The sequence below is a fragment of the Psittacula echo genome (assembly GCF_963264785.1).
Source record: "Psittacula echo genome assembly, chromosome: 4".
In the NCBI taxonomy this organism is placed as follows: domain Eukaryota; kingdom Metazoa; phylum Chordata; class Aves; order Psittaciformes; family Psittacidae; genus Psittacula; species Psittacula echo.
In genome coordinates, this window is record NC_137738.1 from 122,668,540 (window position 1) to 122,737,789 (window position 69,250).

General features: G+C 46.1%; 1 long non-coding RNA gene across 1 annotated transcript; it reads left to right on the top strand.

Annotated features, from left to right (window-relative positions):
* The first annotated feature begins 1,670 nt into the window (after window positions 1–1,670).
* LOC308220302 lies at window positions 1,671–14,214 on the top strand. The gene is made up of 5 exons (XR_013956641.1): window positions 1,671–1,883; window positions 4,476–4,528; window positions 13,936–13,991; window positions 14,078–14,116; window positions 14,202–14,214. It is a non-coding gene; the product is annotated as an uncharacterized lncRNA (long non-coding RNA).
* The last annotated feature ends 55,036 nt before the right edge of the window (window positions 14,215–69,250 follow it).

The window sequence follows — 69,250 nt, forward strand, 5'->3', positions numbered from 1 at the left end:
TCGTGGTCTATGAGGAGATTAGGGGGCATATGGAGGTCTGGAGTCCCTACATGGGGGTCTATGGGTGGGATTAGGGGGCATATGGGGGTCTGCAGTCCCTACATGGGGTTCTATGGGTGGGATTAGGGGCATATGGGGGTCTGGAGTCCCTACATGGGGGTCTATGGGTGGTATTAGGGGGCATATGGCGGTCTGGAGTCCCTACATGGGGTTCTGTGGTGGTCTGGAGACCCTTTATGGTGGTCTATGGGGTGTCTGTGGGGGGATTAAGGGGGACATGGGCATCTGGAGTCCCTACATGGGGGTCTGTAGTAATCTGGAGACTGTTCATGGGGGTGTATGGGGGAATATGGGAGGATATGTAGGGCATATGGGGGTCTGGAGTCCCATTAGGGGGTCTATGGGGGAATATTGGGGGATATGGGGATCTGGAGTCCCTACATGGGGTTCTGTGAGGGAACATGGGGAGCAATATGGGGTTCTATGGGTGTTTATGGGTATACGGAGGTTTGCAGTCCCATTATGGGGTTCTTTGGGGGGATATGATGGTCTGGAGTCCATGACAAGGGGTTCTAGAGGGAAATATGGGAGATTATGGGGGGAATATGGGGGACTGGCGTGCCTACATGGCATTCTATAGGGGGATATAGGGGTAGATACGGTGTCTATGTGGGAATATGGATGTCTGGAGTCCCTAAATGGGATTCTATGAGGTCTACGGGGGGGATATCAGGTGTTTACAGGGGGATATGGGGGGCTTATAGGGGGATTTGGGGGTCTTGTGACCCATAATGGGGTCTGTGGAGGTCTATGGGGGGATTAGGGGAGATCCGAGGGTCTCTGGTGACTCGGAGAAAACTCCAGGAACTAACTGGCCAGCAAAGGTTTCCAGTTGACAAGCAGGTATTCTTTATTGCAGTCTTGGTCTCCAAGTCCGAAAGACAAAGTCTGAGACTCAGAGTCTGGGCCACAGAGTCTCAGCCACAGTCTGAGCCCCAAAGTCTGAATCCCAGAGTCTTAGCCATTGAGTCTCAGTACCAGAGTCTCAGCTGCAGAGTATCAGCCACCGCCTCAGCTCAGAGTGTGAGCCCTGGAGGCTTAGACACGGAGTCTGAGCCACAGCTGCAGTCTGAGTCCCAAAGTCCAAATCTCAGACTCTCACCCATTTGAGCCAGAAAAAGCAAAGCAGAATATTAAATCCATGGAGCACCCACAGGGCAAACAGCGAGCAGATATGGAACAGCCAAGGCACTCACTGAGCAGGCAGGGAGCAGCCATAGAGCCAGAGCCAGGTAATACAAAGTCCCAGCTGTAGCTTATCAGGCTGCTTTAATCCCAGCTGGTCGTTTGACCCTCCCCTGCCCCAGCCCATCGAGGGGAGGGTTCTGGGTGGGGCCTGTGGTATATGAGGCCCAGCCTTTCCTCAGGGAGCTCATTTGGGGTTCAGCTCTCATCAGAGTGAGTGCAAAATTTTTTCTCCCCCCACTGGGTTTTTTTCCCCTGGTCCTGTCCAGTCTGCGAGGCAACGTTCATCGCCTATGTTTGGGTGCAGGCTGGCGCAGAGACAGGGTTTTCTCAGGCAGGGCATTTTCAGCTCTCCTGGGACCGTTATTCCCGAGGAGTTTCTCAGAGTGAGCGAGGGCTCGCTATAGGCACAGATGATTTGCGATTAAATTTGGCCTGCACTGTAGACAGCAAGGGGATGCTTTTGGGATGTGTGTGTGAATGTGTGTAAGCTTAGTGAGTTATGTGTTGTAGACTAAAACATTTTTTCCTTTTCAGATATTTAGACAAAAAAAAAAAAGAAAAAAGAAAAAAAAAACGTAGCCGGGCTTTTGATGCCGGAAAAGGGACGTGTGACGATTCATATGTGATCAAACACGGTAGGTGTACGGCATTTTGTGTGAGTCATAAAGAGTTGTGGGATTTATAAAGATGAATTGTCCCTTGTGCAAAATGTCATTTATGTATGTAATTATGTGTAACTGAAGGATAGAATGTGAGTAATTTCTAAACTAAATGCAAGGTCAATGTGAATTGGATTGATTGTAGAATGATTGTGTCAGTTTGGGGATTAGGATTGAGATTAGGGTTAGGGTTAAGATTGGGATTAGGATTGAGATTGAGATTAGGATTAAGGTTAAGATTACGATTGGGATTGAGATTGGGATTAGGATTAGGATTAGGATTGAGATTAGGATTAGTCTTGAGATTGCGATTAGGATTAGGATTTGAGATTGGGATTGAGATTAGGATTGGGATTTGGGATTAAGGTTTGGGGATAGGGTAAGGGTTGGGGGCACAGATAATTTCTGGGGACATGTTTAAGATTAATGGGCAGAGTTGGTGTTGAGGGTCTGTCCAACCCTATGGTGTGGAGACAAACCTAGGGGCATGTCCAACCCTAGGGTGTGTCCAACCATAGTAGGGTGTCTAACAATAGGGGGTGGAGTCAGCCTAAAGGGCGTGGCTAACCCTAGGGGGATCAGTCAAGCTTGGGGGTGTGTCCAATCCTGGGAGGGGTGGAGTCAGTCTCGGGGCGTGGCTAACCCTAGGGGTTGGAGTCAAGCCAGGGGGCGTGACTAACCCTCGGAGGGGTGGAGTCAGGCTCGGTGGCATGGCCAGTCCTATGGGGTGGAGTCAAGCTAGGGGGCGTGAGTAACCCTGGTGGGGGCGTGGTCAGGGTTGGTGGCATGGCTAGGGTTAAGGCTGGGAGTTAGGCTAGTGGGCGGGGTTAGAGTTGGGGGCGGGGCCAGGACTAGGGGGTGGAGTTAGGGCTAGGGGGTGGTGTTAGCATGAGGGGGCGGGGTCCGTGCTCGGGGACGTGGTTTAGCTGCAAATCCCACCCAAATTTGGAAAGGCAGAGGTTAGGTTCAAGATCACCAAAAGACTTCTGTGGAGCAGCAGTGGCTGTGTAGTTCACATAGATAGAGCACTATACCAGTAAAGGTAAGGCCTCTGGTTCGAGTCCTGCAGGGTACACTCGTGGGTTAGGGTTAGTGTTAGGGAGGATAGGGTTAAGGTTAGGGCTCCTGTTAGGGAGTTAGAGATTAGCATTAGGGCTCCATTACATCTATAACGTGTATTAACACCTGTTGCTCCATTACAACTATTAGGGTTAGGGCTCCCTTAAATCTATTAGGGTTAGGGATTAGGGTTAGGGCTCCATTACATCTATGACATCTATTAACCTCTGTTGCTCCAATCTGACTATTATGGTTAGGGTTAAGGTCAGGGCTCCATGACATCTATTACATCTAGTTGCTCCATTTCATCTATTAGGATTAGGGTTAGGGATTAGGGTTAGTTTAGAAATGGGGAAAAATTGGTTGGAAAAGTCCAAAATGGCTGCAAAGATGATAGAAATAGGCAAAAATGGCTGGGAACTGGCAAAAATGTCTTAAAATTGGTTAGAAGTGGGCAAAACTGGGTTAAAAATAAATAAATAAAAAAAGGCTTTAAATGTGTTAGAAATAGGGAAAATGTGTTAAAACAGGCCAAAAATGGCTTGAAAGGGTTTAGAAATGAGCAAAATTGGGGGTAGTGGCATCGGGTTGCTGTGTGTCCAGCAGGGGGCAGTATAGTGCCACAGGGTCAGCCAACTGCACCTCCCCTCTGGTCTATGGGGGGGCTCTATGAGGTATCTATGATGGGCTATGGGGTTATAGGCATGGAATTGGTGTGTCTGTGGGGTGTCAATGGAAGATATGGGGCTCTATGGGGGGCTATTGGAGGCTATGGGGTGTCATGGGGGTATATGGGGTGTCTATGGGAAAGTTATGAGTGGCTATGTGGCATCTATGGAGGATATGGGGTGATAGGAGTATTATAGGGGTGGAAATGGGGGCTCTGTGTGTCTTGATGGTGGGCCTATGGGGGCTATGGGGCACTACGAGTGTCTATAGGTCTCTATGGGTTCATATGGTTCCTTATGGGTTCCCTGTGGTGCTCTGTGGGTCCTTACGGGTCTCTACGGGTCCTTCTGAGGTTTCTATGGGGTATCTAGGGGTTGCTATGGAGTATCTATGGGTCCCTATGGGCCTCTATGGGACATTCACCCATCGGTGGCTGCTGTCACTGCCACTACTTTCCCTGCCAGCACCATTGGGAGCGCTTGGAGCCACTGCCCCACAGCGGCTTCTGGCCTGGGAGGGCACTGGGGGCAATGAGGGGGCCTTGGGGGGACCGGGGGGTAATGGGAGGCAATGGGGGGTTAATAGGGAGTTAATAGAGGGTAATGGGGGGCAATGGTGGGGAAATGGGGGTTAATAGGCAGTAATGGGGGGCAATGGGGGGGGTAACCTAGACAAAGTAGACCTGTTAAGCCTAGCCAGGGTAGACCTGATAGCCCTATTCTGCCAATCTGCTAAGATGTGTGTTGGAAATTGTATGGAATTGCCTTCAGTATTGCTCGGTGAATCTGCAGAGCTTCCAGTCTGCTGGGGAAAAAAACACTAACACTTCTTATTTAACAGCAGGAAAAAAGCCATCGGCCAGGTCCTCCTCTGCTCCAGTCAGCAGCCGTGTGGTGAGTGGGGCAGTGCAGTCGCCGCTGTCACAGTTCACACCTCATGTCCTTCTAGCACATCTGTAAGGAAAACTTTATTTAGGAAAGGTCTCATGCAGTTAAAATCGTTCAACCCTTCTAGGCAGTCTCTGCAGTCAAATACAGCTGTGCGGTTTTGTGTCAATCACTCAGAAGTGACTTTACTACTGACTAATGATGAATCTTGCCTGACAGACCAAAAGAGCTTCAAATCCGACAGAAATGGGCGAAACTGGGTTAGAAATGGCCATAAATGCCTTAAAACGGGTTAGAAATGGGTAACAAAGGGTTAGAAACAGCCGAAAAATGGCTTAGAAAGGATAGAAATTGGCAAAAATTATTTAGAAATGGAAGAAATGGGTTAGGAATGGCCAAAAATGGCTTAAAACAAGTTAGAAATGGGACAAGAAGGCACAAAGTACATTAGAAATAAGGAAAAATAGCTTAAAATGGGACAGAAGTGGGCAAAATTGAGTCAGAAATGTCCTAAGACAGATTAAAATGTGTTATAAATGGGAAAAATGGGTTAAAAATGGAGCAAAATGGATTAAATTTGGCTAGAAATGTGCAAAATGGATTTAAAATAGGTCAGAAGTGGGCAAAATTGGGTTAAAAATATCCTCAGGTGGTTGAAAATGTGTTAGAAATGTGAAAACTGGGTTAGAAATGGTCAAAATGGCTTAAAATGGGTTAGAAGTGTGCAAAATTGAGTTAGAGATGTCCTAAGATGGCTTAAAATGTGTTAAAATGGGGAAAATGGGTTAGAAATGGAGCAAAATGGATTAAATTTGGCCAGAAATGGGCAAAAACGGTTTAAAATAGGTCAGAAGTGGGCAAAAGTGGGTTAAAATGTCCTAAGATGGCTTAAAATGTTTTAGAAATGGGAAATACGGGTTAGAAATGGGAAAAATGGTTAGGAATGGGCCAAAATGGCTAAAAACAAGTTATAAGTGGGCAAAATTTGCTTAAAATGGGTTAGAAGTGGAAAAACTAGGTTATAAATAGTCAAAAATGGATTAGAAACGGCCAAAATGGGTTAAAACAGGTTAGAAACGGCCAAAATGGGTGAAAACAGGTTAGAAAAGGCCAAAAAAGGGTGAGAAATGGACAAAAATGACTTAAAACAGGTTAGGATTGGGAAAAGAAGGCATAAAATCTGTTAGAAATAAGCAAAAAATGGCTTAAAATGAGTTAGAAGTGGGGAAGATCAGGTTAGAAATGTCCTAAGATGGCTTAAAATGTGTTAGAGGTCAGAAAAAATGGGTTAAAATGGGCTAGAAGTAGGCAAAACTGGATTAGAAATGTCTTAAAATGGCTTAAAATGTGTTAGAATTGGGAAAAATGGGTTAGAAATGGCCATAAACAGTTTAGAAATGGGACAAAATGTCTTAATAGGGTTAGAAATGGCCAAAATGGCTTAGAATGGGCTAGAAATGGGCAAAATTGGGTTAAAAGGGGCTAGAAGTGGGAAAAATCGGGTTAGAAATGTCCTAAGATGGCTTAAAACATGTTAGAAATAGGAAAAATGGGTTAGAAATGGCCAAAAATGGTTTAGAAATGCCCAAAATTGGTTAAAACAGGTTAGAAAGGGCCAAAACAGGGTTAGAAGTGGACAAAAAAGGCTTAAACCAGGTTAGACATGGGAAAGGAAGGCATAAAATATCTTTGAAATGGCCAAAATTGGGAAAAATCGGTTTGAAGTGGGTCAAATTGGGTTAGAAATGTCCTAAGATGGTTGAAAATGTGTTAGAAATGGGCAAAATGGGTTAGAAATGGCCAAAACAGGGTTAGAAATGCTCAAAAAGGGCTTAAACCAGGTTAGACATGGGAAAGAAAGGCATAAAATGTATTCAAAATGGCCAAAATTGGGAAAAGTGGGTTAGAAGTGGGAAAAATTGGGTTAGGAATGTCCTAAGATGGCTTAAAATGTGTTAAAATTTGAAAACTGGGTTAGAAATGGAGCAAAATGGATTAAATTTGGCTAGAAATGGGCAAAAATGGCTTAAAATGTACTAGAAGTGGGCAAAACGAGGCTAGAAATGGAAAAAATGGTTTAAACATGTTAGAAATGGGCAAAAGAGTTAGGAATGGGCCAAAATGGCTTAGAATGGGAGCTGGGTCTCTATAGTTTGGAGAAGAGGAGACTGAGGGGTGACCTTATTAGTGTATATAAATATATAAAGGGGGAGTGTCACGAGGATGGAGCCAGGCTCTTCTCAGTGGCAAACAATGATAGGACAAGGGGTAATGGGTACATACTGGAACACAAGAGGTTCCACTTAAACTTGAGAAGAAACTTCTTCTCAGTGAGGGTGACAGAACACTGGAACAGGCTGCCCAGGGGGGTTGTGGAGTCTCCTTCTCTGGAGACATTCAAAACCCACCTGGACACATTCCTGTGTAACCTTATCTAGGTGTTCCTGCTCTGGCAGGGGGATTGGACTAGATGATCTTTCGAGGTCCCTTCCAATCTCTAGCATACTGTGATACTGTGACTGTGATAAATTGGCTTAAAACATGTTAGAAGTGGGCAAAATTGGGTTAGAAATATCCTAAGAAGGTTGAAAATGTGTTAGAAATGTGCAAAATGGGTTAGAAATGTCCTAAGATGGCTTAAAATGTGTTAAAATGGGAAGAATGGGTTAGAAATGGAGCCAAATGGGTTAAATTTGGCAAGAAGTGGGCAAAAATGGCTTAAAATTGGTCAGAAGTGGGCAAAACCAGGTTAAAAAGTCCTAAGATGGCTTAAAATGTTTTAGAAATGGGAAATACAGGAGAGAAGTTGGCAAAGATGGTTAGGAATGGGCCAGAACGTCTTAATCGTGTTAGAAGTGGGCCAAAATGGCTTAAAATGGGTTAGAAGTGGGCAAAATAGTTTGGAATGGGCCAAAATGGCTTAGAATGGGCTAGAAATGGACAAAATTGGGTTAAAAAGGGCTAAAAGTGGGCAAAATTGGGTTAGAAATGTCCTAAGATGGCTTTAAACATGTTAGAAATGGGGAAAATGGGTTAGAAATGGCCAAAACCAGTTTAGAAATGGCCAAAATGGGTTAAAATGGGTTAGAAATGGAGCCAAAACAGGGTTAGAAATGCTCAAAAAAGGATTAAACCAGGTTAGACATGGGAAAAAAGGCATAAAATGTATTCAAAATGGCCAAAATTGGGAAAAATGGGTTAGAGTGGGCCAAATTGGGTTAGAAATGTCCTGATGGTTGAAAATGTGTTAGAAATGTGAAAACTGGGTTAGAAATGGTCAAAATGGCTTAAAATGGGTTAGAAGTGTGCAAAATTGGGTTAGAAATGTCCTAAGATGGCTTAAAATATGTTAAAATGGGGAAAATGGGTTAGAAATGGAGCAAAATGGATTAAATTTGGCTATAAATGGGTAAAAATGGCTTAAAATTGGTTAGAAGTGAGCAGAATCGAGTTAGAAATGTCCTAAGATGGCTTAAAATGTTTTAGAAATGGGGAAAATTGATTAGAAGTGGACCAAAATGGATTAAATCTGTCTAGAAATGGGCAAAATTGGGAAAAATGGGTCAGAAGTGGGCAAAGTTGGGTTAAAATGTCCTAAGATGGCTTAAAATGTGTTAGGAATAGAAAAAACTGGGTTAGAAATGGCCAAAATGGCTTAAAATGGGTTAGAAGTGTGCCAAATTGGGTTAGAAATGTCCTAAGATGGATTAAATGTGTTAAAATGGAAAAATTGGGTTAGAAATGGAGTCAAATGGATTAGATTTGGCTAGAAGTGGGAAAAAATGGCTTAAAATTGGTTAGAAGTGTGCAAAATCGGGTTAGAAATGTCCTAAGATGGCTTAAAACGTGTTAAAATGGGGGAAACGGGTTAGAAATGGACCAAAATGGAATAAATTTGGCTGGAAATGGGCAAAAATGGCTTAAAATTGGTTAGAAGTGAGCAGAATTGGGTTAGAAATGTCCTAAGATGGCTTAAAATGTTTTAGAAATGGGGAAAATGGATTAGAAGTGGACCAAAATTGATTAAATTTGTCTAGAAATGGACAAAATTGGGAAAAATGGGTCAGAAGTTTGCAAAGTTGGGTTAAAATGTCCTAAGATGGCTTAGTGTGTTAGAAATAGGAAAAACTGGGTTAGAAATGGCCAAAATGGCTTAAAATGTGTTGTAAGTGGGCAAAATTGGGTTAAAATGGGCTAGAAGTTGGCAAAATTGGATTAGGAGTGTCTTAAGATGGCTTAAAATGTGTTAGAAATGGGAAAAATGGGTTAGAAATGGACCAAAATGGAATAAATTTGGCTGGAAATGGGCAAAAATGGCTTAAAATTGGTTAGAAGTGAGCAGAATTGGGTTAGAAATGTCCTAAGATGGCTTAAAATGTTTTAGAAATGGGGAAAATGGATTAGAAGTGGACCAAAATTGATTAAATTTGTCTAGAAATGGACAAAATTGGGAAAAATGGGTCAGAAGTTTGCAAAGTTGGGTTAAAATGTCCTAAGATGGCTTAGTGTGTTAGAAATAGGAAAAACTGGGTTAGAAATGGCCAAAATGGCTTAAAATGTGTTGTAAGTGGGCAAAATTGGGTTAAAATGGGCTAGAAGTTGGCAAAATTGGATTAGGAGTGTCTTAAGATGGCTTAAAATGTGTTAGAAATGGGAAAAATGGGTTAGAAATGGCCAAAACTGGTTTAGAAATGGGCCAAAATGGCTTAAAATTGGTTAGAAATAAGCCAAAATGGGTTAAAAAGGGTTAGAAGTGGGTGCAATTGGGTTAGAAATTTCCTAAGATGGCTTAAAATGTGTTAGAAATGCAAAAAATGGGGTAAAAACGGCCAAAAAGTGCTTAAAAGAGGATTAGAAATCGAGAAAAATGGGTTAAAATGTGTTACATATGAAAAAAAAGGCTTAAAACATGTTAGAAATGTACCCGGTCCTTAGACTTAGTGCCTAATTGGTGATCTTAGTGCCTAATTGGTGATCTTAGTGCCTAATTGGTGATCTTAGGGTCTGCTTCGAGGACTTGGTGTCAAATTTGTCATGTTAGGGTCTCATTTGTGATCTTAGGGTCTGCTTGGAGTACTTAGTGTGTAATTTGTGATCTTAGGGTGTGTTTGGAGGATTTTGTGTCTTATCTGTGATCTTAGGGTCTGCATGGAGGACTTTGTGTATTATTTGTCATCTTAGGGTGTGCTTGGAGGGCTTAGTGTCTGAGCTGTGGACTTAGTGTCTAATTTGTGATCTTAGGGTCTGCTTGGAGGACTTATTGTCAAATTTGTGAGCTCAGTGTGTTCATGGTGGACTTTGCGTCTAATTTGTGATCTTAGTGTCTGTTTGGAGGACTTAGTGTCTAATTTCTGACCTAAAGTGTCTAATTTGTGACCTTAGTGTCTGCTTGGAGGACTTAGTGTCTCATTTGTGATCTTAGGGTGTGCTTGGAGCATTTTGTGTCTTATTTGTGATCTTAGGGTCTGCATGGATGACTTTGTGTAGTATTTGTCATCTTAGGGTGTGCTTGGAGGGCTTAGTGTCTGAACTGTGACCTTAGTATCTGAGCTGTGATCTAAATGTCTGAGCTGTGGACTTAGCGTTTAATTTGTGATCTTAGTTTCTAGTTTGTGATCTTAGTGTCTGTTTCAAGGACTTATTGACAAATTTGTGATATCAGTGTGTTCATGGTGGACTTTGCGTCTAATTTGTGAGCTTAGTGTCTAATTTGTGAGCTTAGTGTCTAATTTGTGAGCTTAGTGTCTAATTTGTGAGCTTAGTGTCTAATTTGTGAGCTTAGTGTCTAATTTGTGAGCTTAGTGTCTAATTTGTGAGCTTAGTGTCTAATTTGTGAGCTTAGTGTCTGTTTGGAGGACTTAGTGTCTAATTTGTGACCTAAAGTGTCTAATTTGTGACCCTAGTGTCTGCTTGGAGGTCTTAGTGTCTAATTTGAGATCTTAGGGTCTTCATCGTGGATTTAGTGTCTATTTTGTGATCTTAGTGTCTAATTTGTGATCTTAGTGTCTGTTTGGAGGATCTAGTGTCTAAGTTGTGATCTTAGGGTCTGCTTAGAGGTCTTAGTGTGTCATTAGAGATTTTAGGGTCTCCTGGGAGGACTTAGGGTCTAATTTGTAATCTTAGGGTCTTCATGGTGGATTTATTGTCTATTTTGTGATCTTAGTGTCTAATCTCTGATCTTAGTGTCTGCTTGGAGGACTTAGGGTCTAAATTGTGATCTTAGGGTCTAAATTGTGATCTTAGGGTCTAAATTGTGATCTTAGGGTCTGCTTGTGATCTTAGTGTCTGCTTGGAGGACTTAGGGTCTAATTTGTGACCTAAGGGTCTAATTTGTGACCTGGGGTTTAAGGTGTGATCTCAGGGTCTGCTTGGAGGACTTAGGGTCTAATGTGTAAGCTCAGGGTCTAATGTGTGAGCTCAGGGTCTGCTTGGAGGACTTAGTGTCTAATTTGTGATCTCAGGGTCTGCTTAAAGGGCTTCTTGTTTAGTGTGTGATCTCAGGGTTTGCTAGGAGGACTTAGCATCTAATTTGTGACATTAGTGTCTGCTTGGAGGACTAGTAGGTGCTTGGACCAGTAGGTGCTCCAATCCCCTGATCATCCTCGTGGCCTCCTCTGGACTTGTTCCAACAGTTCCATGTCCTGTTTATGTTGAGGACACCAGAACTGCACACAATTCTCACGAGAGCAGAGGGGCAGAATCACCTCCTTCGACCTGCTGGTCACGTTCTTTTTGATGCAGTCCAGGATACGGTTGGCTTTCTGGGCTGCGAGCGCACACTGCAGCCGGCTCATGTTCAGTTTCTCATTGACCAACACCCCCAAGTCCTTCTCTGCAGGGCTGCTCTGAATCTCTTCTCTGCCCAACCTGTAGCTGTGCCTGGGATTGCTCCGACCCAGGTGTAGGATCTTGCACTTGGCATGGTTAAACTTCATCAGGTTGGCATCAGCCCACCTCACAAGCGTGTCGAGGTCCCTCTGGATGGCATCCCTTCCCTCTGGCGTATCAACCGAACCACACAACTTGGTGTCATCGGCAAACTTGCTGAGAGCGCACTCAATCCCACTGTCCATGTCACCGACAAAGATGTTGAACAAGACCGGTCCCAACACCGATCCCTGAGGGAAACCACTCGTTACCGGTCTCCAGCCAGACATCGAGCCATTGACCACAACTCTTTGTGTGCGGCCATCCAGCCAGTTCTTTATCCACTGAGTGGTCCACCCATCAAATTGATGTCTCTCCAATTTAGAGACAAGGATGTCATGTGGGACAGTGTCGAAAGCTCTGCACAAGTCCAGGTAGATGACATCAACTGCTCTGCCCCTGTCCATCAGTTTCGTAGCCCCATCATAGAAGGCCACCAAATTGGTCAGGCAGGATTTCCCCTTAGTGAAGCCATGCTGGCTGTCACCAACCACCTCCTTGTTTTTCATGTGCCTTAGCATGCCTTCCAGGAGAATCTGCTCCAAGAGTTTGGCAGGCACAGAGGTGAGACTGACTGGTCTGTAATTCCCCGGGTCATCCATTTTCCCCTTCTTGAAAATGGGGGTTATATTTTCCTTTTTCCAGTCATCGGGAACTTCACCTGACTGCCAAGATTTTTCAAATATGATGGCCAGTGGCTTAGCAACGTCATTCGCCAGCTCCTTCAGGACCCGCGGATGGATTTCGTCAGGTCTCATGGACTTGTGTACGTTTAGGTTTTTAAGATGGTCTCGAACCATATCCTCTTCTACAGTGGGCCTAGGGTCCTCATTCTCACAGTTCCTGTGTTCGCCTTCCAAGACTTGGGCGGTGTGGTGTCGTGGTTTAAGCCCCGGCTGTAAATTAGAACCACGCAGTCTACTTCCCCCCCCCCACTCCCCAGAGGGATGGGGAGGAGAATCGAAAGAATGTAACTCCCACGGGTTGAGATAAGAACAGTCCAGTAACTCAGGTATAACACAAATCACTACTGCTACCACCAATAATAATAATGATAAGAGAAATAACAAGGGAAGAAAATATGATACCACTCGCCGGAAAAGAGCCCGACCGAAAGGAGGACGTGCCCTTCCGGGTAGCTCCCAGTTACATCCCCGGGCATGACGTGCTGTGGTATGGAATACCTCTTTGGCTAGTTTGGGTCAGGCGTCCTGTCCCTGCTTCCTCCCGGCCCCTCCTCCTCCCTGGCAGAGCATGAGACTCACAAAGTCCTTGGTCAGTCTAAACATCAGTTGTTATCAGCTCTTCCCAGGCCAAAAGTCAAAAACACAGTGCTGCACCAGCTACTAAGAAGGAGAAAAACTGACTGCTACTGCTGAACCCAGGACATGTGGTCAGAGATTTTGCCAGTTAAGACTGAGGCAAAGAAGTCATTTGCCATATTAGGGTCTGCATTGTTAGGACTTAGGGTCTGATTTGTGAGCTCAGGGTCTGGTTTTTGCTTTTAGGGTCTAGTTTTTGTGCTCCTAGGATCTGCTTGGAGGACTTGGTGTCAAATTTGTCATGTTAGGTTCTGATTTGTCATGTTAGGTTCTAATTTGTGATTGTAGGGTCTAATTTGTGATCTTACGGTCTAATTTGTCATGTTAGGGTCTGCTTGGAGGATTTAGGGTCTGATTTGTGATCTTAGGGTCTGCTTGGAGGTCTTAGTGTCTAATTTGTGATCATAGTTGCTGGTTGGAGGACTTAGTGTCTACTTGGTGATCATACTGTCTGCTTGGAGGACTTAGCGTCTCATTTGTGATCTTAGGGTCTCATTTGTGACGTTAGGGTCTGATTTGTCATCTTAGGGTCTCATTTGTGATCTTAGGGTCTGCTTGGAGGACTTAGTGTCTCATTTGTCATCTTTGGGTCTGCTTGGAGGACTGTGTATTATTTGTCATCTTAGGGTGTGCTTGTAGGACTTAGTGTCTGAGCTGTGATCTTAGTGTCTGAGCTGTGGGCTTAGTGTTTAATTTGTGATCTTAGTGTCTAATTTGTGATCTTAGGGTCTGCTTGGAGGTCTTATTGCAAAATTTGTGATCTTAGTGTGTTCATGGTAGGCTTTATGTCTGATTTGTGAGCTTAGTGTCTAATCTCTGAGCTTAATGTCTGCTTGGAGGACTTAGTGTCTAATTTGTGACCTTAGTGTCTTCATGGTGGATTTAGTGTCTATTTTGTGATCTTAATGTCTGATTTGTGATCTTAGTATCTGTTTGAAAGATGTAGTGTCTAAGTTGTGATCTTAGGGTCTAAGTTGTTTATATTAGGGTCTTCTTGGATTACTTAGTCTCTCATTTGAGATATTAAGGGGTGCTTGGAGGACTTACGGTCTAATTTGTCTTCTCAGGGTCTAATTTCGGATCTTCGGGTCCACTTGGTGTGCTTGGTGAGGGTGCAGCTTTGAGCCCTCTCTGAGCGTGTATCTGTTTCTGTTTCTTTTTCAGGTGGTGCAGCCAAGCCTGGAGAGGTGATGGTGCAAACTGCAGAGAGCTGTGAGGAGGTAAGTGGTTTGTGTGTGTGTGTGTGGTGGGTGAGCGTTGAGGAGAATGTGGCAAAGGGGCTCAGTATTTGTGTTTGGGATTGCAGGGCCTGCCCTCTACTTTTGGAGTCGGATGAGCGCTGGAGGTGAGTCAGTGAGGTAGGGAGAATGATGGTGGAGTCGGTCCCTTTTTGCAAACACCCTGGTCATTTCTCTCTGTTGTCATCCTAGGGCGTAAAGGGCACGGGAGGCCTGGTGTCACACTCTGGAACTGGTTTGGGACAGGTAAGGCGAGCACAATGTTGAGGAGCTTTGGAGGAGGCAGACGGCTTTCATGGGACAGGCCGGTGTGGTCAGGTGGAGTGATGGTGATGGCGGCCAGCACGGCGTGTTCCATTTTGTTTGTTTGTTTGTTTTGTGGCAGATGATGAAGAGGAACTTGGCAACGGCCGCAACATGGCTGGAGTCTGCTGCAGGAGTTCTGAGCAGTGAGGCTGCCTCGCGACCCCTGGCACTCTGCATGATAAGTAGAGGGACTCCTTTAGGGGGCGGGGGGGTGGGGGACAATGTTAGAATGGTAGGAAGGGGTTTGAAATGTAGCGTTCCGATGTAGTATCTGAGCCGGAATGTCAGAACTTCAGAGAATGCTGTAGGAGGTGCCTGGGAAGGGAAGGGTCAGCTGTAGTGAAGGTAGAGACTGAGAGTGAAATGCCAGGATGAAAAGGTGACGTTTGTGGGGCTTAAGTCCGGGGTGTTGCGTGAGGGACAATAGGTCACGATCCGTGGTGAAACACACAAAGGTGGGCAAGTACTGTTTGTCCCCTTTGGCTCCTCCCCGGAGCGTTCTGCTTTGGCTGCTTCCCAAGAAGTCCAGCTTTGGTTCCTACCCAGAAAGAGAGCCCTCTCCGAGCGTGTATCTGTTTCTGTTTCTTTTTCAGGTGGTGCAGCCAAGCCTGGAGAGGTGATGGTGCAAACTGCGGAGAGCTGGAAGGAGGTAAGGGGGGTGTGGGGGTGTGTGTGTGTGTGTGTGTGTGTGTGTGTGTGGTGGGTGGGCGTTGAGGAGAACGTGGCAAAGGGGCTCAGTATTTGTGTTTGGGATTGCAGGGGCTACCCTCTACTTTTGGAGTCACGGTCCGTGGTGAAACACACAAAGGTGAGCAAGTACTGTTCGTCCCCTTTGGCTCCTCCCCGGAGCGTTCTGCTTTGGCTGCTTCCCGAGAAGTCCAGCTTTCGTTCCTACCCAGGAAGTTCTGCTTTAGAAGTGCCTGGAAAAGTCCCGACCCTTGGAGACTTTCCTAGCTCTCGGTGGCTGTTTCTTCCGACGTGGGCTGGCCCCCTGCGTGGCAATGAGCATGCATTTTTGTGAGTCTGGAAGCCCGAGCCTCATGCTAGGCAAGGGAGGCAGAAGCTCATCCCACCCAGGCAAATGTTGCCTGCGCTGGGACGCCTGCTGTGGTTGAGCCTGCCGCCTCGCACTGCCGTGATGATGATTCTCGGAGCTGGTTTGCTGATGGTCTTCACAGGGTCCTTGGGGTTAGGAAGTTAAGCAAACATGATGAGAAGTAGCCTTTAGTATCTCTGTAGTTTCCTGTATTATTACACTAGTTGAGAGTTGTATGTTTGTCTCTGGTTTCCTCTCCCCTGCAATTCTTGAACTCTGGAACATATGCAGAGAGTTGTGGTCAATGGGGCAGAATCTCGCTGGAGGTCTGTGACTAGTGGAGTCCCTCAGGGGTCGGTGCTGGCACCAGTGCTCTTTAATATTTTCATCAATGACCTGGATGAGGGAACTGAATGTACCCTCAGCAAGTTCGCTGATGACACTAAACTGGGAGGAGTGGCTGACACACCAGAAGGCCGTGTTGCCATTCAGCGAGACCTGGACAGGCTGGAGAGTTGGGCAGGGAGAAACTTGATGAAATTCAAGAAGGGCAAGTGTAGAGTCTTGCATCTGAGGAGGAACAACCCCATGCAACAGTACGGGTTGGGGGTTGACCTGCTGGAAAGTAGTGAAGGGGAAAGGGACCTGGGGGTCCTGGTGGATAGGAGGATGACCATGAGCCAGCAATGTGCCCTTGTGGCCAAGAAGGCCAATGGCATCCTAGGGTGCATTAGGAAGGGTGTGGTTAGTAGGTCAAGAGAGGTTCTCCTCCCCCTCTACTCTGCCTTGGTGAGGCCGCATCTGGAATATTGTGTCCAGTTCTGGGCCCCTCAGTTCAAGAAGGACAGGGAATTGCTTGAAAGAGTCCAGCGCAGAGCCACAAAGATGATTAAGGGAGTGGAACATCTCCCTTATGAGGAGAGGCTGAGGGAGCTGGGTCTCTAGCCTGGAGAAGAGGAGACTGAGGGGTGACCTCATCGACATTGACAAATATGTAAAGGGTGAGTGTCAAGATGATGGAGCTAGGTTTTTCTGAGTGATGTCCAGTGATAGGACAAAGGGTAATGGGTGTAAACTGGAGCATAAGAGGTTCCATGTGAACATCAGGAAGAACTTCTTTACTGTGAGAGTGACAGAGCAGTGGAACAGGTTGCCCAGGGGGGTTGTGGAGTTTCCTACGTTGGAGATATTCAAGGCCCGGCTGGACAAGTTCCTGTGTGATGTACTCTAGGTTACCCTGCTCTTGCAGGGGGGTTGGACTAGATGATCCTTTGAGGTCCCTTCCAACCCTCGGGATTCTGTGATTATATATAACATAATTTCATCTAAAGGAGCCCACTAAATACCTGCATTGGCCTGATGATTGAATTTAATCTGACCTTTACTGGCAACTTAAAAAAGAAAAAGATATACCAGACCCTAGTATGATACCTAAAGATATTTATATAATTCTCATTCATTAGGAGAGAGCGTCTAAGTTTTTTATACTGTGCCAAAATCTACATCTTCAGCAGCAGCATGGCACCCCAAAACTTGAAAGTTTTTGATTCTGTGTTAATTTATGAAAATGTTACCTGTGAATAACTCTATAAATCAGAATGGTTACAGGTGGAAATTGTGTTTTATTTATTTCTAAATAAAGCTATTTGATTTAGTTGAGCTTAGTTAATTTGAGTCTGTTTTAGCTTAGGTCTTTCAGTTTAGCTGGAAAAACCCTCCCTTGCAGCCTGAGAAAGGAAAGCCGGGGCAGGAGCGGTGCTGTGGTGGTGCAAGAGCAGTGCAAGAAGAACCCAGCCAGAAGGGGCCAGGGAAGACCTGACAAGGGGTGGTGCTCAATACTCCAGAGGACAGCAGCAAGTCCCGGGGCCACGCTGGGGCCACCCTGGGAGTCCAGAAGGCTGCCTCCCCCCAGATGTGGGGCACGAGAGCCACCTGCATGGAGCACGAGCAGCTGCCTTTGGGACACCATGAGCCAAAGGAGCCCCATGAAGGGGCTGTGCTCGGCTGCGGAGGAAGGCAAAAAACCTCAGGGATGCTTGCTAGTCCAGCCTGGGGGGAAAAAAGCCCTTCCCCCCCCAGCTGCAGGACACGAGGGGCCACCTTCGTGGAGCATGAGCATCAGGCGATAACGCAGCCAGAATGGACCAGAGGAGCCCTGACAAGTGGTCATGCTCAGTGCTCAGAGGAAGGCAAAAAACCCCCGGGGACTGGTGCCAATCTGCCCCGGGGGAAAATTCCTTCCTGACCCCAGAGCTGGCGATCGGCTACTCCCTGAGCATGTGAGCAAGACCTGCTCCCAGTCCACACGCTGGTTACGCCTCTAAGGTGACAAGGGGACACTGGCACTGCCTTTTCTGCTTCCACCTGAAGCCATCTCAGGGCCTTCCAACAACAGCAAAATGCCACTGGCCTGATGAATCCTCGGAGCACCAATCCTTCCTGGGCTTGGCACTGGGAGCTCCAGAGCACTGGGGGAGGGCACTGAGCTACCTGTGCATCCTTTTTCTTCCGGCTACTGCCACTCTCTCCCCAGGAGGTGAGGACGGCAAGGTCCCCAACGACTGAACCAGGATTTCCATCCATCTGATGAGCTTTGAGCATGGCCCCTCCAGGAGTTGGAATGGCAGCAATGACCTCTTGCAGCTTCGCAGCTTCATGTCTTCCCCCCTTCAGTCCCCCCCTCACCTAATTCCCTGGTGCCCAGGAGATGAGGACCAAAGTTTCCCAACAACTAAAGCAAGATTTCCATCCATGCGATGAGCTATGAGTGTGGCCCCTCCAGGAGCTGGAATGGCAGCAGAGAACCTCTTGCAGCTTCGTAGCTTCACGTCTTCCCCCCCTCAGTCCCCCCCTCACCTAATTCCCCGGTGCCCAGCAGATGAGGATGGCGAGCTCCCCAACTTCTGAAGCAGGATTTCCATCCATGCGATGAGCTTTGAGCATGGCACCTCCAGGAGCTGGAATGGCAGCAGAGAACCTCCTGCAGCTTCGTGCAGCTCCAGGTGTTCCCTCCCTCAGCTCCCCTCAAGCAATTCCCCGGTGCCCAGCAGATGTAAGGTTGGCAAGCTCTGCAACGACTGAAGCAGGATTTCCATCCATCCGATGAGCTTTGAGCGTGGCCCCTCCAGGAGCTTGAACTGCAGCAGAGAACCTCTCGCAGCTTTGTGCAGCTTCAAGGGTTCCCCCCGTCAACCCCCTTCCCCCTGCCAGGAATTCCCCCGGTGCCCCAAGGACTTCCTCTCGGCTGCCCTCAGGCTGCCAGCTCTGTTCTGGTGGCAGCGCCGGGCACTCTGGCAGTGGGACAGGGGAGGGTGCTGGCCTCATGCTGCCCCAGAGCATTGTGATGCTGCGTGGCCCGGTGCTGGCACTATGACACGGGGGCGACGGGGCCCCTGCAGCGCTGCCCACCGCAGCCCTGCTGCTGCTGCCCCTTCACCCAGCATCCCTTGGAGAAAGGCCTTTGGGGTGCTGGCCCTGAGGCACTGCCTGTGCCCAGGAGGCCCAGGGGGATGTTCCTGCCAATGGTGGCCACGCACTGGGCATCGCTGCGGGGTGTCCCTCTAAATAAATCTGTTTGTTCATTCCGGGTAACTGCCCTCAGTTTATATAGTGGGCATGATGTGCGGTGGTATGGAATACCTCTTTGGCTAGTTTGGGTCAGGTGTCCTGTCTCTGCTTCCTCCCGGCTTCCCCTCCTCCCTGGCAGAGCATGAGACTCATAGAAAGTGCTTGGTCAGAGTAAACATGACTTAGCAGCAACTAAAAACATCGGTGTTATCAGCTCTGTCCCCAGGCTAAAAGTCTAAGACACAGCACTGCAACAGCTTCTAAGACTGAGAAAAATGACTGCTACTGCTGAACCCAGGACAGTTTGGAAAAGAGTTGTTAGTGAAAAGGACAGAGTCACATAAAATTATTAGCTCAGTGTGAGCTCTTTCTTAGTGCTGAAATGGCCAATGAGATCTACAGATAAATTAGAAATGTTGTAAGAACTGGGGAGATGGTCTTGTCTCAGGACACAGTATTGGCACAAGAGCTGGTGGAGAAGCGAAGGGTCTGTTGTCTGTAAGAAGTTTATGGAAATTCTAAAAAAAATTGTGAAAAACAAAACACACACATTTTCCAGTACTATCAAAAAAAGCTTAGGATAAGAACAACCCTGTGTTCAGGTAATCCTGTGTGCCTGCCAAGCAGTTCAAGCACAGCCCGTATAGTGTGTCAGTGTTATATGACACAATCTCTGCAATTGCTGCACATGGAAAGAGATCGTCTAGTAAGTCTGCCTTTAGCAGAATGTCTAAGGACACAGTCTAATCCTCATCCCAGCTCTGTTTCCTACTGAGATTGTTAGGGACCCTTTGATCTCATCTGTGCATTGAAATACACCTTGAAATACTGCCATTGTCTTAAAGCTCTTGATAACATGCAGAATGTATTCTGTAATTCTTTGCTACTTAAATATTTTGGTATGTAAGATCACCACATCAGATCGCACAGTGATTCTTCACCATTGTCTCAAATAGGACCCTTAAGAGCTTTAGGGTGTCTGGATCATCAGAAGTAGCCTGGGAGATAATTCAGTCCCTCTATGTAGCTCTGAAGAAAGGTAATTGCCAGTAAAACTTTAATATTTTATAAACTAAAGGACAGCGGATTGAGCATTTAGAAACTTGTGTTAGGTATAATTAACATTGAAATAAATTGCCCTTTTCTTAGTCGTGTGGTGTTAAAGATTGTAAAGGCTAAAATGTGAAGTGGTATTAAAATAATGGCTTATGAAAATGAGCAACAGAGAAGTAGCATCTGAAACCAGATCATGGTTCACCAGAATAACAAGTGGCTGCTTTCCTTGGATAAAGCATCCACAGAAATTCTTTGACTGTCTAGGCTCATCTGTCTCTAAATGTGTGTGTTTCCAGAACAAAACCAGTACAAGTCACTCTTGGCTTTAGCTAATGGATTCTATCCCTTTGTTTTCCTGTCTTTCTTCCACCTCTTTCTGTAAGCCCTTACTACTCAGAGTGTCATTCCTTTTGTGGTTAATGAAAAAAGTAAGATATAACATTAAAGTTAATGGAGATATTGTGGTATGTTGAGTGAAACTACAAACACAAGGAGGAGCTGCCAGTGCAAATTAAAAGGGCCATAAACCTGTCAATATTCAACTGTAAAATCATAGATCATAGAATGGTTTGGGTTGGAAGGAACCTTAAAGACCACCTAGTTCCAACCGCGCTGCCGTAGGCAGGGATACCTTCCATTAAATCAGATTGCTCTAAGCCCTATCCAACCTGGCCTTGAACACTTGCAGGGATGGGGCAGCCACTTCTCCAAACAGCCTGTTCCAGAGCCTCACCACAGGATTTATTCCTAATATCTAAATCTACTCTCTTTCACTTTAAAACCATTCCCCTTTGTCCTGTCACTACCTGCCCCTGTAAAAAGTCTCTCTCCAGATTTCCTTTAGGCCCCCTTTAGGTACTGGAAGCCTGCTCTAAGGTCCCCTCTGAGCCTTCTTGTGTCCAGGGTGAACAAGCCCAACTCTTTCAGCCTGTCTTCACAGAAGAGGTGCTCCAGCCCTCTGATCATCTTTGTGATTCTCCTCTGGACGCTGGTCCGTGTCCCCCTTATGGTGGGGATGCCAGAGCTGAACACAGTACTCCAGATGGGGCCTCAGAAGAGCTGAGTAGAGGGGGGGAATCACCTCACTCAACCTTCTGGCCACACTTGTGATGCAGCCCTATAACCTAGGGTGAAAGTTCTACTTATTACTATACAGCTATAGCAAGGTATGCCTGCTCCTATGTTTTGTTCTTGTCGAACTTGTCTTTTCTATTCTGCTTGCCTTTCTTTCTCAAGAAAGCTTCAACTTCTAATGAAATCAGAGAAAATTAGAAAGGGTTATGATAAGTTTTTCAGCAACATAATCAACATAAAGTGACTGTCACAGTGCATGGACGCCCTTTGATATAGAACAGAATGTGGTGTAATCAAGTGGGTTAAGGTACTCTTGACATATATATTTTTTTTGCTGGAATCCCTTTTTGTTTTCTGTTTATAAGAGTATGGGCTAGGTTAAATGTGGAAATAAAAAGATCTAGTTGTGTTATGATCAGATGTTTGCACGCATTGTACCTGTTAATGTTGGAACGGAAGCTTATTTTTTCATATTCTATGCTTCTAGGATAGGAGGGGTTTTATTACTTTTACTATTTATGTCCTGTCTAACATAACAGGATATAAATTTTCTTTCTATCAGGAATAATGAACAGTATGTAGATTGTACAATATAAATACATTCTATTTGGTCACTGCATTATGGCCTCTTCAATCAATTGCTAAGGGAAGTCTCATGGGAAAGGGTGTACTAGGTGGTAAAGGGGCTCAAGATAGTTGGTCAGCATTCAAGGACCACTTCTTCCAAGCTCAGGATCAGAGCGTCCCAATGGGTAGGAAATCAAGTAAGGGAGCCAGGAGACCAGCATGGTTACACAAGGAACTGCTGGGCAAACTCATGTGGAAAAAGAGAATCTATGGATTATGGAAGGAGGGGCTGGCCACTTGGGCGGAATATAGGACAGTTGTTAGAGGATGTAGGGAGGCAATTAGGACAGCTAAGGCCTCCTTGGAACTTAATCTTGCAAGTCGGGTTAAGGACAATAGAAAGGGCTTCTTCAAATACATAGCGGATAAAGCTAACACAAGAGGCAGTATAGGCCCACTGCTGAACGAGGAGGGTGCCCTGGAGACAGAGGATATGAAGAAGGCAGATGTGCTGAATGCCTTCTTTGCCTCTGTCTTTACTGCTGCAGGCTCTCCCCGGGGGCCCCAGATTCCTATGGCCCCAGAAGGAGTCAGGATAAAGGAGGAGTTTGCTTTGGTAGATGAGGATTGGGTTAGGGATCAGTTAAGCAATCTGGACATCTATAAATCGATGGGTCCGGATGGAATACACCCACGGGTGCTGAGGGAGCTGGCGGAGGTCATTGCTAGGCCACTCTCCATCATCTTCGGTGAGTCGTGGGAAACGGGAGAGGTTCCTGAGGATTGGAGGATGGCAAAAGTCACGCCAGTCCATAAGAAGGGCAAGAAGGAGGACCCGGGTAATTATAGACTGGTCAGCCTTACCTCCATCCCTGGAAAGGTGATGGAACAACTTATTCTTGACACCATCTCTAGGCATATCAAGGATGAGGAGGTCATTAAGAGTAGCCAACATGGTTTTACCAAGGGGAAGTCATGTTTGACCAACCTTATAGCCTTCTATGAGGAAGTAACTAGGTGGATGGATGATGGTAGAGCGGTAGATGTGGTTTTTCTTGATTTCAGTAAGACCTTTGATACTGTCTCCCACAGCATCCTCATAGATAAGCTAAGGAAGTGTGGGCTTGATGATCAGGTAGTGAGGTGGATCAAGAACTGGTTGAAAGGAAGAAGGCAGAGAGTTGTGGTCAATGGGGCAGAATCTAGCTGGAGGTCTGTGACTAGTGGAGTCCCTCAGGGGCCGGTGCTGCCACCAGTGCTGTTTAATATTTTCATCATCAACCTGGATGAGGGAACTGAATGTCGACAAATTGTTTGGGGTTGCGGTGAATCATGCCAGGTTGTTCTTGCAGATGGGGAGATGGTTAGCCACGTGTCAGAGGCTGATGTAGGAGGCTTGAGAGGAGTTGATGGTACCAGGTGGGTGAACTTGTTGTGTCAGAAGGAAGTTCCAGCTTATTCTCCTGGCTGGCTTAGGACTTGCTGTATGTTTTTCATTTGCAGGTGCGGAGCGAGGAGGGAAGGGAGATGGGTGCCCCTGAGCTGACTTGGGCCAGGTGAGCTCTGCTTAGCTGACTGAAGCAGCAAGGGATTCTGTGTCTTGTGATTTTTTGTGGAATTTGAAACATCCCTTTTGTTGTGTTTTGTAGGCGATCCACGATCTCAAAGCAGAGAACCGAAGACCATCAAAGGTCAGCAAAGGAGCAGTAGAATGATGAGAGAGGGAGATGTCACTTTGTGAGGGAAGGGTGCAGCTTTGAGCCCTCTCTGAGCGTTTGTCTGCTTTTGTTTCTTTTCCAGGTGCCGCAGCCGAGTCCGGAGAGCTGATACGGTGCAAAGCGGATGGCTGTGAGCAGGTAACGGGGCCCTGTGTCTGGATGGTGATAGAGAATGTGAGCCGGAGGGTCTCAGCAAGAATGTCTCAGTCATAGTGTCTTAGGCAGAGTTTGAGTCCATGTGTTTGAGCCAGAGAGTCTGAAGACACAGAATCTCATCCCCAGTCTGAGCCATAGTCTGAGGCGGAGAGTTGAAGTCAGGCAGTCTGAGTCAGATAGAGTCTGTGTGTGTCTAACGTGAGATTTCAGTCAATCTGTGAACCAATCTCTACGCAAGTGAGCCCGAGTAAGTCTCTTTCGTAGTGTCTGCGTGGTGTGAATGTGAGCCTGAGTCTGAGCCAATCTGTTTGCAAGTGAGATGGCGTGCTCTGTGAGATTTGAATGTGGGTCTGAGCCAGGGAATGAGAGCCAGAAAGTGAAAGACAGAGGGCCAGAGGCAGACAGGCAAAAGAGCAGGTTGTGGCTTATCAGGCTGCTTCTGTCCCAGCTGGTGGTGGGCCCCACCCGGACCCAGGGCATGGAGGGAGGGGTCGTGGGTGGGGCGTGGGGCATATGAAGGCCAGCCATTCACCAGGGAGCTCATTTAGTGACTGGCTTTCATCAGGGCAAGTTTTGTAGTGGTGGTTTGGGTTTTGTGGCTTTAGGGCTTTATGGTTTATTTCTGGTGTTGGGGTTTTTGGCGGGTTTTTTGAAGTGGTCAGGTCTGAATTAAGACCTTGAGGCTATGTCAAGACTTCCTAGTGCATACATTAGTAAATGTCTTTGTGTAGGGTTTTTTTTGTTGTTGTTTTTTGTTTTTTCCCTTTTCTCTTTGTTGCTGGCGATGAGCTAAGTGGAAGCCTGTGGCTGTTCTCAGGAGGAGGAGTTGTGGCAAAGGCCAAGTGTGGTCAAGGTACTGATAAATTGTGTAGCGTTCATGTTGGATTTTTCAGATGATGAAGAGGAATGTGGCTACTGAAGGAATATCCCAGTTAGGTGAGAAGAGTTTTTTCTCAAGGATGGCTTTGGACCTCTGCCCCTCTGAAAGCTAAGGTAGAAGACTGGGCTCGGGGAGGGTCTGGAAAGAGATGTAAGGTGGGTGTGGGAGAGAAGCTCGTCAAGACCTGGTCTCTGGGCAGGGGAAGGGAGCAGGTTACTGCTCAGCTTGAGCTTTTCTTGCTTTAGAAAGCTGAAGTGTAGATGAGGCTTGTGGCTCAGAGCCTTCAGGTCAGTTGTCTTTTGGGGCATGGCTCCAGATTGCCTCTGCAGCTCTGTTGCCTGTGTCCCTTTGCACAGACCTGACTCTGTGCACCTAGGTTGCTGATTCCTGGGAGAACTGACTAGGTGGCTGAAGCGGGAGCTGTATGTGAAAAGGCTTTAAGTAGCCGAAGGCAACATTTGTTTGTGTTTTCCGGGTGCCGTCCAGGCCCGGTTGTAGCTAGCAGAAATGTGGGAGGCCTGGCGATTGAGCAGCCAATGTCCTGAAGCGGGAGATGGGTATTGCACAGGGCTGCCTGCTTCTTTGAGCCCCGTCTTGGCATGCATCTATTTCCATTTCTTTTTTTCAGGTGTCGCATCCGAGCCGGGAGAGGCGAAGCCGCGCACTGAGGAGTGCTGGGAGAAGCTAAGGTGGTTTTGTGCCGCGATAGTTGAAGGTCGGGAATGCGCTCGGAGGTGCCTGAGAGGGGAAGGGTCAGCTCCAGAGAAGGTAGCGACTGAGAGTGAAATGCCAGGATGAAAAGGTGACGTTTGTGGGGCTTAAGTCTGGGGTGTTGTGTGAGGGACAACAGGTCACGGTCCGTGGCGAAACACACAAAGGTGGGAAAGTACCGTGGGTCCCCTTTGGCTCCTCCCCGGAGCGTTCTGCTTTGGCTGCTTCCCGAGAAGTCCAGCTTTGGTTCCTACCCAGGAAGTTCTGCTTTAGAAGTGCCTGGAAAAGTCCTGACCCTTGGAGACTTTTCTAGCTCTCGGTGGCCACTCCTTCCGACGTGGGCTGGCTCCTTGCGTGGCAATGAGCGTGCATTTTTGTGAGTCTGGAAGCCCGAGCCTCATGCTAGGCGAGGGAGGCAGAAGCTCATCCCACCCGGGCGAATGTTGCCTGCGCGGGGACGCCCGCTGAGGTTGAGCCTGCCGCCTCGCACTGCCGTGATGATGATTCTCGGAGCTGGTTTGCTGATGGTCTTCACAGGGTCCTTGGGGTTGGGAAGAGAAGCAAACAGCAGAAGTATCCTTTAGTGCATCCTGTACTATCTCTATGGTTTCCTGTATTAATCAACTGGTGGAGAGTTCTCTGTTTGTCTTTGGTGTTCTCCCACCTGGAATCCTCAAAGCCTGGAACAGCTGTGATGGGCTTTTATCATCCCAGTGTAGCTCTCTACTCTTGATGATCTGCATGAATGGATAGAAGAGCTCTGGAAATCAGCTTGCATGTAATGTGTCAAGGCCAGAGGGTCTGCTTGGGAGTGGGTGTGATAGTTTATCTAGAGTGAAGGTCAGAGCCAGAGTGTCTGTGTTCAGAGTGTCTGAATGTCAGTCTCTGTATGCGTGTCAACCTAAGTGTCTGGGTAAGTGTGGCCTGAGACTTAGAGGCCCCATTAAGCTTACCCTGGCAGCACAGTGAATAATGCAAAGTTGTTCTTGCAGATGGCGAGATGGTTAGCCACGTATCAGAGGCTGATGTCAGAAGGTGGAGCAGAGTGATGTTACCAGGCGGGTAAACTTGTGGCGTCAGAAGGAAGGTATGCCTTATTCTCCTGGCTGGCTTATGGCTTGCTGTGTATGTTTTTAATTTGGAGGTGCGGAGCGAGGAGCAAAGGGAGATCTCTGCCCCCGAACTGACTTGGGCCAGGTGAGCTATGCTGCGCAGAGTGAAGCAGCAAGTGAGGGAGTGTCTTGTAATTTTTGTGGAATTTGAAACATCCCTTGCGTTGTGTTCTGTAGGCGATACACGGTCTGAAAGCAGAGAACCGAAGATCTGCAAAGGCCAGCGGACGAGCAGTAAGGTGACGAGAGAGGGAGATGGCACTTGGTGAGGGAAGGGTGCAGTTTTGAGCCCTGTCTGAGCGTGCATCTGCTTCTGTTTCTTTTTCAGGTGGCGCAGCCAAGCCTGGAGAGGTGATGGCACAAACTGCGGAGAGCTGTGAGGAGGTAAGGGGTGTGTGTGTGTGTGTGTGGGTGTGTGTGTGTGTGTTGGGTGGGCGTTGAGGAGAACGTGGCAAAAGGGCTCAGTATTTGTGTTTGGGATTGCAAGGTCTAGTGTGTGAGCTTAGGGTCTAGTGTGTGAGCTTAGGGTCTAGTGTGTGAGCTTAGGGTCTAGTGTGTGAGCTTAGGGTCTAGTGTGTGAGCTTACGGTCTAGTGTGTGAGCTTAGGGTCTGCTTGGAGGACTTGGTGTCTAATGTGTAAGCTCAGGGTCTGCTTGGAGGACTTAGGGTCAAATTTGTGACATTAGAGTCTCATTTGTGGGTTGAGGGTCTGCTTGGAGGTCTTAGTGTCTAATGTGTGATCTCAGGGTCTGCTTGGAGGACTTAGGGTCTAATGTGTGGTCTCAGGGTCTGCTTGGAGGACTTAGTGTCTAATTTGTGATCTCAGGGTCTGCTTAGAGGGCTTCTTGTCTAGTGTGTGATCTCAGAGTTTGCTAGGAGGACTTAGCATCTAATTTGTGACATTAGTGTCTGCTTGGAGGACTTAGTGTATAATTTGTGAGGTTAGGGTCTGTTTGGAGGTCTAAGGTTCCAATATGTGAGCGTAGGGTCCAATATGACAGGTTAGGGACCAAGATGTGAGCTTAGGGTCAAATATGTGAGCTTAGGGTTTAATTTGTGATCTTAGGACCAGCTTGGAGGACTTAGTGTCTAATTAGTGATCTTAGTGTCTGCTTGGAGGTCTTAGTGTCTAATTTTGTGATCTTAGTGTCTGCTTGGAGGTCTTATTGTCTAATTTGTGATCTTAGGGTCTGCTTGGAGGACTTTGTGTATTATTAGTCATCTTAGGGTGTCCTTGGAGGGCTTAGTGTCTGACCGGTGATCTTAGTGTCTGAGCTGTGATCTTAGTGTCTGAGCTGTGGACTTAGTGTTTAATTTGTGATCTTAATGTCTAATTTGTGATCTTATTGTCTGCTTGGAGGACTTATTGTCAATTTTTTCATCTTAGTGTGTTCATGGTAGACTTTGTGTCTAATTTGTGAGCTTAGTGTCTAATTTTTGACCTTAGTGTCTAATTTGTGATCTTAGTGTCTGTTTGAAGGACTTAGTGTCTAATTTCTGACCTTAGTGTCTTCTTGTAGGACTTGGTGTCTAAGTTGTAGACTTGGTGTCTAAGTTGTGATCTTAGGGTCTGCTTGGAGGTCTTAGTGTCTAATTTGTGATCATAGTGCCTGTTTGGAGGACTTAGTCTCTAATTTGATTTCTTTGGGTCTAATTTGATTTCTTTGGGTCTCATTTGTGATCTTAGGGTCTCATTTGTGATCTTAGGGTCTCATTTGTGATCTTAGTGTCAGCTTGGAGAACTTAGTGTCTCATTTGTGATCTTTGGGTGTGCTTGGAGGATATTGTGTCTTGTTTGTGATCTTCGGGTCTGCTTGGAGGAGTTTGTATATTATTTGTCATCTTAGGGTGTTCTTGGAGGGCTTAGTGTCTGAGCTGTGATCTTAGTGTCTGAGCTGTAATCTTAGTGTCTGAGCTGTGGACTTAGTTTTTAATTTGTGATCTTAGTGTTTAATTTTTGATCTTAGGGGGTCTGCTTGGAGAACTTATTGTCAAATTTGTGATCTCAGTGTGTTCATGATGGACTTTGTGTCTAATTTGTGATCTTAGTGTCTAATTTGTAATCTTAGTGTCTAATTTGTGATCTTAGTGTCTGCTTGGAGGCCTTACTGTGTAGTTTGTTTTCTTATTGTCTAATTTGTGATCTTAGGGTCTGCTTGGAGGACTTAGGTTCTAATTTGTGACCTTAGAGGCTAAGTTGTGGCCTTAGTGTCTGCTTGGAGGACTTGGTGTCTAAGTTGTGGACTTGGTGTCTAAGTTGTGATCTTAGGGTCTGCTTGGAGCACTTAGTGTCTAATTTGTGATCTTAGTGTTTCCATGGTGGATTTAGTGTCTATTTTGTGATCTTGGTGTCTACTTTGTGATCTTAGTGTCTGTTTGAAGGATGTAGTGTCTAAGCTGTCATCTTAGGGTCTCATTTCTGATCTTAGTGTCTGCTTGGAGGTCTTAGTGTCTAATCTGTGATCTTAGTGTCTGCTTGGAGGACTTAGGGTCCAAGTTGTGATCTTAGGGTCTGCTTGGAGGACTTAGTGCCTCATTTGAGATCTTAGGGTCTGCTTGGATGACTTAGGGTCTCATTTGTGATCTTAGTGTCTAATTTTTGAGCTTAAGTTTTAATTTCTGAGCTTGGTGTCTCATTTGTGTTCTTAGTGTCTGCTTGGAGGACTTAGTGTCTAAGTTGTGGTTTTGGTGTCTAAGTTGTGATCTTAGGGTCTGCTTGGAGCACTAGTGTTTAATTTGTGATCTTAATGTCTCCATGGTGGATTTAGTGTCTACTTTGTGGTCTTGGTGTCTACATTTTGATCTTAGTGTCTGTTTGAAGGACTTAGTGTCTAATTTGTGACCTTAGTGTCTGCTTGGAGGACTTGGAGTCTAATTTTTGGACTTGGTGTCTAAGTTGTGATCTTAGGGTCTGCTTGGAGGACTTAGTGTCAAATTTGTGATCTCAGTGTGTTCATGGTGGACTTTGTGTCTAATTTGTGAGCTTAGTGTCTAATTTGTGAGCTTAGCGTCTCATTTGTGACCTTAGTGTCTGCTTGGAGGACTTAGTGTCTAATTTGTGGACTTGGTGTCTAAGTTGTGGACGTGGTATCTAATTTCTGATCTTAGGGTCTGCTTGGAGCACTTAGTGTCTGATTTGTGATCTTAGTGTCTGCTTGGAGGACTTAGTGTCTAATTTGTGATCTCGTGGTCTGCTTAAAGGACTTAGTGCCTGATTAGTGATCTTAGTGCCTAATTGGTGCTCTTGGTGCCTAATTCGTGGTCTTAGTGTCTAATTCATGATTTTAGGGTCTGCTTGGAGGACTTGGTGTCTAATTTGTCATCTTAGGGCCTAATTTGTCATCTTAGGGCCTAATTTGTGATTGTAGGGTCTAATTTGTGATCTTAGGGTCTAGTTTGTCATGTTAGGGTCTGCTTGGAGGACTTAGGGTTTTTTTTGTGATGTTAGGTTCTCCTTGCATTTCTTAGTGTCTAATTGGTGATCATACTGTCTGCTTGGAGGACTTAGTGTCTAATTTGTGATCTTAGGGTGTGCTTGGAGGATTTTGTGTGTTATTTGTGATCTTAGGGTCTGCTTGGCGGACTTTGTGTATTATTGGTCATCTTAGGGTGTGCTTGGAGGGCTTAGTGTCTGAACTGTGATCTTAGTGTCTGACTGGTGATCTTAGTGTCTGAACCGGTGATCTTAGTGTCTGAGCTGTGGACATAGTGTTTAATTTATGATCTTAGTGTCTGATTTGTGATCTTATTGTCTGCTTGGAGGACTTATTGTCAAATTTGTTATCTTAGTGTGTTCATGGTGGAGTTTGTGTCTAATTTGTGATCTTAGGGTCTGTTTGAAGGGCTTAGTGTCTAATTTCTGACCTAAAGAGTCTAATTTGTGACCTTAGTGTCTGCTTGGAGGCCTTACTGTCTAATTTGTGACCTTAGTGTCTAATTTGTGATCTTAGGGTCTGCTTGGAGGACTTAGGGTCTAATTTGTGACCTTAGAGGCTAAGTTGTGACCTTAGAGGCTAAGTTGTGACCTTAGTGTCTGCTTGGAGGACTTGGTGTCTAAGTTGTGATCTCAGCGTCTGCTTTAGAGGGCTTCTTGCCTAGTGTGTGATCTCAGGGTTTGCTAGGAGGACTTAGCGTCTAATTTGTGACATTAGTGTGTGCTTGTAGTTCTTAGTGTCTAATTTGTGATCTTAGTGTCTGTTTGGAGGACTTAGGGTCTAATTTGTCATCTTAGGGTCTAATTTGTCATCTTAGGGTCTAATTTGTCATCTTAGGGTCTAATTTGTCATCTTAGGGTCTAATTTGTCATCATAGGGTCTAATTTGTCATCTTAGAGTCTGCTTGGAGGACTTAGGGTCTGATTTGTGAGGTTAGGGTCTGGTTTGTGCTCTTACGGTCTAGTTTGTGCTCTTAGGATCTGCTTGGAGGACTTGGTGTCAAATTTGTGATCGTAGGGTCAAATTTGTGATCGTAGGGTCAAATTTGTGATCGTAGGGTCAAATTTGTGATCGTAGGGTCTAATTTGTGATCGTAGGGTCTAATTTGAGGTCTTAGGGTCTAATTTGTCATGATAGGGTCTGCTTGGAGTATTTAGGGTCTGATCTGTGATCATAGGGTCTGCTCTGGAGGTCTTAGTGTCTAATATTTGATCATAGTTTCTGCTTGGAAGACTTATTGTGTAATTAATTATCATACAGGCTGCTTGGAGGACTTAGGGTCTAATTTGTCATCTTAGGGTCTAATTTGTCATTTTAGGGTCTAATTTGTCATCTTTGGTTCTGCTTGGAGGACTTTGGGTCTTATTTGTCATCTTTGGGTCTGCTTGGAGTGATGGTGATGGCGGCCAGCACAGCGTGTTCCATTTTGTTTGTTCGTTTGTTTTCTGGCAAATGATGAAGAGGAACTTGGCAACGGCCGCAACATGGCTGGAGTCTGCTGCAGGAGTTCTGAGCAGTGAGGCTGCCTCGCGACCCCTGGCACTCTGCACGCTAAGTAGACGGACTCCTTTAGGGGGCGGGGGGTGGGGGACAATGTTAGAATGGTAGGAAGGGGTTTGAAATGTAGCGTTCCGATGTAGTATCTGAGCCGGAATGTCAGAACTTCAGAGAATGCTGTAGGAGGTGCCTGGGAAGGGAAGGGTCAGCTGTAGTGAAGGTAGAGACTGAGAGTGAAATGCCAGCCTGGAGAGGTGATGGCACAAACTGCGGAGAGCTTTGAGGAGGTAAGGGGTGTGTGTGTGTGTGTTGGGTGGGCGTTGAGGAGAACGTGGCAAAAGGGCTCAGTATTTGTGTTTGGGATTGCAAGGTCTAGTGTGTGAGCTTAGGGTCTAGTGTGTGAGCTTAGGGTCTAGTGTGTGAGCTTAGGATCTAGTGTGTGAGCTTAGGATCTAGTGTGTGAGCTTAGGGTCTAGTGTGTGAGCTTACGGTCTAGTGTATGAGCTTAGGGTCAGCTTGGAGGACTTGGTGTCTAATGTGTAAGCTCAGGGTCTGCTTGGAGGACTTAGGGTCAAATTTGTGACATTAGAGTCTCATTTGTGGGTTGAGGGTCTGCTTGGAGGTCTTAGTGTCTAATGTGTGATCTCAGGGTCTGCTTGGAGGACTTAGGGTCTAATGTGTGGTCTCAGGGTCTGCTTGGAGGACTTAGCATCTAATTTGTGACATTAGTGTCTGCTTGGAGGACTTAGTGTATAATTTGTGAGGTTAGGGTCTGTTTGGAGGTCTAAGATTCCAATATGTAAGCGTAGGGTCCAATATGACAGGTTAGGGACCAAGATGCGAGCTTAGGGTCGAATATGTGAGCTTAGGGTTTAATTTGTGATCCTAGGACCAGCTTGGAGGACTTAGTGTCTAATTAGTGATCTTAGTGTCTGCTTGGAGGTCTTATTGTCTAATATGTGATCTTAGGGTCTGCTTGGAGGACTTTGTGTATTATTGGTCATCTTAGGGTGTGCTTGGAGGGCTTAGTGTCTGAGCTGTGGACTTAGACATTAAGATCACAAATTAAACATTAATTTGTGATCTTATTGTCTGCTTGGAGGACTTATTGTCAAATTTGTCATCATAGTGTGTTCATGGTAGACTTTGTGTCTAATTTGTTTTCTTATTGTCTAATTTTTGACCTTAGTGTCTAATTTTTGATCTTAGTGTCTGTTTGAAGGACTTAGTGTCTAATTTGTGACCTTAGTGTCTTCTTGGAGGACTTGGTGTCTAAGTTGTGATCTTAGGGTCTGCTTGGAGGACTTATTGTCAAATTTGTGATCTCAGTGTGTTCATGGTGGATTTTGTGTCTCATTTGTGATCTTAGTGCCTGTTTAAAGGACTTAGTGTCTTATTTGTGATCTTAGTGTGTGCTTGGAGGACTTAGTGTCTAATTTGTGATCTTAGGGTCTGCTTGGAGTACTTGGTGTCTAAGTTGTTGACGTGGTATCTAATTTCTGATCTTAGAGTCTGCTTGCAGGACTTAGGGTCTAATTTGTGATCTGAGTTTCTTCTTGGTGGATTTAGTGTCTATTTTGTGTTCTTAGTGTCTAAGTTGTGATCTTAGTGTCTGCTTGGAGGACTTAATGTCTAATTTGTGATCTTAGTGTCTACTTGGATGTCTTAGTCTCTAATATGTGTGCTTAGTGTCTAAATTTTGAGCTTGAGTTCTAATTTGTGAACTTGGTGTCTCATTTGTGTTCTTAGGGTCTGCTTGGAGGACTTAGGGTCTAATTTGTCATGTTAGGGTCTAATTTGTCATGTTAGGGTCTAATTTGTCATGTTAGGGTCTGCTTGGAAGACTTAGTGCCTAACTGGTGATCTTAGTGTCTAATTCATGATCTTAGGGTCTAATTCATGATCTTAGGGTCTGCTTAGAGGACTTGGTGTCAAATTTGTGATCTTAGGGTCTAATTTGTGATCTTAGGGTCAAATTTGTCATCTTAGGTTCTAATTTGTCGTGGTAGGGTCTAATTTGTCATGTTAGGGTCTGCTTGGAGGACTTAGAGTCTGATTTGTGATCTTAGGGTCTGCTTGGAGGTCTTAGTGTCTAATTTGTGATCATAGTTTCTGCTTGGAGGAGTTAGTGTCTAATTTGTGGTCTTACAGTGTGCTTGGAGGATTTTGTGTGTTATTTGTGATCTCAGGGTCTGCCTGGAGGACTTTGTGTATTATTGGTCATCTTAGGGTGTGCTTGGAGGGCCTAGTGTCTGACCGGTGATCTTAGTGTCTGAGCTGTGATTTGAGTGTCTGAGCTGTGGACAGTGTTTAATTTGTGATCTTAATGTCTAATTTGTGATCTTAGTGTCTGCTTGGAGGCCTTACTGTCCAATTTGTTTTCTTATTGTCTAATTTGTGACCTTGGTGTCTGCTTGGAGGACTTAGGGTCTAAGTTGTGACCTTAGAGGCTAAGTTGTGACCTTAGAGGCTAAGTTGTGACCTTAGTGTCTGCTTGGAGGACTTGGTGTCTAAGTTGTGGAGGACTTGGTGTCTAATTTGTGTTCTTAGGGTCTAAGTTGTGATCTTAGGGTCTGCTTGGAGGTCTGAGTGCCTCATTTGATATCTTAGGGTCTGCTTGGATGTCTGAGTGCCTCATTTGATATCTTAGGGTCTGCTTGGAGGACTTAGGGTCTAATTTGTGATCTTAGTGTCTGTTTGGCGTATGTAGTGTCTAAGTTGTGATCTTATTGTCTAATCTGTGATCTTAGTGTATGCTTGGAGGACTTAGTGTCTAATTTGTGATCTTAGTGTCTGCTTGGAGGACTTTGTGTCTAATTTGTGATCTTAGTGTCTGCTTGGAGGAATTAATGTCTAATTTGTGATCTTAGTGTCTACCTGAATGTCTTAGTCTCTAATTTGTGTGCTTAGTGTCTAAATTCTGAGCTTAAGTTCTAATTTGTAAACTTGGTGTCTCATTTGTGTTCTTAGGGTCTGCTTGGAGGACTTATGGTCTAATTTGTCATGTTAGGGTCTAATTTGTCATGTTAGGGTCTGCTTGGATGACTTAGTGCCTAACTGGTGATCTTAGTGCCTAACTGGTGATCTTACTGTCTAATTCATGATCTTAGTGTCTAATTCATGATCTTAGGGTCTGCTTAGAGGACTTGGTGTCAAACTTGTGATCTTAGGGTCTAATTTGTGATCTTAGGGTCAAATTTGTCATCTTAGGTTCTAATTTGTCGTGGTAGGGTCTAATTTGTCATGTTAGGGTCTGCTTGGAGGACTTAGGGTCTGATTTGTGATCTTAGGGTCTGCTTGGAGGTCTTAGTGTCTAATTTGTGATCATAGTTTCTGCTTGGAGGAGTTAGTGTCTAATTTGTGGTCTTACGGTATGGTTGGAGGATTTTGTGTGTTATTTGTGACCTCAGGGTCTGCTTAGAGGACTTTGTGTATTATTGGTCATCTTAGTGTGTGCTTGGAGGGCCTAGTGTCTGACCGGTGATCTTAGTGTCTGAGCTGTGATTTGACTGTCTGAGCTGTGGACAGTGTTTAATTTGTGATCTTAATGTCTGATTTGTGATATTAGTGTCTGCTTGGAAGAGTTATTGTCAAATTTGTCATCTTAGTGTGTTCATGGTGGAGTTTGTGTCTAATTTCTGACCTAAAGTGTCTAATTTGTGATCTTAGTGTCTGCTTGGAGGCCTTACTGTCCAATTTGTTTTCTTATTGTCTAATTTGTGAACTTAGTGTCTGCTTGGAGGACTTAGGGTCTAAGTTGTGACCTTAGAGGCTAGGTTGTGACCTTAGAGGCTAAGTTGTGACCTTAGAGGCTAAGTTGTGACCTTAGTGTCTGCTTGGAGGACTTGGTGTCTAAGTTGCGGAGGACTTGGTGTCTAAGTTGCGGAGGACTTGGTGTCTAAGTTGCGAAGGACTTGGTGTCTAAGTTGCGGAGGACTTGGTGTCTAAGTTGCGGAGTTATTGTCTAATTTTTGATCTTAGGGTCTGCTTGGAGCACTTATTGTCTAATTTGTGACCTTAGTGTCTGCTTGGAGGACTTGGTGTCTAAGTCGCGGAGGACTTGGTGTCTAAGTCGCGGAGGACTTGGTGTCTAAGTCGCGGAGTTATTGTCTAATTTGTGATCTTAGTGTGTCCATGGTGGATTTAGTGTCTATTTTGTGATCTTGTTGTCTACTTTGTGATCTTAGTGTCAGTTTAAAGGATGTAGTGTCTAAGTTGTAATCTTAGTGTCTCATTTCTGATCTTAGTGTCTGCTTGGAGGACTTAGGGTCTAAGTTGTGATCTTAGGGTCTAAGTTGTGATCTTAGGGTCTGCTTAGAGGTCTCAGTGCCTCATTTGAGATCTTAGGGTCTGCTTGGAGGACTTAGGGTCTGCTTGGTGATCTTAGGGTCTGCTTGGAGGTCTTAGTGTCTAATTTGTGATCATAGTTTCTGCTTGGAGGAGTTAGTGTCTAATTTGTGGTCTTACGGTGTGCTTGGAGGATTTTGTGTGTTATTTGTGATCTCAGGGTCTGCTTGGAGGACTTTGTGTATTATTGGTCATCATAGGGTGTGCTTGGAGGGCCTAGTGTCTGAGCGGTGATCTTAGTGTCTGAGCGGTGATCTTAGTGTCTGAGCTGTGGACAGTGTGTTATTAGTGATCTTAATGTCTAATTTGTGATCCTAGTGTCTGCTTGGAAGACTTATTGTCAAATTTGTCATCTTAGTGTGTTCATGGTGGAGTTTGTGTCTAATTTCTGACCTAAAGTGTCTAATGTGTGATATTAGTGTCTGCATGGAGGCCTTACTGTCCAATTTGTTTTCTTATTGTCTAATTTGCGACCTTAGTGTCTGCTTGGAGAACTTAGGGTCTAAGTTGTGACCTTAGAGGCTAAGTTGTGACCTTAGAGGCTAAGTTGTGACCTTAGAGGCTAAGTTGTGACCTTAGAGGCTAAGTTGTGACCTTAGAGGCTAAGTTGTGACCTTAGTGTCTGCTTGGAGGGCTTGGTGTCTAAGTTGTGGAGGGCTTGGTGTCTAAGTTGTGGAGGGCTTGGTGTCTAAATTGTGGAGGGCTTGGTGTCTAAGTTGTGGAGGGCTTGGTGTCTAAGTTGTGGAGGGCTTGGTGTCTAAGTTGTGGAGGGCTTGGTGTCTAAGTTGTGTTCTTAGGGTCTAAGTTGTGTTCTTAGGGTCTAAGTTGTGTTCTTAGGGTCTAAGTTGTGTTCTTAGGGTCTAAATTGTGATCTTAGGGTCTGCTTGGAGGTCTTAGTGCCTCATTTGTGATCTTAGGGTCTGCTTGGAGAACTTAGTGTCTAATTTGTGATCTTAGTGTCTCCATGGTGGATTTAGTGTCTATTTTGTGATCTTGGTGTCTACTTTGTGATCTTAGTGTCTGTTTGAAGGATGTAGTGTCTAAGTTGTAATCTTAGGGTCTAATTTGTGATCTTAGTGTCTGGTTGGAGGACTTAGGGTCTAAGTTGTGATCTTAGGGACTACGTTGAGATCTTAGGGTCTGCTTGGAGGACTTAGGGTCTCATTTCTTATCTTTGTGTCTACTTGGATGACTTAGTCTCTAATTTGTGTGCTTAGTGTCTAATTTTTGAGCTTAAGTTCTAATTTGTGAGCTTGGCATGTCATTTGTGTTCTTAGGGTCTGCTTGGAGGTCTTAGTGTCTAATTTGTGATCATAGTTTCTGCTTGGAGGAGTTAGTGTCTAATTTGTGGTCTTACGGTGTGCTTGGAGGATTTTGTGTGTTATTTGTGATCTCAGTGTCTGCTTGGAGGACTTTGTGTATTATTGGTCATCTTAGGGTGTGCTTGGAGGGTCTAGTGTCTGAGCTGTGATTTGAGTGTCTGAGCTGTGGACAGTGTTTAATTTGTGATCTTAATGTCTAATTTGTGATCTTAGTGCCTGCTTGGAAGACTTATTGTCCAATTTGTCATCTTAGTGTGTTCATGGTGGAGTTTGTGTCTAATTTCTGACCTAAAGTGTCTAATTTGTGATCTTAGTGTCTGCTTGGAAGCCTTACTGTCTAATTTGTTTTCTTATTGTCTAATTTGTGACCTTAGTGTCTGCTTGGAGGACTTAGGGTCTAAGTTGTGACCTTAGAGGCTAAGTTGTGACCTTAGAGGCTAAGTTGTGACCTTAGAGGCTAAGTTGTGACCTTAGAGGCTAAGTTGTGACCTTAGTGTCTGCTTGGAGGACTTCGTGTCTAAGTTGTGTTCTTAGGGTCTAAGTTGTGTTCTTAGGGTCTAAGTTGTGTTCTTAGGGTCTAAGTTGTGTTCTTAGGGTCTAAGTTGTGTTCTTAGGGTCTAAATTTTGATCTTAGTGTCTGCTTGGAGGTCTTAGTGCCTCATTTGTGTTCTTAGGGTCTGCTTGTAAAACGTAGGTTATAATTTGTGATCTTAGTTTCTTCATGGTGGATTTAGTGTCTATTTTGTGTTCTTAGTGTCTAATCTGTGATCTTAGAGTCTGCTTGGAGGACTTTGTGTCTAATTTGTGATCTTAGTGTCTGCTTGGAGGACTTAATGTCTAATTTGTGCTCTTAGTGTATACTTGGATGTCTTAGTCTCTAATTTGTGTCCTTAGTGTCTAAATTTTGAGCTTAAGTTCTAATTTGTGACCTTGGTTTCTCATTTGTGTTCTTAGGGTCTGCTTGGAGGACTTAGGGTCTAATTTGTCATGTTAGGGTCTAATTTGTCATGTTAGGGTCTAATTTGTCATGTTAGGGTCTGATTTGTCATGTTAGGGTCTGCTTGGAAGACTTAGTGCCTAACTGGTGATCTTAGTGCCTAACTGGTGATCTTAGTGTCTAATTCATGATCTTAGGTTCTGCTTAGAGGACTTGGTATCAAACTTGTGATCTTAGGGTCTAATTTGTGATCTTAGGTTCAAATTGGTCATCTTAGGTTCTAATTTGTCGTGGTAGGGTCTAATTTGTCATGTTAGGGTCTGCTTGGAGGACTTAGGTTCTGATTTGTGATCTGAGGGTCTACTTTGAGGTCTTAGTGTCTAATTTGTGATCATAGTTTCTGCTTGGAGGAGTTAGTGTCTAATTTGTGGTCTTACGGTGTGCTTGGAGGATTTTGTATGTTATTTGTGATCTCAGGGTCTGCTTGGAGGACTTTGTGTATTATTGGTCATCATAGGGTGTGCTTGGAGGGCCTAGTGTCTGAGCTGTGGACAGTGTTTAATTTGTGATCTTAGTGTCTAATTTGTGATCTTAGTGTCTGCTTGGAGGCCTTACTGTCTAATTTGTTTTCTTATTGTCTAATTTGTGACCTTAGTGTCTGCTTGGAGGACTTAGGGTCTAAGTTGTGACCTTAGAGGCTAAGTTGTGACCTTGGAGGCTAAGTTGTTACCTTAGTGTCTGCTTGGAGGACTTGGTGTCTAAGTTGTGGAGGGCTTGGTGTCTAAGTTGTGTTCTTAGGGTCTAAGTTGTGTTCTTAGGGTCTAGGTTGTGTTCTTAGGGTCTAGGTTGTGTTCTTAGGGTCTAGGTTGTGTTCTTAGGGTCTAAGTTGTGTTGTTAGGGTCTAAGTTGTGTTGTTAGGGTCTAAGTTGTGTTGTTAGGGTCTAAGTTGTGTTGTTAGGGTCTAAGTTGTGTTCTTAGGGTCTAGGTTGTGTTCTTAGGGTCTAGGTTGTGTTCTTAGGGTCTAGGTTGTGTTGTTAGGGTCTACGTTGTGTTGTTAGGGTCTACGTTGTGTTGTTAGGGTCTACGTTGTGTTGTTAGGGTCTACGTTGTGTTGTTAGGGTCTACGTTGTGTTGTTAGGGTCTACGTTGTGTTGTTAGGGTCTACGTTGTGTTGTTAGGGTCTACGTTGTGTTGTTAGGGTCTACGTTGTGTTGTTAGGGTCTAAGTTGTGTTCTTAGGGTCTAAGTTGTGTTCTTAGGGTCTAAGTTGTGTTCTTAGGGTCTAAGTTGTGTTCTTAGGGTCTAAATTGTGATCTTAGTGTCTGCTTGGAGGTCTTAGTGCCTCATTTGTGTTCTTAGGGTCTGCTTGTAAAACCTAGGTTATAATTTGTGATCTTAGTTTCTTCATGGTGGATTTAGTGTCTATTTTGTGTTCTTAGTGTCTAATCTGTGATCTTAGTGTCTGCTTGGAGGACTTTGTGTCTAATTTGTGATCTTAGTGTCTGCTTGGAGGAAATAATGTCTAATTTGTGCTCTTAGTGTATACTTGGATGTCTTAGTCTCTAATTTGTGTCCTTAGTGTCTAAATTTTGAGCTTAAGTTCTAATTTGTGACCTTGGTTTCTCATTTGTGTTCTTAGGGTCTGCTTGGAGGACTTAGGTTCTAATTTGTCATGTTAGGGTCTAATTTGTCATGTTAGGGTCTAATTTGTCATGTTAGGGTCTAATTTGTCATGTTAGGGTCTAATTTGTCATGTTAGGGTCTAATTTGTCATGTTAGGGTCTAATTTGTCATGTTAGGGTCTGCTTGGAAGACTTAGTGCCTAACTGGTGATCTTAGTGCCTAACTGGTGATCTTAGTGTCTAATTCATGATCTTAGGTTCTGCTTAGAGGACTCGGTATCAAACTTGTGATCTTAGGGTCTAATTTGTGATCTTAGGGTCAAATTTGTCATCTTAGGTTCTAATTTGTCGTGGTAGGGTCTAATTTGTCATGTTAGGGTCTGCTTGGAGGACTTAGGGTCTGATTTGTGATCTTAGGGTCTGCTTGGAGGTCTGAGTGTCTAATTTGTGATCATAGTTTCTGCTTGGAGGAGTTAGTGTCTAATTTGTGGTCTTACGGTGTGCTTGGAGGATTTTGTATGTTATTTGTGATCTCAGGGTCTGCTTGGAGGACTTTGTGTATTATTGGTCATCTTAGGGTGTGCTTGGAGGGTCTAGTGTCTGAGCTGTGGACAGTGTTTAATTTGTGATCTTAGTGTCTAATTTGTGATCTTAGTGTCTGCTTGGAAGACTTATTGTCAAATTTGTCATCTTAGTGTGTTCATGGTGGAGTTTGTGTCTAATTTCTGACCTAAAGTGTCTAATTTGTGATCTTAGTGTCTGCTTGGAGGACTTAGGGTCTAAGTTGTGACCTTAGAGGCTAAATTGTGACTTAGAGGCTAAGTTGTGACCTTAGTGTCTGCTTGGAGGACTTGGTGTCTAAGTTGTAAAGGGCTTGGTGTCTAAGTTGTGATCTTATGGTCTAAGTTGTGTTCTTAGGGTCTAAGTTGTGATCTTATGGTCTAAGTTGTGTTCTTAGGGTCTAAGTTGTGTTCTTAGGGTTTAAATTGTGATCTTAGGGTCTGCTTGGAGGTCATAGTGCCTCATATGTGTTCTTAGGGTCTGCTTGGAGAAATTAGGGTCTAATTTGTGATCTTAGTTTCTTCATGGTGGATTTAGTGTCTATTTTTTGTTCTTAGTGTCTAATCTGTGATCTTAGTGTCTGCTTGGAGGACTTAGTGTCTAAGTTGTGATCTTAGTGTCTGCTTGGAGGACTTTGTGTCTAATTTGTGATCTTAGTGTCTGCTTGGAGGACTTAGTGTCTAATTTGTGCTCTTAGTGTATACTTGGATGTCTTAGTCTCTAATTTGTGTTCTTAGTGTCTAAATTTTGATCTTAGGTTCTAATTTGTGGACTTGGTGTCTCAATTGTGTTCTTAGGGTCTGCTTGGAAGACTTACGGTCTAATTTGTCATGTTAGGGTCTAATTTGTCATGTTAGGGTCTAATTTGTCATGGTAGGGTCTGATTTGTCATGTTAGGGTCTGCTTGGAAGATTTAGTGCCTAACTGGTGATCTTAGTGTCTAATTCATGATCTTAGGTTCTGCTTAGAGGACTTGGTGTCAAACTTGTGATCTTAGGGTCTAATTTGTGATCTTAGGGTCAAATTTGTCATCTTAGGTTCTAATTTGTCGTGGTAGGGTCTAATTTGTCATGTTAGGGTCTGCTTGGAGGACTTAGGTTCTGATTTGTGATCTGAGGGTCTACTTTGAGGTCTTAGTGTCTAATTTGTGATCATAGTTTCTGCTTGGAGGAGTTAGTGTCTAATTTGTGGTCTTACGGTGTGCTTGGAGGATTTTGTATGTTATTTGTGATCTCAGGGTCTGCTTGGAGGACTTTGTGTATTATTGGTCATCTTAGGGTGTGCTTGGGGGGCTCAGTGTCTGACCGGTGATCTTAGTGTCTGCTTGGAGGCCTTACTGTCTAATTTGTTTTCTTATTGTCTAATTTGTGATCTTAGGGTCTGCTTGGAGGACTTAGAGGCTAAGTTGTGACCTTAGAGGCTAAGTTGTGACCTTAGTGTCTGCTTGGAGGGCTTGGTGTCTGAGTTGTGGAGGACTTGGTGTCTGAGTTGTGGTGGACTTGTTGTCTAAGTTGCGGAGGAGTTGGTGTCTAAGTTGCGGAGGAGTTGGTGTCTAAGTTGCGGAGGAGTTGGTGTCTAAGTTGCGGAGGAGTTGGTGTCTAAGTTGCGGAGGAGTTGGTGTCTAAGTTGCGGAGGAGTTGGTGTCTAAGTTGCGGAGGACTTGGTGTCTAAGTTGCGGAGGACTTGGTGTCTAAGTTGCGGAGGAGTTGGTGTCTACGTTGCGGAGGACTTGGTGTCTAAGTTGTGGAGGACTTGGTGTCTACGTTGCGGAGGACTTGGTGTCTACGTTGCGGAGGACTTGGTGTCTAAGTTGTGGAGGACTTGGTGTCTAAGTTGTGAAGGACTTGGTGTCTAAGTTGTGGAGGGCTTGGTGTCTAAGTTATGAAGGACTTGGTGTCTAAGTTGCGGAGGACTTGGTGTCTAAGTTGTGGAGGACTTGGTGTCGAAGTTGCGGAGGACTTGGTGTCGAAGTTGCGGAGGACTTGGTGTCTAAGTTGCGGAGGACTTGGTGTCGAAGTTGTGGAGGACTTGGTGTCTAAGTTGTGGAGGACTTGTTGTCTAAGTTGTGATTTTAGGGTCTAAGTTGTGTTCTTAGAGTCTGCTTGGAGGTCTTAGTTCCTCATTTGAGATCTTAGGGTCTGCTTGGAGCGCTTAGGGTCTAATTTGTGATCTTAGTTTTCATGGTGGATTTAGTGTCTATTTTGTGTTCTTAGTGTCTAATTTGTGATTTTAGTGTCTGGCGGATGTAGTGTCTAAGTTGCGATCTTAGTGTCTAATCTGTGATTTTAGTGTCTGCTTGGAGGACTTAGTGTCTAAGTTGTGATCTTAGTGTCTGCTTGGAGGACTTTGTGTCTAATTTGTGATCTTAGTGTCTGCTTGGAGGACTTAATGTCTAATTTGTGCTCTTAGTGTATACTTGGATGTCTTAGTCTCTAATTTGTGTTCTTAGTGTCTAAATTTTGAGCTTAAGTTCTAATTTGTGGACTTGGTGTCTCATTTGTGTTCTTAGGGTGTGCTTGGAGGACTTAGGTTCTAATTTGTCATGTTAGGGTCTAATTTGTCATGTTAGGGTCTAATTTGTCATGTTAGGGTCTGCTTGGAAGACTTAGTGCCTAACTGGTGATCTTAGTGCCTAACTGGTGATCTTAGTGTCTAATTCATGATCTTAGGTTCTGCTTAGAGGACTTGGTGTCAAATTTGTGATCTTAGGGTCTAATTTGTGATCTTAGGGTCAAATTTGTCATCTTAGGTTCTAATTTGTCGTGGTAGGGTCTAATTTGCCATGTTAGGGTCTGCTTGGAGGACTTAGGATCTGATTTGTGATCTTAGGGTCTGCTTGGAGGTCTTAGTGTCTAATTTGTGATCATAGTTTCTGCTTGGAGGAGTTAGTGTCTAATTTGTGGTCTTACGGTGTGCTTGGAGGATTTTGTGTGTTATTTGTGATTTCAGGGTCTGCTTGGAGGACTTTGTGTATTATTGGTCATCTGAGTGTGTGCTTGGAGGGCCTAGTATCTGAGCAGGGATCTTAGTGTCTGAGCTGTGATTTGAGTGTCTGAGCTGTGGACAGTGTTTAATTTGTGATCTTAATGTCTAATTTGTGATCTTAGTGTCTGCTTGGAAGACTTATTGTCAAATTTGTCATCTTAGTGTGTTCATGGTGGAGTTTGTGTCTAATTTCTGACCTAAAGTGTCTAATGTGTGACCTTAGTGTCTGCTTGGAGGACTTAGGGTCTAAGTTGTGACCTTAGAGCCTAAGTTTTGACCTTAGGGTCTAAGTTGTGATCTTAGGGTCTGCTTGGAGGTCTTAGCGCCTCATTTGAGATCTTAGGGTCTGCTTGGAGGACTTGGTGTCTAAGTTGTGGAGGACTTGGTGTCTAAGTTGCGGAGGACTTTGTGTCTATGTTGCAAGAGTTATTGTCTAATTTGTGATCTTAGGGTCTGCTTGCAGCACTTAGTGTCTAATTTGTGATCTTAGTGTATCCATGGTGGATTTAGTGTCTATTTTGTGATCTTGGTGTCTTCTTTGTTATCTAAGTGTCTGTTTGAAGGATGTAGTGTCTAAGTTGTAATCTTAGGGTCTCATTTCTAATCTTAGCGTCTGCTTGGAGTATTTAGTGTCTAATTTTTGATCTTAGGGTCTGCTTGGAGGACTTAGGGTCTAAGTTGTGATCTTAGGGTCTAAATTGTGATCTTAGGGTCTAAATTGTGATCTTAGGGTCTAAGTTGTGTTCTTAGGGTCTAAGTGGTGTTCTTAGGGTCTGCTTGGAGGACTTAGGGTCTGATTTGTGATCTTAGGGTCTGCTTGGAGGTCTTAGTGTCTAATTTGTGATCATAGTTTCTGCTTGGAGGAGTTAGTGTCTAATTTGTTGTCTTACGGTGTGCTTGGAGGATTTTGTATGTTATTTGGGATCTCAGGGTCTGCTTGGAGGACCTTGTGTATTATTGGTCATCTTAGTGTGTGCTTGGAGGGCCTAGTATCTGAGCAGGGATCTTAGTGTCTGAGCTGTGATTTGAGTGTCTGAGCTGTGGACAGTGTTTAATTTGTGATCTTAATGTCTAATTTGTGATCTTAGTGTCTGCTTGGAAGAGTTATTGTCAAATTTGTCATCTTAGTGTGTTCATGGTGGAGTTTGTGTCTAATTTCTGACCTAAAGTGTCTAATGTGTGACCTTAGTGTCTGCTTGGAGGACTTAGGGTGTAAGTTGTGACATTAGAGGCTAAGTTTTGACCTTAGGGTCTAAATTGTGATCTTAGGGTCTGCTTGGATGTCTTAGCGCCTCATTTGAGATCTTAGGGTCTGCTTGGAGGACTTGGTGTCTAAGTTGTGGAGGACTTGGTGTCTAAGTTGCGGAGGACTTTGTTTCTATGTTGCAAGAGTTATTGTCTAATTTGTGATCTTAGGGTCTGCTTGCAGCACTTAGTGTCTAATTTGTGATCTTAGTGTATCCATGGTGGATTTAGTGTCTATTTTGTGATCTTGGTGTCTTCTTTGTGATCTAAGTGTCTCTTTGAAGGATATAGTGTCTAAGTTGTAATCTTAGGGTCTCATTTCTAATCTTAGCGTCTGCTTGGAGTATTTAGTGTCTAATTTTTGATCTTAGGGTCTGCTTGGAGGACTTAGGGTCTAAGTTGTGATCTTAGGGTCTAAATTGTGATCTTAGGGTCTAAATTGTGATCTTAGGGTCTAAATTGTGATCTTAGGGTCTAAGATGTGTTCTTAGGGTCTAAGTGGTGTTCTTAGGGTCTGCTTGGAGGACTCTAGGGTCTGATTTGTGATCTTAGGGTCTGCTTGGAGGTCTTAGTGTCTAATTTGTGATCATAGTTTCTGCTTTGAGGAGTTAGTGTCTAATTTGTGGTCTTACGGTGTGCTTGGAGGATTTTGTGTGTTATTTGTGATCTCAGGGTCTGCTTGGAGGACCTTGTGTATTATTGGTCATCTTAGGGTGTGCTTGGAGGGCCTAGTGTCTGAGCAGTGATCTTAGTGTCTGAACTGTGATTTGAGTGTCTGAGCTGTGGACAGTGTTTAATTTGTGATCTTAATGTCTGATTTGTGATATTAGTGTCTGCTTGGAAGACTTATTGTCAAATTTGTCATCTTAGTGTGTTCATGGTGGAGTTTGTGTCTAATTTCTGACCTAAAGTGTCTAATGTGTGATCTTAGTGTCTGCTTGGAGGCCTTACTGTCTAATTTGTTTTCTTATTGTCTAATTTGTGATCTTAGGGTCTGCTTGGAGGACTTAGAAGCTAAGTTGTGACCTTAGAGGCTAAGTTGTGACCTTAGTGTCTGCTTGGAGGACTTGGTGTCTAAGTTGTGGAGGACTTGGTGTCTAAGTTGTGGAGGACTTGGTGTCTAAGTTGTGGAGGACTTGGTGTCTAAGTTGTGGAGGACTTGGTGTCTAAGTTGTGGAGGACTTGGTGTCTAAGTTGTGGAGGACTTGGTGTCTAAGTTGTGGAGGACTTGGTGTCTAAGTTGTGGAGGACTTGGTGTCTAAGTTGTGGAGGACTTGGTGTCTAAGTTGCGGAGGACTTGGTGTCTAAGTTGTGGAGGGCTTTGTGTCTAAGTTGCGGGCTTTGTGTCTAAGTTGCGGGCTTTGTGTCTAAGTTGCGGGCTTTGTGTCTAAGTTGCGGGCTTTGTGTCTAAGTTGCGGGCTTTGTGTCTAAGTTGCAGAGTTATTGTCTAATTTGTGATCTTAGGGTCTGCTTGGAGGTCGTAGTGTCTAATTTGTGATCTTAGTGTCTCCATGGTGGATTTAGTGTCTATTTTGTGATCTTGGTGTCTTCTTTGTGATCTAAGAGTCTGTTTGAAGGATGTAGTGTCTAAGTTGTAATCTTAGGGTCTCATTTCTAATCTTAGCGTCTGCTTGGAGGATTTATTGTCTAATTTTTCATCTTAGTGTCTGCTTGGAGGACTTAGGGTCTAAGTTGTGGTCTTGGGGTCTAAATTGTGATCTTAGGGTCTAAGTTGTGTTCTTAGTGTGTGCTTGGAGGTCTTAGTGCCTCATTTGTGATCTTAGGGTCTGCTTGGAGGACTTAGGGTCTCATTTCTTATCTTTGTGTCTACTTGGATGACTTAGTCTCTAATTTGTGTGCTTAGTGTCTAATTTTTGAGCTTAAGTTCTAATTTGTGAGCTTGGCATGTCATTTGTGTTCTTAGGGTCTGCTTGGAGGACTTAGGGTCTGATTTGTGATCTTAGGGTCTGCTTGGAGGTCTTAGTGTCTAATTTGTGATCATAGTTTCTGCTTGGAGGAGTTAGTGTCTAATTTGTGGTCTTACGGTGTGCTTGGAGGATTTTGTCTGTTATTTGTGATCTCAGTGTCTGTTTGGAGGACTTTGTGTGTTATTGGTCATTTTAGGGTGTGCTTGGAGGGCCTAGTGTCTGAGCGGTGATCTTAGTGTCTGAGCTGTGATTTGACTGTCTGAGCTGTGGACAGTGTTTAATTTGTGATCTTAATGTCTAATTTGTGAACTTACTGTCTGCTTGGAAGACTTATTGTCAAATTTGTCATCTTAGTGTGTTCATGGTGGAGTTTGTGTCTAATTTCTGACCTAAAGTGTCTAATGTGTGATCTTAGTGTCTGCTTGGAGGCCTTACTGTCCAATTTGTTTTCTTATTGTCTAATTTGTGACCTTAGTGTCTGCTTGGAGGACTTAGGATCTCAGTTGTGACCTTAGAGGCTAAGTTGTGACCTTAGAGGCTAAGTTGTGACCTTAGAGGCTAAGTTGTGACCTTAGAGGCTAAGTTGTGACCTTAGAGGCTAAGTTGTGACCTTAGAGGCTAAGTTGTTACCTTAAAGGCTAAGTTGTGACCTTAGTGTCTGCTTGGAGGACTTAGGGTCTAAGTTGCGGAGGACTTGGTGTCGAAGTTGCGGAGGACTTGGTGTCTAAGTTGCGAAGGACTTGGTGTCCAAGTTGGGGAGGTCATGGTGTCGAAGTTGCGGAGGACTTGGTTTCTAAGTTGCGGAGGACTTGGTGTCGAAGTTGCGGAGGACTTGGTGTCTAAGTTGCGGAGGACTTGGTGTCTAAGTTGCGGAGGACTTGGTGTCTAAGTTGCGGAGGACTTGGTGTCTAAGTTGCGGAGGACTTGGTGTCTAAGTTGCGGAGGACTTGGTGTCCAAGTTGCGTAGGACTTGGTGTCTAAGTTGCGGAGGATTTGGTGTCTAAGTTGCGGAGGACTTGGTGTCCAAGTTGGGGAGGTCATGGTGTCGAAGTTGCGGAGGACTTGGTGTCTAAGTTGCGGAGGACTTGGTGTCGAAGTTGCGGAGGACTTGGTGTCTAAGTTGCGGAGGACTTGGTGTCCAAGTTGCGGAGGACTTGGTGTCCAAGTTGCGGAGGACTTGGTGTCCAAGTTGCGGAGGACTTGGTGTCCAAGTTGCGGAGGACTTGGTGTCCAAGTTGCGGAGGACTTGGTGTCCAAGTTGCGGAGGAGTTGGTGTCGAAGTTGCGGAGGACTTGGTGTCGAAGTTGCGGAGGACTTGGTGTCGAAGTTGCGGAGGACTTGGTGTCCATGTTGCGGAGGACTTGGTGTCTAAGTTGCGGAGGTCTTCGTGTCTAAGTTGCGGAGGACTTGGTGTCGAAGTTGCGGAGGACTTGGTGTCTAAGTTGCGGAGGACTTGGTGTCCATGTTGCGGAGGACTTGGTGTCGAAGTTGCGGAGGACTTGGTGTCGAAGTTGCGGAGGACTTGGTGTCGAAGTTGCGGAGGACTTGGTGTCGAAGTTGCAGAGGACTTGGTGTCGAAGTTGCGGAGGACTTGGTGTCGAAGTTGCGGAGGACTTGGTGTCGAAGTTGCGGAGGACTTGGTGTCTAAGTTGCGGAGGACTTGGTGTCGAAGTTGCGGAGGACTTGGTGTCTAAGTTGCGGAGGACTTGGTGTCTAAGTTGCGGAGGACTTGGTGTCTAAGTTGCGGAGGACTTGGTGTCTAAGTTGCGGAGGACTTGGTGTCGAAGTTGCAGAGGACTTGATGTCCAAGTTGCGGAGGAATTGGTGTCCATGTTGCGGAGGACTTGGTGTCGAAGTTGCGGAGGTCTTCGTGTCGAAGTTGCGGAGGACTTGGTGTCGAAGTTGCGGAGGACTTGGTGTCTAAGTTGCGGAGGACTTGGTGTCCATGTTGCGGAGGACTTGGTGTCCATGTTGCGGAGGACTTGGTGTCCATGTTGCGGGGGTCTTGGTGTCTAAGTTGCGGAGGACTTGGTGTCTAAGTTGCGGAGGACTTGGTGTCGAAGTTGCGGAGGACTGGGTGTCTAAGTTGCGGAGGACTTGGTGTCGAAGTTGCGGAGGACTTGGTGTCGAAGTTGCGGAGGACTTGGTGTCGACGTTGCGGAGGACTTGGTGTCGACGTTGCGGAGGACTTGGTGTCGAAGTTGCGGAGGACTTGGTGTCGAAGTTGCGGAGGACTTGGTGTCCAAGTTGCGGAGGACTTGGTGTCGAAGTTGCGGAGGACTTGGTGTCGAAGTTGCGGAGGACTTGGTGTCGAAGTTGCGGAGGACTTGGTGTCCAAGTTGCGGCGGACTTGGTGTCGAAGTTGCGAAGGACTTGGTGTCCAAGTTGCGGAGGACTTGGTGTCCAAGTTGCGGAGGACTTGGTGTCTAAGTTGCGGAGGACTTGGTTTCTAAGTTGCGGAGGACTTGGTGTCTAAGTTGCGGAGGACTTGGTGTCTAAGTTGCGGAGGACTTGGTGTCTAAGTTGCGGAGGACTTGGTGTCTAAGTTGCGGAGGACTTGGTGTCTAAGTTGCGGAGGACTTGGTGTCCATGTTGCGGAGGACTTGGTGTCTAAGTTGCGGAGGTCTTCGTGTCTAAGTTGCGGAGGACTTGGTGTCGAAGTTGCGGAGGACTTGGTGTCTAAGTTGCGGAGGACTTCGTGTCGAAGTTGCGGAGGACTTGGTGTCGAAGTTGCGGAGGACTTGGTGTCGAAGTTGCGGAGGACTTGGTGTCGAAGTTGCGGAGGACTTGGTGTCGAAGTTGCGGAGGACTTGGTGTCGAAGTTGCGGAGGACTTGGTGTCGAAGTTGCGGAGGACTTGGTGTCGAAGTTGCGGAGGACTTGGTGTCGAAGTTGCGGAGGACTTGGTGTCTAAGTTGCGGAGGACTTGGTGTCTAAGTTGCGGAGGACTTGGTGTCGAAGTTGCGGAGGACTTGGTGTCTAAGTTGCGGAGGACTTGGTGTCCATGTTGCGGAGGACTTGGTGTCCATGTTGCGGAGGTCTTGGTGTCTAAGTTGCGGAGGACTTGGTGTCGAAGTTGCGGAGGACTTGGTGTCGAAGTTGCGGAGGACTTGGTGTCGAAGTTGCGGAGGACTTGGTGTCGAAGTTGCGGAGGACTTGGTGTCGAAGTTGCGGAGGACTTGGTGTCGAAGTTGCGGAGGACTTGGTGTCCAAGTTGCGGAGGACTTGGTGTCCAAGTTGCGAAGGACTTGGTGTCCAAGTTGCGGAGGACTTGGTGTCCAAGTTGCGGAGGACTTGGTGTCTAAGTTGCGGAGGACTTGGTTTCTAAGTTGCGGAGGACTTGGTGTCTAAGTTGCGGAGGACTTGGTGTCCAAGTTGCGGAGGACTTGGTGTCCAAGTTGCGGAGGACTTGGTGTCTAAGTTGCGGAGGACTTGGTGTCTAAGTTGCGGAGGACTTGGTGTCTAAGTTGCGGAGGACTTGGTGTCTAAGTTGCGGAGGACTTGGTGTCTAAGTTGCGGAGGTCTTCGTGTCTAAGTTGCGGAGGACTTGGTGTCGAAGTTGCGGAGGACTTGGTGTCGAAGTTGCGGAGGACTTGGTGTCGAAGTTGCGGAGGACTTGGTGTCGAAGTTGCGGAGGACTTGGTGTCGAAGTTGCGGAGGACTTGGTGTCGAAGTTGCGGAGGACTTGGTGTCGAAGTTGCGGAGGACTTGGTGTCGAAGTTGCGGAGGACTTGGTGTCGAAGTTGCGGAGGACTTGGTGTCGAAGTTGCGGAGGACTTGGTGTCGAAGTTGCGGAGGACTTGGTGTCTAAGTTGCGGAGGACTTGGTGTCGAAGTTGCGGAGGACTTGGTGTCTAAGTTGCGGAGGACTTGGTGTCCATGTTGCGGAGGACTTGGTGTCCATGTTGCGGAGGTCTTGGTGTCTAAGTTGCGGAGGACTTGGTGTCGAAGTTGCGGAGGACTTGGTGTCGAAGTTGCGGAGGACTTGGTGTCGAAGTTGCGGAGGACTTGGTGTCCAAGTTGCGAAGGACTTGGTGTCCAAGTTGCGGAGGACTTGGTGTCCAAGTTGCGGAGGACTTGGTGTCCAAGTTGCGGAGGACTTGGTGTCGAAGTTGCGGAGGACTTGGTGTCGAAGTTGCGGAGGACTTGGTTTCTAAGTTGCGGAGGACTTGGTGTCTAAGTTGCGGAGGACTTGGTGTCTAAGTTGCGAGGACTTGGTGTCTAAGTTGCGGAGGACTTGGTGTCTAAGTTGCGGAGGACTTGGTGTCTAAGTTGCGGAGGACTTGGTGTCCATGTTGCGGAGGACTTGGTGTCGAAGTTGCGGAGGTCTTCGTGTCTAAGTTGCGGAGGACTTGGTGTCGAAGTTGCGGAGGACTTGGTGTCTAAGTTGCGGAGGACTTGGTGTCCATGTTGCGGAGGACTTGGTGTCTAAGTTGCGGAGGACTTGGTGTCGAAGTTGCGGAGGACTTGTTGTCGAAGTTGCGGTGGACTTGGTGTCCAAGTTGCGAAGGACTTGGTGTCCAAGTTGCGGAGGACTTGGTGTCCAAGTTGCGGAGGACTTGGTGTCCAAGTTGCGGAGGACTTGGTGTCCAAGTTGCGGAGGACTTGGTGTCTAAGTTGCGGAGGACTTGGTGTCCAAGTTGCGGAGGACTTGGTGTCGAAGTTGCGGAGGACTTGGTGTCGAAGTTGCGGAGGACTTGGTGTCTAAGTTGCGGAGGATTTGGTGTCTAAGTTGCGGAGGACTTGGTGTCCAAGTTGGGGAGGTCATGGTGTCGAAGTTGCGGAGGAATTGGTTTCTAAGTTGCGGAGGACTTGGTTTCTAAGTTGCGGAGGACTTGGTGTCGAAGTTGCGGAGGACTTGGTGTCGAAGTTGCGGAGGACTTGGTGTCTAAGTTGCGGAGGACTTGGTGTCTAAGTTGCGGAGGACTTGGTGTCTAAGTTGTGGAGGACTTGGTGTCTAAGTTGCGGAGGACTTGGTGTCTAAATTGCGGAGGACTTGGTGTCTAAGTTGCGGAGGACTTGGTGTCTAAGTTGCGGAGGACTTGGTTTCTAAGTTGCGGAGGACTTGGTGTCTAAGTTGCGGAGGACTTGGTGTCCATGTTGCGGAGGACTTGGTGTCTAAGTTGCGGAGGACTTGGTGTCTAAGTTGCGGAGGACTTGGTGTCGAAGTTGCGGAGGACTTGGTGTCGAAGTTGCGGAGGACTTGGTGTCTAAGTTGCGGAGGACTTGGTGTCCATGTTGCGGAGGACTTGGTGTCTAAGTTGCGGAGGTCTTGGTGTCTAAGTTGCCGAGGACTTGGTGTCGAAGTTGCGGAGGACTTGGTGTCGAATTTGCGGAGGACTTGGTGTCTAAGTTGCGGAGGACTTGGTGTCTAAGTTGCGAAGGACTTGGTGTCCATGTTGCGGAGGACTTGGTGTCGAAGTTGCGGAGGACTTGGTGTCGAAGTTGCGGAGGACTTGGTGTCGAAGTTGCGGAGGACTTGGTGTCGAAGTTGCGGAGGACTTGGTGTCCATGTTGCGGAGGACTTGGTGTCGAAGTTGCGGAGGACTTGGTGTCGAAGTTGCGGAGGACTTGGTGTCCAAGTTGCGGAGGACTTGGTGTCCAAGTTGCGGAGGACTTGGTGTCCAAGTTGCGGAGGACTTGGTGTCCAAGGTGCGGAGGACTTGGTGTCCAAGGTGCGGAGGACTTGGTGTCCAAGTTGCGGAGGACTTGGTGTCCAAGTTGCGGAGGACTTGGTGTCCAAGTTGCGGAGGACTTGGTGTCCAAGTTGCGGAGGACTTGGTGTCTAAGTTGCGGAGGACTTGGTGTCGAAGTTGCGGAGGACTTGGTGTCGAAGTTGCGGAGGACTTGGTGTCGAAGTTGCGGAGGACTTGGTGTCGAAGTTGCGGAGGACTTGGTGTCTACGTTGCGGAGGACTTGGTGTCTACGTTGCGGAGGACTTGGTGTCCAAGTTGCGGAGGACTTGGTGTCCAAGTTGCGGAGGACTTGGTGTCCAAGTTGCGGAGGACTTGGTGTCCAAGTTGCGGAGGACTTGGTGTCCAAGTTGCGGAGGACTTGGTGTCCAAGTTGCGGAGGACTTGGTGTCCAAGTTGCGGAGGACTTGGTGTCCAAGTTGCGGAGGACTTGGTGTCTAAGTTGCGGAGGACTTGGTGTCTAAGTTGCGGAGGACTTGGTGTCTAAGTTGCGAAGGACTTGGTGTCCATGTTGCGGAGGACTTGGTGTCGAAGTTGCGGAGGACTTGGTGTCGAAGTTGCGGAGGACTTGGTGTCGAAGTTGCGGAGGACTTGGTGTCGAAGTTGCGGAGGACTTGGTGTCCATGTTGCGGAGGACTTGGTGTCGAAGTTGCGGAGGACTTGGTGTCGAAGTTGCGGAGGACTTGGTGTCGAAGTTGCGGAGGACTTGGTGTCCAAGTTGCGGAGGACTTGGTGTCCAAGTTGCGGAGGACTTGGTGTCCAAGGTGCGGAGGACTTGGTGTCCAAGGTGCGGAGGACTTGGTGTCCAAGTTGCGGAGGACTTGGTGTCCAAGTTGCGGAGGACTTGGTGTCCAAGTTGCGGAGGACTTGGTGTCTAAGTTGCGGAGGACTTGGTGTCTAAGTTGCGGAGGACTTGGTGTCGAAGTTGCGGAGGACTTGGTGTCGAAGTTGCGGAGGACTTGGTGTCGAAGTTGCGGAGGACTTGGTGTCTACGTTGCGGAGGACTTGGTGTCTACGTTGCGGAGGACTTGGTGTCTACGTTGCGGAGGACTTGGTGTCCAAGTTGCGGAGGACTTGGTGTCCAAGTTGCGGAGGACTTGGTGTCCAAGTTGCGGAGGACTTGGTGTCCAAGTTGCGGAGGACTTGGTGTCCAAGTTGCGGAGGACTTGGTGTCCAAGTTGCGGAGGACTTGGTGTCCAAGTTGCGGAGGACTTGGTGTCCAAGTTGCGGAGGACTTGGTGTCCAAGTTGCGGAGGACTTGGTGTCTAAGTTGCGGAGGACTTGGTGTCCAAGTTGCGGAGGACTTGGTGTCCAAGTTGCGGAGGACTTGGTGTCCAAGTTGCGGAGGACTTGGTGTCCAAGTTGCGGAGGACTTGGTGTCTAAGTTGCGGAGGACTTGGTGTCCATGTTGCGGAGGACTTGGTGTCCATGTTGCGGAGGTCTTGGTGTCTAAGTTGCGGAGGACTTGGTGTCGAAGTTGCGGAGGACTTGGTGTCGAAGTTGCGGAGGACTTGGTGTCTAAGTTGCGGAGGACTTGGTGTCGAAGTTGCGGAGGACTTGGTGTCGAAGTTGCGGAGGACTTGGTGTCCAAGTTGCGGAGGACTTGGTGTCCAAGTTGCGGAGGACTTGGTGTCCAAGTTGCGAAGGACTTGGTGTCCAAGTTGCGGAGGACTTGGTGTCCAAGTTGCGGAGGACTTGGTGTCTAAGTTGCGGAGGACTTGGTTTCTAAGTTGCGGAGGACTTGGTGTCTAAGTTGCGGAGGACTTGGTGTCTAAGTTGCGGAGGACTTGGTGTCTAAGTTGCGGAGGACTTGGTGTCTAAGTTGCGGAGGACTTGGTGTCTAAGTTGCGGAGGACTTGGTGTCTAAGTTGCGGAGGACTTGGTGTCCATGTTGCGGAGGACTTGGTGTCGAAGTTGCGGAGGTCTTCGTGTCTAAGTTGCGGAGGACTTGGTGTCGAAGTTGCGGAGGACTTGGTGTCTAAGTTGCGGAGGACTTGGTGTCCATGTTGCGGAGGACTTGGTGTCCAAGTTGCGGAGGACTTGGTGTCCAAGTTGCGGAGGACTTGGTGTCCAAGTTGCGGAGGACTTGGTTTCTAAGTTGCGGAGGACTTGGTGTCTAAGTTGCGGAGGACTTGGTGTCTAAGTTGCGGAGGACTTGGTGTCTAAGTTGCGGAGGACTTGGTGTCTAAGTTGCGGAGGACTTGGTGTCTAAGTTGCGGAGGACTTGGTGTCTAAGTTGCGGAGGACTTGGTGTCCATGTTGCGGAGGACTTGGTGTCGAAGTTGCGGAGGTCTTCGTGTCTAAGTTGCGGAGGACTTGGTGTCTAAGTTGCGGAGGACTTGGTGTCCATGTTGCGGAGGACTTGGTGTCTAAGTTGCGGAGGACTTGGTGTCGAAGTTGCGGAGGACTTGTTGTCGAAGTTGCGGTGGACTTGGTGTCCAAGTTGCGAAGGACTTGGTGTCCAAGTTGCGGAGGACTTGGTGTCGAAGTTGCGGAGGACTTGGTGTCGAAGTTGCGGAGGACTTGGTGTCCAAGTTGCGGAGGACTTGGTGTCCAAGTTGCGGAGGACTTGGTGTCCAAGTTGCGGAGGACTTGGTGTCCAAGTTGCGGAGGACTTGGTGTCGAAGTTGCGGAGGACTTGGTGTCGAAGTTGCGGAGGACTTGGTGTCCAAGTTGCGGAGGACTTGGTGTCCAAGTTGCGGAGGACTTGGTGTCGAAGTTGCGGAGGACTTGGTGTCTAAGTTGCGGAGGATTTGGTGTCTAAGTTGCGGAGGACTTGGTGTCCAAGTTGGGGAGGTCATGGTGTCGAAGTTGCGGAGGACTTGGTTTCTAAGTTGCGGAGGACTTGGTTTCTAAGTTGCGGAGGACTTGGTGTCGAAGTTGCGGAGGACTTGGTGTCTAAGTTGCGGAGGACTTGGTGTCTAAGTTGTGGAGGACTTGGTGTCTAAGTTGCGGAGGACTTGGTGTCTAAATTGCGGAGGACTTGGTGTCTAAGTTGCGGAGGACTTGGTGTCTAAGTTGCGGAGGACTTGGTTTCTAAGTTGCGGAGGACTTGGTGTCTAAGTTGCGGAGGACTTGGTGTCGAAGTTGCGGAGGACTTGGTGTCGAAGTTGCGGAGGACTTGGTGTCGAAGTTGCGGAGGACTTGGTGTCGAAGTTGCGGAGGACTTGGTGTCTAAGTTGCGGAGGACTTGGTGTCCATGTTGCGGAGGACTTGGTGTCTAAGTTGCGGAGGTCTTGGTGTCTAAGTTGCCGAGGACTTGGTGTCGAAGTTGCGGAGGACTTGGTGTCGAAGTTGCGGAGGACTTGGTGTCTAAGTTGCGGAGGACTTGGTGTCTAAGTTGCGAAGGACTTGGTGTCCATGTTGCGGAGGACTTGGTGTCGAAGTTGCGGAGGACTTGGTGTCGAAGTTGCGGAGGACTTGGTGTCGAAGTTGCGGAGGACTTGGTGTCCATGTTGCGGAGGACTTGGTGTCGAAGTTGCGGAGGACTTGGTGTCCAAGTTGCGGAGGACTTGGTGTCCAAGTTGCGGAGGACTTGGTGTCCAAGGTGCGGAGGACTTGGTGTCCAAGGTGCGGAGGACTTGGTGTCCAAGGTGCGGAGGACTTGGTGTCCAAGGTGCGGAGGACTTGGTGTCCAAGTTGCGGAGGACTTGGTGTCCAAGTTGCGGAGGACTTGGTGTCTAAGTTGCGGAGGACTTGGTGTCGAAGTTGCGGAGGACTTGGTGTCGAAGTTGCGGAGGACTTGGTGTCGAAGTTGCGGAGGACTTGGTGTCGAAGTTGCGGAGGACTTGGTGTCGAAGTTGCGGAGGACTTGGTGTCTACGTTGCGGAGGACTTGGTGTCTACGTTGCGGAGGACTTGGTGTCCAAGTTGCGGAGGACTTGGTGTCCAAGTTGCGGAGGACTTGGTGTCCAAGTTGCGGAGGACTTGGTGTCCAAGTTGCGGAGGACTTGGTGTCCAAGTTGCGGAGGACTTGGTGTCCAAGTTGCGGAGGACTTGGTGTCCAAGTTGCGGAGGACTTGGTGTCCAAGTTGCGGAGGACTTGGTGTCCAAGTTGCGGAGGACTTGGTGTCCAAGTTGCGGAGGACTTGGTGTCCAAGTTGCAAGGACTTGGTGTCCAAGTTGCGGAGGACTTGGTGTCCAAGTTGCGGAGGACTTGGTGTCTAAGTTGCGGAGGACTTGGTGTCTAAGTTGCGGAGGACTTGGTGTCCAAGTTGCGGAGGACTTGATGTCCAAGTTGCGGAGGACTTGGTGTCCAAGTTGCGGAGGACTTGATGTCCAAGTTGCGGAGGACTTGGTGTCCAAGTTGCGGAGGACTTGATGTCCAAGTTGGGGAGGACTTGGTGTCCAAGTTGTGAAGGACTTGGTATCCAAGTTGTGGAGGACTTGGTGTCCAAGTTGTGGAGGACTGGGTGTCTAAGTTGTGGAGGACTGGGTGTCTAAGTTGTGAAGGACTTGGTGTCTAAGTTGTGGAGGACTTGGTGTCTAAGTTGCGGAGGACTTGGTGTCTAAGTTGCGGAGGACTTGGTGTCCAAGTTGCGGAGGACTTGGTGTCCAAGTTGCGGAGGACTTGGTGTCTAAGTTGCGGAGGACTTGGTGTCTAAGTTGCGGAGGACTTGGTGTCCAAGTTGCGGAGGACTTGATGTCCAAGTTGCGGAGGACTTGGTGTCCAAGTTGCGGAGGACTTGATGTCCAAGTTGCGGAGGACTTGGTGTCCAAGTTGTGGAGGACTTGGTGTCCAAGTTGTGGAGGACTTGGTGTCCAAGTTGTGAAGGACTTGGTATCCAAGTTGTGGAGGACTTGGTGTCCAAGTTGTGGAGGACTTGGTGTCCAAGTTGTGGAGGACTGGGTGTCTAAGTTGTGAAGGACTTGGTGTCTAAGTTGTGGAGGACTTGGTGTCTAAGTTGTGAAGGACTTGGTGTCTAAGTTGTGGAGGACTTTGGGTGTAAGTTGCGGGCTTTGTCTCTAAGTTGCGGACTTTGTGTCTAAGTTGCAAGAGTTATTGTCTAATTTGTGATCTTAGGGTGTGCTTGCAGCACTTATTGTCTAATTTGTGATCTTAGTGTCTCCATGGTGGATTTAGTGTCTCTTTTGTGATCTTGGTGTCTACTTTGTGATCTTAGTGTCATTTTGAAGTATGTAGTGTCTAAGTTGTAATCTTAGGGTCTTATTTCTGATCTTAGTGTCTGCTTGGAGGACTTAGTGTCTAATTTTTGATCTTAGTGTCTGCTTGGAGGACTTAGGGTCTAAGTTGTGATCTTAGGGTCTAAGTAGTGATCTTAGGGTCTGCTTAAAGGTCTCAGTGCCTGATTTGAGGTCTTAGGGTCTGCTTGGAGGACTTAGGGTCTCATTTCTTATCTTTGTGTCTACTTGGATGACTTAGTCTCTAATATGTGTGCTTAGTGTCTAATTTTTGAGCTTAAGTTCTAATTTGTGAGCTTGGCATGTCATTTGTGTTCTTAGGGTCTGCTTGGAGGACTTAGGGTCTGATTTGTGATCTTAGGGTCTGCTTGGAGGTCTTAGTGTCTAATTTGTGATCACAGTTTCTGCTTGGAGGAGTTAGTGTCTAATTTGTGGTCTTACGGTGTGCTTGGAGAATTTTTTGTGTTATTTGTGATCTCAGGGTCTGCTTGGAGGACTTTGTGTATTATTGTTCATCTTAGGGTGTGCTTGGAGGGCCTAGTGTCTGAGCGGTGATCTTAGTGTCTGAGCTGTGATTTGAGTGTCTGAGCTGTGGACAGTGTTTAATTAGTGAACTTAATGTCTAATTTGTGATCTTAGTGTTTGCTTGGAAGAGTTATTGTCAAATTTGTCATCTTAGTGTGTTCATGGTGGAGTTTCTGTCTAATTTCTGACCTAAAGTGTCTAATTTGTGATCTTAGTGTCTGCTTGGAGGCCTTACTGTCTAATTTGTTTTCTTATTGTCTAATTTGTGACCTTAGTGTCTGCTTGGAGGACTTAGGGTCTAAGTCGTGATCTTAGAGGCTAAGTTGTGGTGGAGTTGGTGTCTAAGTTGTGATTTTAGGGTGTAAGTTTTGTTCTTAGGGTCTGCTTGGAGGTCTTAGTTCCTCATTTGAGATCTTAGGGTCTGCTTGGAGCGCTTAGGGTCTAATTTGTGATCTTAGTTTCTTCATGGTTGATTTAGTGTCTATTGTGTGTTCTTAGTGTCTAATTTGTGGTCATAGTTTCTGTTTGGTGTATGTAGTGTCTAAGTTGTGATCTTAGTGTCTAATCTGTGATCTTAGTTTCTGCTTGGAGGACTTAGTGTCTCATTTGTGTTCTTAGGGTCTGCTTGGAGGACATAGGGTCTAATTTGTCATGTTAGGGTCTAATTTGTCATGTTAGGGTCTAATTTGTCATGTTAGGGTCTGCTTGGAAGACTTAGTGCCTAACTGGTGAACTTAGTGCCTAACTGGTGATCTTAGTGTCTAATTCATGATCTTAGGTTCTGCTAAGAGGACTTGGTGTCAAATTTGTGATCTTAGTGTCTGCTTGGAGGCCTTACTGTCCAATTTGTTTTCTTATTGTCTAATTTGTGACCTTAGGGTCTGCTTGGAGGACTTAGAGGCTAAGTTGTGACCTTAGAGGCTAAGTTGTGACCTTAGTGTCTGCTTGGAGGACTTGGTGTCTAAGTTGCGGAGGACTTGGTGTCTAAGTTGCGGAGGACTTGGTGTCTAAGTTGCGGAGGACTTGGTGTCTAAGTTGCGGAGGACTTGGTGTCTAAGTTGCGGAGGACTTGGTGTCTAAGTTGTGGAGGACTTGGTGTCTAAGTTGTGGAGGACTTGGTGTCTAAGTTGTGGAGGACTTGGTGTCTAAGCTGCGGGCTTTGTGTCTAAGCTGCGGGCTTTGTGTCTAAGCTGAGGGTTTGTGTCTAAGCTGCGGGCTTTGTGTCTAAGCTGCGGGCTTTGTGTCTAAGTTGCAGAGTTATTGTCTGATTTGTGATCTTAGGTTCTGCTTGCAGCACTTAGTGTCTAATTTGTGATCTTAGTGTCTCCGTGGTGGATTTAGTGACTATTTTGTGATCTTGGTTTCTACTTTGTAATCTTAGTGTCTGTTTGAAGGATGTAGTGTATAAGTTTTAATCTTAGGGTCTCATTTCTAATCTTAGCTTCTGCTTGGAGTATTTAGTGTCTAATTTTTGATCTTAGGGTCTGCTTGGAGGATTTAGGATCTAAGTTGTGATCTTAGGGTCTAAATTGTGATCTTAGGGTCTAAATTGTGATCTTAGGGTCTAAATTGTGATCTTAGGGTCTAAGTTGTGGTCTTAGGGTCTGCTTAGAGGACTTGGTGTCAAATTTGTGATCTTAGGGTCTGCTTGGAGGACTTAGGGTCTCATTTCTTATCTTTGTGTCTACTTGGATGACTTAGTCTCTTATTTTTGTGCTTAGTGTCTAATTTTTGAGCTTAAGTTCTAATTTGTGAGCTTGGCATGTCATTTGTGTTCTTAGGGTCTGCTTGGAGGTCTTAGTGTCTAATTTGTGATCATAGTTTCTGCTTGGAGGAGTTAGTGTCTAATTTGTGGTCTTACGGTGTGCTTGGAGGATTTTGTATGTTATTTGGGATCTCAGGGTCTGCTTGGAGGACTTTGTGTATTATTGGTCATCTTAGTGTGTGCTTGGAGGGCCTAGTGTCTTAGCAGTGATCTTAGTGTCTGAACTGTGTTTTGAGTGTCTGAGCTGTGGACAGTGTTTAATTTGTGATCTTAATGTCTAATTTGTGATCTTAGTGTCTGCTTGGAAGAGTTATTGTCAAATTTGTCATCTTAGTGTGTTCATGGTGGAGTTTGTGTCTAATTTCTGACCTGAAGTGTCTAATCTGTGATCTTAGTGTCTGCTTGGAGGCCTTACTGTCTAATTTGTTTTCTTATTGTCTAATTTGTGATCTTAGGGTCTGCTTGGAGGACTTAGGGTCTAAGTTGTGGCCTTAGAGGCTAAGTTGTGAACTTAGTGTCTGCTTGGAGGGCTTGGTGTCTAAGTTGTGGAGGACTTGGTGTCTAAGTTGCGGAGGAGTTGGTGTCGAAGTTGCGGAGGAGTTGGTGTCGAAGTTGCGGAGGACTTGGTGTCTAAGTTGCGAAGGAGTTGGTGTCTAAGTTGCGGAGGACTTGGTGTCTAAGTTGCGGAGGACTTGGTGTCGAAGTTGCGGAGGACTTGGTGTCGAAGTTGCGGAGGACTTGGTGTCGAAGTTGCGGAGGACTTGGTGTCGAAGTTGCGGAGGACTTGGTGTCGAAGTTGCGGAGGACTTGGTGTCGAAGTTGCGGAGGACTTGGTGTCGAAGTTGCGGAGGACTTGGTGTCGAAGTTGCGGAGGACTTGGTGTCGAAGTTGCGGAGGACTTGGTGTCGAAGTTGCGGAGGACTTGGTGTCGAAGTTGCGGAGGACTTGGTGTCGAAGTTGCGGAGGACTTGGTGTCGAAGTTGCGGAGGACTTGGTGTCGAAGTTGCGGAGGACTTGGTGTCGAAGTTGCGGAGGACTTGGTGTCGAAGTTGCGGAGGACTTGGTGTCGAAGTTGCGGAGGACTTGGTGTCGAAGTTGCGGAGGACTTGGTGTCGAAGTTGCGGAGGACTTGGTGTCGAAGTTGCGGAGGACTTGGTGTCGAAGTTGCGGAGGACTTGGTGTCGAAGTTGCGGAGGACTTGGTGTCGAAGTTGCGGAGGACTTGGTGTCGAAGTTGCGGCGGACTTGGTGTCGAAGTTGCGGCGGACTTGGTGTCGAAGTTGCGGCGGACTTGGTGTCGAAGTTGCGGCGGACTTGGTGTCGAAGTTGCGGCGGACTTGGTGTCGAAGTTGCGGCGGACTTGGTGTCGAAGTTGCGGCGGACTTGGTGTCGAAGTTGCGGCGGACTTGGTGTCGAAGTTGCGGCGGACTTGGTGTCGAAGTTGCGGCGGACTTGGTGTCGAAGTTGCGGCGGACTTGGTGTCGAAGTTGCGGCGGACTTGGTGTCGAAGTTGCGGCGGACTTGGTGTCGAAGTTGCGGCGGACTTGGTGTCGAAGTTGCGGCGGACTTGGTGTCGAAGTTGCGGCGGACTTGGTGTCGAAGTTGCGGCGGACTTGGTGTCGAAGTTGCGGCGGACTTGGTGTCGAAGTTGCGGAGGACTTGGTGTCGAAGTTGCGGAGGACTTGGTGTCGAAGTTGCGGAGGACTTGGTGTCGAAGTTGCGGAGGACTTGGTGTCGAAGTTGCGGAGGACTTGGTGTCTAAGTTGCGGAGGACTTGGTGTCTAAGTTGCGGGCTTTGTGTCTAAGTTGCGGGCTTTGTGTCTAAGTTGCGGGCTTTGTGTCTAAGTTGCGGGCTTTGTGTCTAAGTTGCGGGCTTTGTGTCTAAGTTGCGGGCTTTGTGTCTATGTTTCAGAGGTACTGTCTAATTTGTGCTCTTAGGGTCTGCTTGGAGCACTTAGTGTCTAATTTGTCATCTTAGTGTCTCCATCGTGGATTTAGTGTCTATTTTGTGATCTTGGTGTCTACTTTGTGATCTAAGTGTCTGTTTGAAGGATGTAGTGTCTAAGTTTTAATCTTAGGGTCTCATTTCTGATCTTAGTGTCTGCTTGGAGGACTTAGGGTCTAAGTTGTGATCTTAGGGTCTGCTTGGAGGTCTTAGTGCCTCATTTGTGATCTTAGGGTCTGCTTGAGGGACTTAGGGTCTCATTTCTTATCTTTGTGTCTACTTGGATGACTTAGTCTCTAATTTGTGTGCTTAGTGTCTAATTTTTGAGCTTAAGTTCTAATTTGTGAGCTTGGCATGTCATTTGTGTTCTTAGGGTCTGCTTGGAGGACTTAGGGTCTGATTTGTAATCTTAGGGTCGGTCTTCTTGGAGGTCTTAGTGTCTAATTTGTGATCACAGTTTCTGCTTGGAGGAGTTAGTGTCTAATTTGTGGTCTTACGTTGTGCTTGGAGGGTTTTGTATGTTATTTGTGATCTCAGGGTCTGCTTGGAGGACTTTGTGTGTTATTGGTCATCTTAGTGTGTGCCTGGAGGGCCTAGTGTCTGAGCGGTGATCTTAGTGTCTGAGCTGTGATTTGAGTGTCTGAGCTGTGGACAGTGTTTCATTTGTGATCTTAATGCCTGCTTGGAAGAGTTATTCTCAAATTTGTCATCTTAGTGTGTTCATGGTGGAGTTTGTGTCTAATTTCTGACCTAAAGTGTCTAATGTGTGATCTTAGTGTCTGCTTGGAGGCCTTATTGTCCAATTTGTTTTCTTATTGTCTAATTTGTGACCTTAGTGTCTGCTTGGAGGACTTAGGGTCTAAGTTGTGACCTTAGAGGCTAAGTTGTGACCTTAGAGGCTAAGTTGTGACCTTAGAGGCTAAGTTGTGACCTTAGAGGCTAAGTTGTTACCTTAAAGGCTAAGTTGTGACCTTAGTGTCTGCTTGGAGGACTTAGGGTCTAAGTTGTGGAGGGCTTGGTGTCTAAGTTGTGGAGGACTTGGTGTCTAAGTTGTGATCTTAGCGTCTAAGTTGTGTTCTTAGGGTCTAAGTTGTGTTGTTAGGGTCTAAATTGTGATCTTAGGGTCTGCTTGGAGGTCTTAGTGCCTCATTTGTGTTATTAGTGTCAGCTTGGAGAACTTAAGGTCTAATTTGTGATCTTAGTTTCTTCATGGTGGATTTAGTGTCTATTTTGTGTTCTTAGTGTCTAATCTGTGATCTTAGTGTCTGCTTGCAGGACTTAGGGTCTAAGTTGTGATCTTAGGGTCTGTTTGGAGGACTTTGTGTCTAATTTGTGATCTTAGTGTCTGCTTGGAGGAATTAATATCTAATTTGTGATCTTAGTGTATACTTGGATGTCTTAGTCACTAATTTGTGTTCTTAGTGTCTAAATTCTGAGCTTAAGTTCTAATTTGTGAACTTGGTGTCTCATTTGTGTTCTTAGGGTCTGCTTGGAGGACTTAGGGTCTAATTTGTCATGGTAGGGTCTAATTTGTCATGTTAGGGTCTAATTTGTCATGTTAGGGTCTGATTTGTCATGTTAGGGTCTTCTTGGAAGACTTAGTGCCTACTTGTTGATCTTAGTGCCTAACTGGTGATCTTAGTGTCTAATTCATGATCTTAGGTTCTGCTTAGAGGAGTTGGTGTCAAATTTGTGATCTTAGGGTCAAATTTGTCATCTTAGGTTCTAATTTGTCGTGGTAGGGTCTAATTTATCATGTTAGGGTCTGCTTGGAAGACTTAGGGTCTGATTTGTGATCTGAGGGTCTACTTTGAGGTCTTAGTGTCTAATTTGTGATCATAGTTTCTGCTTGGAGGAGTTAGTGTCTAATTTGTGGTCTTACGGTGTGCTTGGAGGATTTTGTATGTTATTTGGGATCTCAGGGTCTGCTTGGAGGACTTTGTGTATTATTGGTCATCTTAGTGTGTGCTTGGAGGGCCTAGTGTCTGAGAAGTGATCTTAGCGTCTGAGCTGTGTTTTGAGTGTCTGAGCTGTGGACAGTGTTTAATTTGTGATCTTAATGTCTAATTTGTGATCTTAGTGTCTGCTTGGAAGACTTATTGTCAAATTTGTCATCTTAGTGTGTTCATGGTGGAGTTTGTGTCTAATTTCTGACCTAAAGTGTCTAATTTGCGATCTTAGTGTCTGCTTGGAGGCCTTACTGTCTAATTTGTTTTCTTATTGTCTAAGTTGTGACCTTAGTGTCTGCTTGGAGGGCTTGGTGTCTAGGTTGCGGAGGAGTTGGTGTCCAAGTTGCGGAGGACTTGGTGTCTAAGTTGCGGAGGACTTGGTGTCTAAGTTGCGGAGGACTTGGTGTCTAAGTTGTGGAGGACTTGGTGTCTAAGTTGCGGAGGACTTGGTGTCTAAGTTGCGGAGGACTTGGTGTCGAAGTTGCGGAGGACTTGGTGTCGAAGTTGCGGAGGACTTGGTGTCGAAGTTGCGGAGGACTTGGTGTCGAAGTTGCGGAGGACTTGGTGTCGAAGTTGCGGAGGACTTGGTGTCTACGTTGCGGAGGACTTGGTGTCTACGTTGCGGAGGACTTGGTGTCTAAGTTGCGGAGGACTTGGTGTCTAAGTTGCGGAGGACTTGGTGTCTAAGTTGCGGAGGACTTGGTGTCTAAGTTGCGGAGGACTTGGTGTCTAAGTTGCGGAGGACTTGGTGTCTAAGTTGCGGAGGACTTGGTGTCTAAGTTGCGGAGGACTTGGTGTCTAAGTTGCGGAGGACTTGGTGTCTAAGTTGCGGAGGACTTGGTGTCTAAGTTGCGGAGGACTTTGTGTCTAAGTTGCGGAGGACTTGGTGTCTAAGTTGCGGGCTTTGTGTCTAAGTTGCGGGCTTTGTGTCTAAGTTGCGGGCTTTGTGTCTAAGTTGCGGGCTTTGTGTCTAAGTTGCGGGCTTTGTGTCTAAGTTGCGGGCTTTGTGTCTATGTTTCAGAGGTACTGCCTAATTTGTGCTCTTAGGGTCTGCTTGGAGCACTTAGTGTCTAATTTGTCATCTTAGTGTCTCCATCGTGGATTTAGTGTCTATTTTGTGATCTTGGTGTCTACTTTGTGATCTTAGTGTCTGTTTGAAGGATGTAGTATCTAAGTATTAATCTTAGGGTCTCATTTCTGATCTTAGTGTCTGCTTGGAGGACTTAGTGTCTAAGTTGTGATCTTAGGGTCTGCTTGGAGGTCTTAGTGCCTCATTTGTGATCTTAGGGTCTGCTTGAGGAACTTAGGGTCTCATTTCTTATCTTTGTGTCTACTTGGATGACTTAGTCTCTAATTTGTGTGCTTAGTGTCTAATTTTTGAGCTTAAGTTCTAATTTGTGAGCTTGGCATGTCATTTGTGTTCTTAGGGTCTGCTTGGAGGACTTAGGGTCTGATTTGTAATCTTAGGGTCGGTCTGCTTGGAGGTCTTAGTGTCTAATTTGTGATCATAGTTTCTGCTTGGAGGAGTTAGTGTCTAATTTGTGGTCTTACGGTGTGCTTGGAGGATTTTGTCTGTTATTTGTGATCTCAGGGTCTGCTTGGAGGACTTTGTGTGTTATTGGTCATCTTAGTGTGTGCCTGGAGGGCCTAGTGTCTGAGCGGTGATCTTAGTGTCTGAGCTGTGATTTGAGTGTCTGAGCTGTGGACAGTGTTTCATTTGTGATCTTAATGCCTGCTTGGAAGAGTTATTCTCAAATTTGTCATCTTAGTGTGTTCATGGTGGAGTTTGTGTCTAATTTCTGACCTAAAGTGTCTAATGTGTGATCTTAGTGTCTGCTTGGAGGCCTTATTGTCCAATTTGTTTTCTTATTGTCTAATTTGTGACCTTAGTGTCTGCTTGGAGGACTTAGGGTCTAAGTTGTGACCTTAGAGGCTAAGTTGTGACCTTAGAGGCTAAGTTGTGACCTTAGAGGCTAAGTTGTTACCTTAAAGGCTAAGTTGTGACCTTAGTGTCTGCTTGGAGGACTTAGGGTCTAAGTTGTGGAGGGCTTGGTGTCTAAGTTGTGGAGGACTTGGTGTCTAAGTTGTGATCTTAGCGTCTAAGTTGTGTTCTTAGGGTCTAAGTTGTGTTGTTAGGGTCTAAATTGTGATCTTAGGGTCTGCTTGGAGGTCTTAGTGCCTCATTTGTGTTATTAGGGTCAGCTTGGAGAACTTAAGGTCTAATTTGTGATCTTAGTTTCTTCATGGTGGATTTAGTGTCTATTTTGTGTTCTTAGTGTCTAATCTGTGATCTTAGTGTCTGCTTGGAGGACTTAGTGTCTAAGTTGTGATCTTAGTGTCTGCTTGGAGGACTTTGTGTCTAATTTGTGATCTTAGTGTCTGCTTGGAGGAATTAATGTCTAATTTGTGATCTTAGTGTATACTTGGATGTCTTAGTCACTAATTTGTGTCCTTAGTGTCTAAATTCTGAGCTTAAGTTCTAATTTGCGAACTTGGTGTCTCATTTGTGTTCTTAGGGTCTGCTTGGAGGACTTAGGGTCTAATTTGTCATGGTAGGGTCTAATTTGTCATGTTAGGGTCTGATTTGTCATGTTAGGGTCTGATTTGTCAAGTTAGGGTCTTCTTGGAAGACTTAGTGCCTACTTGTTGATCTTAGTGCCTAACTGGTGATCTTAGTGTCTAATTCATGATCTTAGGTTCTGCTTAGAGGACTTGGTGTCAAATTTGTGATCTTAGGGTCTAATTTGTGATCTTAGGGTCAAATTTGTCATCTTAGGTTCTAATTTGTCATGGTAGGGTCTAATTTGTCATGTTAGGGTCTGCTTGGAGGACTTAGGGTCTGATTTGTGATCTGAGGGTCTACTTTGAGGTCTTAGTGTCTTATTTGTGATCATAGTTTCTGCTTGGAGGAGTTAGTGTCTAATTTGTGGTCTTACGGTGTGCTTGGAGGATTTTGTATGTTATTTGTGATCTCAGGGTCTGCTTGGAGGACTTTGTGTATTATTGGTCATCTGAGTGTGTGCTTGGAGGGCCTAGTGTCTGAGCAGTGATCTTAGTGTCTGAGCTGTGATTTGAGTGTCTGAGCTGTGGACAGTGTTTAATTTGTGATCTTAATGTCTAATTTGTGATCTTAGTGTCTGCTTGGAAGACTTATTGTCAAATTTGTCATCTTAGTGTGTTCATGGTGGAGTTTGTGTCTAATTTCTGATCTAAAGTGTCTAATGTGCGATCTTAGTGTCTGCTTGGAGGCCTTACTGACTAATTTGTTTTCTTATTGTCTAATTTCTGATCTTAGGGTCTGCTTGGAGGACTTAGAGGCTAAGTTGTGACCTTAGAGGCTAAGTTTTGACCTTAGTGTCTGCTTGGAGGGCTTGGTGTCTAAGTTGTGGAGGATTTGGTGTCTAAGTTGTGGGGGACTTGGTGTCTAAGTTGCGGAGGACTTGGTGTCTACGTTGCGGAGGACTTGGTGTCTACGTTGCGGAGGACTTGGTGTCTACGTTGCGGAGGACTTGGTGTCTAAGTTGCGGAGGACTTGGTGTCTACGTTGCGGAGGACTTGGTGTCTAAGTTGCGGAGGACTTGGTGTCTAAGTTGCGGAGGATTTGGTGTCTAAGTTGCGGAGGACTTGGTGTCTAAGTTGCGGAGGACTTGGTGTCTAAGTTGCGGAGGACTTGGTGTCTAAGTTGCGGAGGACTTGGTGTCTAAGTTGCGGAGGACTTGGTGTCTAAGTTGCGGAGGACTTGGTGTCTAAGTTGCGGAGGACTTGGTGTCTAAGTTGCGGAGGACTTGGTGTCTAAGTTGCGGAGGACTTGGTGTCTAAGTTGCGGAGGACTTGGTGTCTAAGTTGCGGAGGACTTGGTGTCTAAGTTGCGGAGGACTTGGTGTCTAAGTTGCGGAGGACTTGGTGTCTAAGTTGCGGAGGACTTGGTGTCTAAGTTGCGGAGGACTTGGTGTCTAAGTTGCGGAGGACTTGGTGTCTAAGTTGCGGAGGACTTGGTGTCTAAGTTGCGGAGGACTTGGTGTCTAAGTTGCGGAGGACTTGGTGTCTAAGTTGCGGAGGACTTGGTGTCTAAGTTGCGGAGGACTTGGTGTCTAAGTTGCGGAGGACTTGGTGTCTAAGTTGCGGAGGACTTGGTGTCTAAGTTGCGGAGGACTTGGTGTCTAAGTTGCGGAGGACTTGGTGTCTAAGTTGCGGAGGACTTGGTGTCTAAGTTGCGGAGGACTTGGTGTCTAAGTTGCGGAGGACTTGGTGTCTAAGTTGCGGAGGACTTGGTGTCTAAGTTGCGGAGGACTTGGTGTCTAAGTTGCGGAGGACTTGGTGTCTAAGTTGCGGAGGACTTGGTGTCTAAGTTGCGGAGGACTTGGTGTCTAAGTTGCGGAGGACTTGGTGTCTAAGTTGCGGAGGACTTGGTGTCTAAGTTGCGGAGGACTTGGTGTCTAAGTTGCGGAGGACTTGGTGTCTAAGTTGCGGAGGACTTGGTGTCTAAGTTGCGGAGGACTTGGTGTCTAAGTTGCGGAGGACTTGGTGTCTAAGTTGCGGAGGACTTGGTGTCTAAGTTGCGGAGGACTTGGTGTCTAAGTTGCGGAGGACTTGGTGTCTAAGTTGCGGAGGACTTGGTGTCTAAGTTGCGGAGGACTTGGTGTCTAAGTTGCGGAGGACTTGGTGTCTAAGTTGCGGAGGACTTGGTGTCTAAGTTGCGGAGGACTTGGTGTCTAAGTTGCGGAGGACTTGGTGTCTAAGTTGCGGAGGACTTGGTGTCTAAGTTGCGGAGGACTTGGTGTCTAAGTTGCGGGCTTTGTGTCTAAGTTGCGGGCTTTGTGTCTAAGTTGCGGGCTTTGTGTCTAAGTTGCGGGCTTTGTGTCTAAGTTGCGGGCTTTGTGTCTATGTTTCAGAGGTACTGCCTAATTTGTGCTCTTAGGGTCTGCTTGGAGCACTTAGTGTCTAATTTGTCATCTTAGTGTCTCCATCGTGGATTTAGTGTCTATTTTGTGATCTTGGTGTCTACTTTGTGATCTTAGTGTCTGTTTGAAGGATGTAGTGTCTAAGTTTTAATCTTAGGGTCTCATTTCTGATCTTAGTGTCTGCTTGGAGGACTTAGGGTCTAAGTTGTGATCTTAGGGTCTGCTTGGAGGTCTTAGTGCCTCATTTGTGATCTTAGGGTCTGCTTGAGGGACTTAGGGTCTCATTTCTTATCTTTGTGTCTACTTGGATGACTTAGTCTCTAATTTGTGTGCTTAGTGTCTAATTTTTGAGCTTAAGTTCTAATTTGTGAGCTTGGCATGTCATTTGTGTTCTTAGGATCTGCTTGGAGGACTTAGGGTCTGATTTGTAATCTTAGGGTCGGTCTGCTTGGAGGTCTTAGTGTCTAATTTGTGATCATAGTTTCTGCTTGGAGGAGTTAGTGTCTAATTTGTGGTCTTACGGTGTGCTTGGAGGATTTTGTATGTTATTTGTGATCTCAGGGTCTGCTTGGAGGACTTTGTGTGTTATTGGTCATCTTAGTGTGTGCCTGGAGGGCCTAGTGTCTGAGCGGTGATCTTAGTGTCTGAGCTGTGATTTGAGTGTCTGAGCTGTGGACAGTGTTTCATTTGTGATCTTAATGCCTGCTTGGAAGAGTTATTGTCAAATTTGTCATCTTAGTGTGTTCATGGTGGAGTTTGTGTCTAATTTCTGACCTAAAGTGTCTAATTTGTGATCTTAGTGTCTGCTTGGAGGCCTTATTGTCCAATTTGTTTTCTTATTGTCTAATTTGTGACCTTAGTGTCTGCTTGGAGGACTTAGGGTCTAAGTTGTGACCTTAGAGGCTAAGTTGTGACCTTAGAGGCTAAGTTGTGACCTTAGAGGCTAAGTTGTGACCTTAGAGGCTAAGTTGTTACCTTAAAGGCTAAGTTGTGACCTTAGTGTCTGCTTGGAGGACTTAGGGTCTAAGTTGTGGAGGGCTTGGTGTCTAAGTTGTGGAGGACTTGGTGTCTAAGTTGTGATCTTAGCGTCTAAGTTGTGTTCTTAGGGTCTAAGTTGTGTTGTTAGGGTCTAAATTGTGATCTTAGGGTCTGCTTGGAGGTCTTAGTGCCTCATTTGTGTTATTAGGGTCAGCTTGGAGAACTTAAGGTCTAATTTGTGATCTTAGTTTCTTCATGGTGGATTTAGTGTCTATTTTGTGTTCTTA